This window comes from Opisthocomus hoazin, chromosome 12 (genome assembly GCF_030867145.1).
Source record: "Opisthocomus hoazin isolate bOpiHoa1 chromosome 12, bOpiHoa1.hap1, whole genome shotgun sequence".
Classification (NCBI taxonomy): Eukaryota; Metazoa; Chordata; class Aves; order Opisthocomiformes; family Opisthocomidae; genus Opisthocomus; species Opisthocomus hoazin.
In genome coordinates, this window is record NC_134425.1 from 24,102,367 (window position 1) to 24,172,502 (window position 70,136).

The window sequence follows — 70,136 nt, forward strand, 5'->3', positions numbered from 1 at the left end:
AGCTCAGGTGAGGCTGCCTAGGGCCATTAAAGCCTGCCCCTAGGTTCCCACAATTATAAAAACAAGCCCCACAGTCTCCTATCAGCCTGCCCAGGGAGGCAAAGAAATAAATCATGTCAGTAACACCACCTTAATGCTCTGAAACCCATCTTTCCACACCAAAAATAAGCACTTTCAGGAGAACATGACTAACTTTTTCTCTGGGTGCTGTATGGATAAATAGGCATTATTCATCTCTGCAGTTATGAATCTGAATGGCTCATAATCACTAGTCTTCTCCCTAAGATTTTGGGAGCTATTACATATGTCTATAGATATGTATACATGCATATGAAATTATTGGCACCTAACTTGGGTTCTCAGACCCTAACTGAAGGGTCGGTGAAATCACAAAAGCCTTTTCATTCGCTTCAGTAGTCTGAATTATGCCATGATATCCTAAATGAAGCTAAAAGGAAGAATGAAAGAAAGGGAAGATATGTTGTCTAAGATCTTCTTGAGGAACAGGCCTTGAAAATGTCCTAGCATGAGATAAATAAAAAATTTGAGTTTTAACAGTATGGAATTGAGTATTGATTTCTGTCCCTTGAAAGCAGCGAAGAGAACATGGTTCTCAGGAGTAAGAGGAGTTATTAAAGGCATAACTACAGCAGAGACTCGAGCATGCTGGAGGTGGGTTCAGGAACAACTTACAATTTTTAACATTTTATTCAGCTCAACCAGATTGAACTGTCTCCAGCACACCTCTGGATCTAATGGGAAAGTTTGTCTACAACAGTATGCATAAAGACCAGTTTATCTCATGTTCATCCCATGTCACTCAAACATAAAGCCAAATTTCTTCTGCATGAAATAGTATTTCTATTTGGTCCTTTCTGCTCTCCTGCCAGTGTTCTGACCAATGGTATCTCTGTTATTTTGGGTTTGAAAAAACCTAAAACAGAAACTCGACACTGGCAGTTCTGAAGTCTGGATTCTGGGGACAGGTAAGATAGTTGCCTGAATCAGAGGAGCAGGTTAGCGTTCACTACCTCATCACATCACTCTCCTGAGAGAAAAGCAGAAAACTAGCCTGTGTGGCATGGCAGAACACTTTGTCATTCTCTGGGCAAGGGGAGACTGGGTTTAGATGTGTGTTTTTCTGCAATAAAACATACAAAATCAAATTCCCACGAGTTTCTCACTGGTATGTCCTCTCGGCAAAGCACATGCAGAGAGCGCATGACAAGGCTGGCAAACACTAAGAAGATCTCAATTATTCTCAAGAGAAAGAAACCGCCTCAAGGCTCATGTGAGGATGAACTGTTCCCTATGGCCTTGTCTGACCCTTCACACTTCTTCTGGCACCATGAATTCCTAAAGCCCCTTCATCCCACTAGCACCTCCGACAATCCCCTTTCTTCCAGCTGCGATACACAGGGTACAAAAACTGGAGGCGGCAGCAGCAGTGAATACGGCCCCGGTGCCACGGGAAGCAAACTGCGGGCAGCAGCTGACACTGCCCGGAGTCCCAGGCAAGCCTCGCAGGCATTGACTCTCCAACCCAAACGTTTCAAAATGAACCGGATTAATTTCTATTCCTTCTGGGAATTTTCTGCCCATTTGAACTATCTTTTGTTCTTCTGAAGCCTTCAATGGGCTATAAATCCATTGCATAGACACGCTTCCTACTTCGATTCGGTGTGAAGGTGTCTCCTCCCAACCTCCTCATTCCCTTTCATACTGAGCAGCAAGGTATATGCAATTTCTTGATGTATTATTTGCCTGTTATTTAATTAACTTGAAAAAATGAAGCAAAACCTTCCTGACTGAAAGATCTTTCAACACACATGAACGTTGCCCCACCCTACCTAGCTTCTACTTCAGTAACGGGTTTATAGCCTGCGCCTGTCAGCTGCCAGAGTGAAAACTTTGACTATTTGTGCAGACATACAGTGTAACACTGGTTCACAATTCTCTGCTCTCAGCTGCGCAATGTACCCACAAGTAGAATACCCCTTCAGGGCCACCAAAATATCCTCAGAGAGCTAAGGTCTCTGCCTACCTTCAAAAAGGAAATGGAAAATAGTAAGAAAGTCCATATTCCTAGAGAGTCCAAATACTTTATTAATAGAAAGGCTTGTTAGTCAAGATTTATATATTTGTTTCAGATCATTAGAGAGAAAAAAAAAGTTTCACTTTATCGTTTATACCCTGATGCCAGTGTTACAGGCAGAAAGACCTTCAAGCAGCTAACTTCTTTCCATTGGATTTTTTAACTGTGATTCATAGGACAGTACAGCTGCCAGGCACATGTTTTAACAGAAATGGAAAATAAATTATCCTAAGAATGGCTGTGTCTATTTTGGGTTAAAATAAGGTTAAGTGACTTTTCTTCACAGAGTAATTTTAAAATGATATCTGCCATTTGTTTTGGGGAAATCGGTAGCCAGCTTCTTTAACTTCTAGTCTACTAACTTGAGCACGGTACTATATGGAGATGTGTTTTTACCTTCCACTAACTGGTGAGATTGTGCATTTTTTATATAGAAAAATTCTTATCTTAATTCTAAATGAGATAGGAGCATGCAAAGATATTTTGAGAAACAAAATCCATTAGATGAAGCAGCTGTTTTCCCACAACATGCAAACATTTAAATAACTGACATTCTTGTTCCAGCTCAGATTGGATCCCCCATCCTTCTCCATCCTCCTCGTTGCAAGGATTCATTTATTTAGGAATTTTATTTATTGTCCAATAAATATTTACTGTACTGGAAGCTAAAATACACCCAGATTAGTGTGCTGTGCTAAATAATGGTCAAAGTCCTCATTGTTTTCAAAGACCAGTGTCCAAATAAAAGTACTGCAGAGTTAAGTTGAAGGTATACTTATAACAAAGTAGTTATGTGGAAGAATGAAACGTACAGAAAAAACCTTCCTGCAGAAATTCAGATAGTGAAAAACGTAACTTCAGTCCACCTATCCAAGACAGTGTCGGATAACCGGAGGCAAGGGAAAAAAAAACCCCACCCAGAAAAATAACTTGGTTTTCTTGTTCCAAGGCATTCCAAAACCACGCGTCCTTGGAGCAGTCCAAATAACAAATCCCCCTTGCACAAAGCTTTTCTGGCACCCTGGTCCAGATCCACTCCTGCTCTCTCCACTAATGCTGCACTCACATTCTTTTAGCCCCTCATGTTACTAAACATATGACTTCCATTTACAAAAGGAAGATCTTATTTGTGCAAGTGTTCTCTACCTGCTGGAATGTGTCAGGGCCCTGGGAGCACCAACAGGTCCTAAGTGCTCTCCTCAGCAGCATCTGGTGCCTCCACCCATGCGCTGTTGTCCCCCGGCCCAGGAGCTGCACTTCAGCTCCAGGCCTTGCTCTTAGTCCTTGTCCGAGCTGCACACAGCCGAGTGCCTTACTGCTCCTGTCTTGCTCTCAGACCTACCTTACTGCTTGGGACCTGTGCAGGGAGCACCAGACCTGCTCTGCTATCTCGTTCGGGTGCTGCAGGACTGCAGCCTTTGCTGGGAAGAACACTGCCCTTCCCTGCTCACCTTCCCTTGCAGAGCATCCGTTTCTTGCTTCTCCCTGACAGCCTGCTTGGTGATTACTGTATAAGAAAAGTAAGTTGTTGTAAAGGGATCAAGCTGAAACACAATGAAACTCCCCCAAAGGAAAGGGGGCTGAGGAAAGATGTAACCACAAATCTCTCCAGGTAACCTGAGCAGTCAGAGAAGGAAGAACCTAGCCAGGGTCTCCAGTCTGCTCATTGCTGGAGCTAAAGCCACAGCTAGAATCCTTCAGTGGGCTCTGCTCTGTGCAATGACATCTTCAGCTACCCAAGGTGCATGTCTGCTGATGGCTCGTGAGAGGAAGCAGTTGCTTAATAAACAAGTTGAATCTAAACAGTAGATGTAGTTTCTAGATCCTTTGGGAAATCTTTATTTTGCTATGGGTCTATGTTGCTCAGTTTGACCTTTTTCCATTCATACATAATGTAAGCTTTTCAGTGTTACTGTATTTACCTCTTTGTAATATGTATGGGACTAAAGGTCTGTGTCCCAAACCACATCTAAAACGTCACTTACAAACATGAAAGATGTGATCTTTCATTGCATATATTATTCTTTAACTCTCAACCTTGCGAGCATTCTCAAAAATTCACCTTCCAGCACTTACAGTTTTATCAGAATTGAATCGCCTTCTATGAGGTAAAAGATACAAAGGGATAGTGTTTTGTAATCCCAGGAACTCCTACACTCTGATCTTTGGTCCAGAAACAGATTAGGGAAATGTATTCTAGATGCCATAGATTCATTACCTGGGCTTAAAAAAATTCTCCTTGTCTGTATAGTAAGTACGCAGCATCTAGCAAACAACAGGCAAACTGAAATCAAACCTACCCAAAGCAGCTTAAATAAGCTTGCCCATAGATGTACTTTGTTACTAGTCCTTACAGCCCAGGCTATGAATTTAGCATGTTAAATACACGTGATCTCAGTCACATGCCAGTGCAGGCATTTTCCATCCAATATGATATGCACAGGATACCATAAAGACTTAAGTATATCCTGGTTTCAAAGCAAAACATGACAAACTCCCAACAGGAATGAAAAGGTCCTTTCTGCTCTAGATAACATTAGTGATAACCTAAAAAAGCCACAGTACGCTTACTGCAGATTGAAAAATAATGTAATGGTGTACCCAACTTCACCCCAATTCTGCACCATAATTTCTTATGGTTTCTGAAAGTTGCCTTCAGATCCTGTCCAGAGTCTAGCCAGAAACCAGAACAGGAATCCGTGATTCACTCCCAGTTCCAAGAACCAACCCACACACTGTTCCTAGGTAATGAATGTACAGAAAGTAAAGTATAGCCCATAGAAAAGAGAAACTGAGAACACTGTGACCCACACAATGGCTGAAAGAATTAGGATTGCTCGTTCCACAGAGGACAGGGCTCAGGCATGATAACGAATTTAAAAACATAAAAGGCCTCTGCAGAGCTCTGTGCAGGTCAGATCAGGCAGGATGCAGTGCTGTAAAATTACACAAAGATCATCTAAGTGGGGCATTTGGGAAAACTTTCTCAGAAAACAGAGTGACCCATGTAATAGGTGGCCTGGAACAAACTGCGTGAGGAGGCCGTGGCGTCCCTATCACAGAGGGTTTTTGTAGACAGGTTGTATAAACATGTTCAGTGGAAGACAAACCTATTGATCTGTCTTGGAATACGCGGCTGGATCATCCTTCAGATTGCTGCTCTAAACCGTATTTTGGGAGCCGGGGGGAAGTGGGGAAATGTGAGGTGCCAGGATCAAATAATGAGGAAGGGGTATCTTCTGATTTAGCTCTTTCACTATATTGCTACTTGAATATAGCTGATGTGCTTCTCTGAACTTCTCAGACTTGCAGTGAAGGTACTGTCATTTACACTGGCGACACTGGCATCAGTATCCTGGTAACTCTCCACAAAAAAGCCAGCATCACGCTTTGTGTTGACTAAGAACAGTAGCTTGTTATTGTCAAACAATAACAATTGTTATTGTTATTGTAAACAAGTAAGAGCAACTTTCAAAATTGCAGATAGGTAGAGAAGTGTCTCACAGAGGCTTCAGTAAGCTTCCAGTTCTCTGAATTAATTATGAGTCTTAGTTACAGAACACAAAAAAATCCCTTACCAACACTTTCAACATCAGTTGCATTTGCTGGGTATCAGGCTATCAGATTTGAGCATTAACAGAAAGAAGTCACTTTTTTGGTGTGCTTTTGGTGTTGGTATTCTTGGTCAACAGTAAGGGACATTCCTAGTACACATACAATGTTATAGAAGCAATTATTCTCAAGTGTGGAGTGCAGCTTGAGGGAGAAATAAGAGTATTTGATCCATAGCTTTCAAGCATAGACTACAACCAACGAGAGGTCATGCAGAGATGTATCTGGAAATGTAGACAAGCGGTTCTTCTGACATTCCTCTAGACAAGGCTGGCTTAAGAAAACTGGGAAGGTGCCTCACTGGGCCCACCTCTACATCAGTCCAAGAAAACTACAGTGAAAGAAACAGCATAGCCCATATACATCTACCAAATCTTCTTGGTTTGGTTCTATGTCCTGCTCTTTCCACTTCCACTGAAGCAGACAATTGCAGGATGAGTCTTGGTGAAAGCTTAGCTATTATATTTATCCAGCAGCAAGAATTGCAGACTCTAAGAGAGAACCGAGAGAGAAGTCTAAACCCAAAGCGAGCACTTTGACAAGCAGGACAATGACCTCCACAGGGACGTAGACAAAATGCCTTGCAGAAGGAGTGAGAACGTTGAGCCCCGGTCTTACCATGAAGGTGGCTGAACACTGGAATAGGTTGCACAGAGAAGTTGTGGAGCCTTCGCTCTTGGATTTATTTAAAATCTATGTGGACGTGGCCCAGGGCAACCTGCTCTAGGTGACCCTGATTTAAGCAGAGGATTTAGACTAGACAGTCTCCAGAGGTCCCTTTCGACCTCAACTATTCTGTTCAGTCACACTGAATTTAACACAATGTTAAATTATCCACAGTATAAATTTTAGCAAAGGCTCTCTTCTGGACACAAGACAGATACAAAAAAATAGATTTCTTAGTCCTCAACAAGTGATGGTGGATAATTTTGTATATGAATCACAGCAAAAAAAATGTGGCAGAAAAGAGGCATTTGGGCCTCCCACATACAGAAAACTGGAAAGTGGATTTGGAAGAATTTCCGAAGATACACCGGGGGAATGATCAGAGGGAGGGTGGACAACCAGGAAATCACCGGAGTCAAGGGAGCAGGAGGCCTCAGAACTGTGTTTCAGCATGGTCAGGGACCACAAGGATGAAGTACCACTCTTGACTGAGTGTTCATTGTAGACTTTGGCATGAACTATCGACTCAGGAAATAGCTCACATTTTTTGCTTTACTTCAGCACTAAAATATTAAAGCAATACTTTGTTTTGGTTTGTTTTGTTTTGTTTTTTTTAAATCATTAATCATCTTTCATAGCTCATTATTCCTGCACACACAAGTTTCTGAAAGCACCTAAATTCCTTGGATAATTCTAAAAAAGCTCATCTCCATTGCTTTGCACCGTCAGTATTGCAGACAGCTGAACACTTCATCTGGTCCAGACATTCCTGGCTAACTGAAAGCATGATTGCGGCACATTTCTGGTGCAACTCACCTGAAAACACCAATAGGCTCTTGCCCTTGTTCCCATTCTTGACAAAATCTTACTCTTACTGCTGCTCTCCAGACTGGTTTGCTGTCCTCCATGGCTGCAGGACGGTTACATAAAGGACTACACAGCACTTGTCTGCTAGTATCAGGTGGGAATTTATCCAAGGTGCTTGGTTTCTTAAATAATTAGGAACAGAACAGACCATAATGGAACAATACAAAGGACATTTAATGCCAGGGACAAGTGCCAAAATCACTCTGGAGAGCTCGTGTTATGATTTCCTGGGACAGTTTGGTTTTATTTATTAACTGTAGGAATTTTTTCCTCATGCCAACACTGATGTATGATCATAATATGTAAAAATCTGCTATCTAAAATCCAGTAAAGTTCCAGGAAAGCGTTACACGAGCTCCGTGTGCAAAGTGACGATGGCAATATTCAGTCCTGCTTTAAAAATGCTCAGCTAGCACTAAATTCAGTGGGATCCATCAGGAGTGGAGGTTTATCCTCCATATCAATTGCAGACCTGCAACTGGTCTGGGCAAATCCACCTGTTTGTAGAGGTTTAAGTTTAGGCTCTTCTCTTTTTGTGCTGGTAGCTGAGTTTGACAAACAGCTTGGACTGGCTTTTCCGAGAGCCCGAGGACTCAACACAAACCAGCTGCAAACTGCTAGCTACAAGGAAGAGAGAGACTTCTTTTGAAAAGAAGAGCTAAGGATCCAATAATCCAGAAGTTCCTGTTGAAAAATACTGCCTGAAGCTGTGAAGCAGTGGTTAACATCCTCAGTCACATGCAGAAAGTCTTGTTTGGTGCACTGAGCACGGGGTGCAGAAAGGCCCAGAGTCTCTCTGGTCTTGCCTAGTCTTGGGAGCTCAGGTCTCGCTCTCACAATGCACCTCCTGAACCCGACAGCCCTCCTGGGGCAGTCTGGGGACACACTTCAGTAACTGACTAGATTGGATCCAGAATGTACAGCATTGTAATCAAGCCCAGAAATTTACTTTAATACTAACCTGGCTCAGTTGTGACTGGGAATCATCTCTCTGCAAACGCTGTTCAGAAGTGGTTTGGACACTGACCAGGCTAGCTGTTTGGCAGAGGCGAAACCCTTTTTTCTACAGAATCTCTTTCACTTCAGTGAGGTTTTTCCACCTGTATCTCCTCTAAACCAAATTCTGATTTTAAATCCTTTTTGCTTTGGTCTCTGGGAACAAAGGAGGGTAAGAAAGCTCTTCTTCCTTGCACCTGCCCCCTCCTCTCGGTCTCCTCCAGGTTTGTGCATCCTGACTGACCTCAGTGCAGTCTTTAACGTTTTGAAAAGCATAATCACTGGGTCCCTGTTCTTTTTCTTTGCTTAACCCTTGATCACTGTTCTTACAGGATTATGCCTGGGAACAGAGAGATCTGGTGCTGTGCTTAACTGTTGCTCCTTTTAAAGGACAAAGGCCATTTATTACACTTTTCTATTGATGAAGTTCACCACATTTCCAAATATTCCCTAAATCCATGATTAAATCGATAAATAACCCCTGATACAGTCCAAAAATTACTGAAGTGCAACAGGCTCACATTTTTCAGGATTGCATAAAAATGATGACTTACAGATTTGCATTGAGAGTTACTAATGAATCTTTCTGCTTAAATCAGGAGAAACAAAGCCCTGGCAGAACACCACATTTCTTCATCTTTGTTACAGGTTCAGTACTCTGCCTAGGGTAAAACATGGGGTGGGATTACTTCTCATCTTGACAAGCGCCCTGAAAAAACTTCCGGATGCCTGACGCAGTGGAGTCAACATCACCAGATCTGAGACCACATCTTAGATTCTTCTATCCCACCTCACTTCAGAATGGTGCTGAAATGTTGCAGGGATCCAGAAGGTCATCAATGGTGTGAAATCACTAAGTTCTTAAAAGAGTAAGTATTATTAAAGCATAATGCATAAGGAGTAATCTAATTGCAAATTGATGGCACATGAGCTGTGCTTTATTAACACATTACTTGACACTTAATTTGTACATTGAGAAATAGGTCCTTTTGCATTATAATAAGTGATTTTCATATTCAGAATTGTTTGATTTGAAAGGTAAAATATTGTGTGAATAGTTTTCCTTTAGTATTTTTACATTGCTCAAAGGAATATCACCAGTTTGTCCTCAGTTGCTTCACTTGTCCCATTTACTGCTGTTGTGCGTTTATAAATAGGATAGAGCAAATAATGTGCATATTAAAAGGACTCGTGATATTTGCCTGAAATACCGGAAAATAATACTGATGCTCTTCCAGGTTACATTTGCTATTTTGCACAACTACTTTAGGCCTATTATTTTCTCTGCAGAAAATGTAGTTTTCTATGCAGCAGATGTAGTTTGACTACATCTGAAAATGCTCATGTATCAAACCTAAAATGATTTAAGTATCTGAAGTATGATGAATTTCCATCAAATCCAAGACAGGTCTGCCTGAATCACTGCCAACAGTCCCGGCCCAGTACTCCAGGATTGGGCCCCTTTCACATCTTTTCTCCTCCGAACTTTTTACCTCTGTGACAGACTTCTAGACATGCCCCAAACAGATGTTTCCAAAACAGACCTGCCAAGTGGACTCTCCCCAGCATTGTGACATGCCGCGATTGAGAGACGGGACACCGCTTGATGCAAGCAGGATGATCGTTTTATTGTTCTTACACACATACATTTATACAGATCAGAAGGCAGCGTGTTTTAAACTGATCGGTTAAGTTTCAAACTAGGCACCTATTGATTGGTTAACACAGTTGCTAATACAGACACATTCTTTTCCTAAATTTATCTAAACTAAGGCCATGCAGACACATTCTTTTCTTATCTTATCCAAGGCCTTGCTTCCTCCTTCAGGATGGCTCGGCACTATCTCTCTTCTTCTCAGGGTCAGGATGGCTCGGCACTAACTCCCTTCTTCCCAGGGTTTATGGCCCACAAGTTCCAACACATCCTCCCTCATCAATTGCACCGCGCTGGGGGCCCTGCTGAGGCCCACATCTCCCCCTTCCTGTTGTACAATAAGAATTCCTTTTACTGAGCGTGTTATTAGTTTTTGCAAACACTGCAACAGGCATGGAAGGAGCAATAACAGAAAAATAAAAACAGCTAAAGCATACACTGCTGTCTTTATAGCATGTACACAAAACCCATGGTTTGCAAGTGTTACAGAAAAGACACGAAACTTTCGTGACTGGTGTTTCTATATGCTGGTTCATACAGTCCTTCTATGTTTATGATTCTACCGTCCTGATTGTCCCGGTCCTCTGGAGGAGGTTCACCAACTTGCTGCTCTGAAGGTTGGTCCCGGGTGCGATCCGATTTGTCCTCAGACGGTTGTGGCAACGATTCACGGAAAGGCCGCACACTTTTTGCTGGAATCCAATCGGGGGCCTCTTTCTGTGAAAACACAAGCATAACCTCTGCCCCACGTGATAAGGGGGTAGGGTCCCATGATCTTACCTGTTTCAGAATCTCGAATCAATACTGGGGCCTTAATTGTTGCTTCAAACGAAGCGTTTGTATTAAAATGACAAACTATCGGAGGGTTGCTGTCTAACAGAGAACAATTTAAAAAATTAAAAACATATAAGGCTTTCTGTAGACGCTCCTCAGGGGTAGCAGTCCCTACTCCCCCTTTTTGTTGTTGTAACAAGCGTTTCAGAGATTGATGAGAGCGTTCAATTAAGGATTGGCCTGTAGGGGAGTGAGGAATGCCAGTAACGTGAGTAATCCCCCAGGAGTTAAAAAAAGCTTTTGTTGCGGCACGGACACGTAGGCAGGGCCGTTGTCCGTCTTGATTTGAGAGGGTATACCTAAAGTGGCGAAGGCACGCATTAAATGTTTTTGAACATCACGTGTCTTTTCTCCTGTGTGGCAGGAGGTAAATAAGGCACCAGAAAAGGTATCAATGGAAGAGTGAATACATTTTAGATGACCAAATTCTGAAAAGTGGGTTACATCGGTTTGCCACAGTTGTAAGCTTTGCAGTCCCCTAGGATTAACTCTTCCCGCTACCGACGGAAAGGAGTGTTTTTGACAGTCAGGACACACAGCGATAATGTTAGTTGCTTGCTGGGTAGTGAGGTCAAATTGCCGTTTAAGACCTCCAGCATTCTGGTGAAAAAAAGAATGGCTGAGTTTAGCCTGTGCTACGCGCTCCGGTAATACTTGCACTGGTAAAGTAAGCATATCAGCTCGTTGATTCCCTTCTGCAATGAAACCAGGTAAAACAGTATGTGCCCTGACGTGCATGACAAAATAGGGATGAGGGCGCGAGTCCAGGAGGAAAATAAGTTCCTGCAATAAAGCAAAAAATTCAGAATGTGAGACATTATGTAACACAGATGCTTCAGCCCGTTCAACAATTCCTGCAACATAAGTTGAGTCAGTAATTATGTTAAGCGGTGTGGACCACTTTCAGAAAACTCGAACAACCGCGTTCAGTTCTACTATCTGAGGAGAACCAGGCACAGTGTCTATATCCGAGTCCCATTGTCCACGTTGGTCATCCCACCATAAGATGACTGATTTATGCGACTTTCCAGAGCCGTCCGTAAACACGGTGAGGGCCTGCAAGGGTTGGTTGCCTCTTTTTGGCCTGGAGAGAAGATGAAAGTCAGCATTGAGTAGCTTATGAGATGGCGGGTGAGAAGTAAGTTGGCCTGTATAGCCAGCTATTGCTACACTGAAGGCATCGGATTGTTGGTGGAGCCACTGTAAGTAAGTACTTGCCACAGGCAAACAGATGCAGGCAAAGTCCATTCCTGATAGTGTCAGTAAACGTTGCTGGGCTCTAATGATTAAAGATGCAAACATCTCGTGCTGTGTTGAAATAGTCTTTGCAGATTGATTGGGTAAGAAAATCCATTCAATAATTAGCAGTGGGTCTGATTTCTGAGAATCCCACTGAAATATTAGCGCATGAGGTTGTCAAGCGGGGTTCAAAATAATCAGAAAAAAGGGTAGTTCGGGAGCCCATCGATGTGCTTGTCGGAGACTAATTGCTGTAGCAACTTTTTGCAGGGAAGTAGTGGCTTCAGGGTCAAGACTGCGGGGGGAGCGCAAGTCAGTGTCCCCTTTTAGCAGTCTAAATAAAGGACTTAGGTCCGCATTAGAAATCCCCAACAGTGGTCGAACCCAATTGATTGTTCCCAACAATTTTTGTGCATCATGTAAATTTTGTATGTCTGTCTGTATCTGCAGAGGTTGGGGAGTTATAGTTTGGGCCCTGGTGCGCCAACCTAAGTATTTCCATGGAGATATTTTTTGAACCTTTTCCGGTGCAATACAGAGGCCTGCCGAGTTAACGGCAGCCATGACAAGAGCTATGGCTTCCTCCATGACCTCATGGACTTGTGCAGCCACCAGGATGTCATCCATATAGTGATACAACAAGACACTAGGCATCGTAGTTCTAACAGGGGTAAGTACTTTAGCCACGTACCACTGACAAATCATAGGACTGTTCTTCATTCTCTGTGGCAGCACAACCCACTGGTATCTCTGCAATGGGGCTTGCATGTTGACGCTTGGAACTGAAAAGGCAAATTTAAGAGTATCGTCTGGATGCAGTGGGATATTAAAAAAGCAGTCTTTGAGGTCAATAACAGTGAAGTGCCAGTCTCGAGGGATCATAGTAGGGGACGGGAGTCCTGGTTGAAGGGCTCCCATATCTTCCATAGCGTCATTAATTTTTCTAAGGTCATGGAGTAAGCGCCACTTGTCAGTTTGTTTCTTGATGACAAAGACAGGTGAATTCCAAGGGCTAGTGGAGGGCATGATGTGCCCTTTTGTCAACTGCTCCGTGACTAATTCCTGGAGGGCGCGAAGCTTTTCCAGAGGGAGGGGCCATTGATCTACCCAAATAGGGTGATCGGTTTTCTAAGTTAATTTCAGGGTGTTGCGCACTTCAATGGCCCCATCTAAAAATGGGTCCGAATGGACATTCCCCACTGAGACAGTACGTCGCGCCCCCACAGGATCATAGGAACAGGTAATACAAAAGGCTTAACAGAAGCTATATGCCCTTCCGGACCTTGGATTTGGATTAATTCTACGCTTTGGTGACTTTTACCAGTTCCCCCAATTCCAGCTAATGTCTGGGAAACGTTAGCCAGAGGCCATTGTGGAGGCCACTTGGCCTGGGATATTACTGTGACATTAGCTCCAGTATCAATAATCCCATTTAGCATTACTTTTTGCCCCCCACGAATAAGGGTACATTGGTACACAGGTCGTTTCTGGGAAATAGACTGTACCCATAAAATTTGTGGGTTCCCTGTAGATCCAAACCCTCTCTGCCTTTGTTGAGGTTGGTTAGGAATTGGGGAGTTCGTCACTGCGGGAATCAATATCAATTGTGTTATACGGTTGCCTTCTGGTACCGTGCAAGGAGGAAACGGGGTCCATGCCATGATTTCAATTTCATCAGTACTGTCAGAATCAATAACCTCTGGTAGTACAAAAAGTCCTGACAAGGTGGTAGATGATCTTCCTAACAAAAGCGCTTGGGTTTTTGGGGGTAGGGGCCCCGAAACATTTGTTAACAATAAGTGAACCGAGGAATCGAGCAACGTTACTGTGTGGGAGGTTGCCAGGTCCAATCCGGCGCTACCAGCTGCTGTTGGGTGGAGACTTGAGACACTGCTGGTTCCCTCTGTAGGGGTTGAAACGTCGGCTGCGGTACTTGTGTCTGCGCGCGTCGCTGCCCCGCGCTCCGCGATCGGTTTCCCTGTATCGGTTGACCCTGGAAATCATACTTAGACCGACATTGATTAGCATAATGACACCCTTTTCGGCATCTAAGGCAGACCCCAGGGGCCTGGTGCCTGGTACCAGCATTGGTAGCCAAACAGTTTTTTTTCAAATGACCTGGTTTGCTGCAACCATAACAATTCCTGGGCCCCCCAGAGCTGTGCATGGCCGCGAAAGCAGCAGCCATGGCTTCAAGTTTATGATCCATAGTGCCAATTCTATTACAAGCTTCTACCATCTCCACCAGTGTGGGGTTTGGATTTGGGAGAGATTTCAGTAACTTTTTACAATCCACATTAGCATTTTCTACAGCCAATTTTAACAACAAAATCTCCTGCGCTTCCGTATTGTCTATCTGACGCTCCAGAGCTTGCTTCAGCCTGTCAATAAATTGCATATAAGGTTTCCGGGGGTCCTGGGTAATCGTAGTGAAGGTTTTTTGCGGTTTTTGTGAGTCAGGGACCTTAAAAAGGGCTTTTTTAGCTTCTTCACGAGTTGCCTCAAGAGCTTCCCGTGGGATATCCCGGGCTTGAGCCACCGGATCAGAATACTGACCCATGCCAGTAAGGTGTTCTATAGTCAGCGCAGCTATAGCTGCATTGCCATGATCCACGTAAGTCGTGAGAAGTGCCTGGAGTCCCCCCCTCCAGCGTGACTCCCACAGGGAGTACTGTGTCGGAGTCAGTAACAGTTGCGCTAAAGATTTTAAATCATGCGGAGTTATAACATAAGTGTCAAAAACAGAAGACAGCAAACTTGCAAAATACGGAGACGAAAGCCCGTGCTCAGTAACAGTACGACGCAGTTCCTTAATTACCGAGAAAGATAAAGCCTCCCACTGAGCCCCCCGACCCTGATAGATCACGGAGGCTACAATTGTTTTAGCGATTTCTAACTCCCCCTCCTTCAAGGCTTGGCATTTTATATTAGCCCACACATCGTGCGGGTTAAGGGGGTAGAGATCCGGTTCTGTTTCCGGATCCACCGGACCTGGGTCAAAAGGATCCCCCCCTGGGGGGTATCCTGCAGCACACACTCTTAAGGGTTTGTTCTCCGGCAGCACCGGAGGAGCCGTGGAAGAGTTATCCTCCTCCCCTGCTTTGTCTTTATGATTTTTCTCTTGCGCTTTTAAAGTCTCAAAAACACTCCTCCACCAGGGGAGCATACGCTGGGCTTCGGCATTCCCTGTCGTTGCCGCGTCCCATAGTTTCACCCCCACATCGTCCCAAAGTTCCCGCGTAAAGATAGTAGACGCAGTTACGGTGGGCATCTTCACTTGTACCCATTTAAGCATTAGTTTAAGATCATGCCCAGAAATATTCTTTCCATGTCTTTTAAGGAGAGCTTTCATAAGCTCATATACGTCTCTCTCTGGGGAAGACGTCTGACTTCCCATGTTTCCCACAGCTCACCTCTCAGCTCTGGAGGGATTGTTTAAGCCGGCTCCTGCTTCCTTTCAGCAGCTCATTCAACGTCCTGTGGGACTCGCAGCATGCCACGCAGATAGGTGGTTCTCTCTGAACCACATCAGGGTCACCAATTTGCCGCGATTGAGAGACGGGACACCGCTTGATGCAAGCAGGATGATCGTTTTATTGTTCTTACACACATACATTTATACAGATCAGAAGGCAGCGTGTTTTAAACTGATTGGTTAAGTTTCAAACTAGGCACCTATTGATTGGTTAACACAGTTGCTAATACAGACACATTCTTTTCCTAAGTTTATCTAAACTAAGGCCATGCAGACACATTCTTTTCTTATCTTATCCAAGGCCTTGCTTCCTCCTTCAGGATGGCTCAGCACTATCTCTCTTCTTCTCAGGGTCAGGATGGCTAGGCACTAACTCCCTTCTTCCCAGGGTTTATGGCCCACAGGTTCCAACACATCCTCCCTCATCAATTGCACCGCGCTGGGGGCCCTGCTGAGGCCCACAGTGACATAAACTGCTCCAGGATCAGGCACTAGGTATGTTCATGACTCCTCTGGTTCCTCAGCAGGCCAAGCAGCCCCAGGACTTTGCCCTGCACAGCATGGGCAGACGAGCTGTGGGCACACCACCAGCCTCACAGGGCAGGTACTTGAGGGTCTCCACCACAGAACTGGGAGCTTGAGCCTTTTGGGTGCCCTGTTTCCAATGAGACACATAAACCTGGGCTGACTTCTCTGTAAAACTGATTCTTGCCAATTCTGTGGGTGTTAAGAGTGAAACACATGATATGAAAATAGCTCCCTGCATTGTCTGTCTGTGAGACCTTCCAATCAGCCTATGAAACTGTCAAGACCAAATTTTACCAATAACTGAGGAACCCCAGGAGTACAAGTTCTCTACATATAGTTCATCTGGTGCTTTTCCACTGTGTCTCCAAGCAATAAAAAATCCAGGGAAATGTTTGTTTGCTTGAAATCACAGTATTTCTTGTGAATTAGCCGCCAGGCCTATCAACCACAAGGCAACTTTTATGTCAGTAATGCAGCAGTGACCTCTGCTGCACAGCTGATGCCAGTTCATACTTCTTCTGCTAAATTCAACCTGCTGTTAATATTTCTTCAGAGAAGTTAAACAACAATTTTTTCAAAAGCAAGTATACTTGCCACAAGGTAAGAGCATCCCTCGTTTTACTAATAAAGAGGAGGGCTTCAAACTCCAAAAGATTATTTTCCAGGTTACTGGCCTGAGCGTACCACAACTTAGTTTGAATGTTTTCACTGGTTATCAGGAATAGTATTAGCGTTAAATGAACCTTGAACTACCCTCGTAACAATATTCCTGTTCATTTTACTGGGAAGGAACCTGAGGCACAAGCCACTGGGTGACTTGCCCACAGTCACACCCTAAACCAACGGCAGAGGCACCAAGTTCAGGGGAAATCATGACCTCAAGCCCTATTTAATCCCAAGATCATCCTTCCCTTTCCTGTGCTGGATCAGCAGAATATCAACCCACTGTAAATGGCACGTCTCATGCCCATACATTGCACTCCACACCATTCGCGCGACAAGGAAAAGTCCAAAATTTTTCCAATACAGACTGGAAAAAAGACAGTATGCTTGTTTTCAGCTCTTCACTCTACTTGATCATATGAGAGCAGTCATAAGCTTATTCATCTTAATGAATAACTGAGCAAACATAAATTCTGCAAAGTTAGCGGGAGCACCATGTAAAACACTCTGTGCTTTCCTCTCACTGCTAACTCTTTTCTCTCCACTCCGTCCTCCAAGGGACCAGGGCCTGTCCCTACACTGTGTGCACGAGGAATGTGGGTCCAGCATTACCGCACACTGTCCAGTCCAAAAAAGTGAAAGCTGGCATTGAGCAAAGCTGTGTGATCCCATGCTGCCTCTGCATGGTCAAACCAGGCTGGAGGAAGCAGCAAATTTTCACCCAAACCCTCCGGCCGTAAGCAGAAAGTTTCCTAACAGCATTCTTCAGTTACTACTTATTTATTACTGCCAGTGACATCCAATACAGCTGATAACAGGAGTAAAAAGACTTCCCAAGAAAAGCTCTGAAGTCCAATTTCCATCTCAGATGTGCAAAGGCAAAGGGCAGTGAGCACGTGTGGCAAGCTGGCTGGCTGGTAGTGTCCGTGAAACACTGATGCCTGCAGGGCATTAAGACCTATGGATTTCCTCAGGACAGCACTGGAGAGTAGGATTTATGAAGTACGAGGGCTCTGACTTGTCAGCTTAGACTACTGAGCATCCAAGACTGCTATAAAGATCCCTATTCATACATCAGTATCAGGAAATTATGGAAAAAATACAAGGTTTTAAAAGAATAGAAAATGAAAGTTAGTGCAATATACTGCTGCCCAGTTACAGCTGTTATCAAAATACTGAACAGAAATTCCAGAAGTTCTACTGAGAAGAACATGGCAAACTGTTCTGTCCTCAGACCAGGCTTTGCTGAGAAAAATCACAGGCCTTCAGAAGAATGTACTCGGGGACACGCAAAAAGAGCCCAGAAGTAAAAGATATGGAGATGTTGTCTAATCATATGGGGTTGACTGCAGGCAACAGCCGTGGTGATGACTTTAAAAAGAAGCAGATGAGCCCTGATCTATCCCAGTAGCTTGTTTTTTGATAATCTGGCTGTATTTCTGTTTGTGCTATGCATACACACATGTCCATGCTGTTCCAGATTGCAAGACTTCCTACCTATGATCCAGCTTGATCCCTTAGCTCCTATATTGCAGGTGAAAACTTTACCTGGGCAACACATCTATTCTAAAAGGTATCTATTTATTGTCTGAATAAATCAAATGGCAGACACTATGCTCCCGTGCATGCTTGGTTTTTTCCCATGGCCTACCACAGCCAGCCTTAAAAAGGTGTGCCCCTGTTTTGTACCACCTGTTTCTGTCCCCAGCCACTTGTTCATTACTGTGCCTTCGCTCCTTCTGTAAAAGCATCTCTGCCTCATCTTACCTCCTCACAGAAGAAATTAAAACCTGTCAGCAAGTTATTTCTCAGTGTCTTTTTGATAAATGAAATGTACAACACTCTCTAGTGTCTCGCCGTGAGGTGTTTTCGCCAATCTTCAAGTTTTCTGGCAAATCATTCTCTGCACTTTGCAGTTTTTCAACATCCTTTTCAGAGACTGCTGGAGCTATGTGTGGATTTCCACCTCTCCGGTGCCTCTACACAAACCTTACTACCCTGTTTCTGTCGCCACTGCTCCCATTTCCATTTTGGAGGTACTACTTACCAGTATAAATCTTCCTGTTTAGGCCGTCTCACTTTTTTTTTGCTCTGTGATGCATTAGCTTCGGCCCTATCTTCATGAAAAATGCGTTTTGCTGGAACGAGCCCAGCCAGCACACTAACTACCTCTCTTCCGTATTGCTTTTTAATATTCTACCATTTTTTTTCACCAATATCACAAAAGTTCATCATATTTCACATTTACTCTCAGATTAGATAAGGGCATTAGGTCTTCTGCAAACGGCTGTGAAGCCGTACTAGTGACAAATCTAACAAATGGCAGCTCTCTCCAACAACTACTTTCTTAGATTTTCCTGTAAACTAGCTCATCACCAACTTCACGCCTGCTTAATGCTTATGAAATGTCTGTTTACTTTTGTAAAACTTATTTGAAATGTCACGGCATACTAAAGCTCCTAACAAAACTGTTTGTTATATCTATGCAGGTATCATCTGCACTTGCAATCTCAAAGAATAAAGTTAGCTTCTCTGAAATAAATGTTTCCTATCAAAATATGCTGGCTGACATTATATTCTGATTCCTTCTTAGCTGAATCTTTTCTGTGCTTTCCTATGATTTTGCTCAAAACCTATGTCAGGCAAACTCATCTGCAGTTACTACTTCATTTTCTCTTTGAATCCTGGCAACCAGGATCCACCTTTTGTAAATCCTGGCACCAACACTCTTCTGGTTTGACAAAATTCTGCAAGTTTTACAAAACATATAATGTCTGCAACATATTTCATGTTTGAGCCAAGTAATAATCTGGATTCATACGTTTAGAATGCTTTGTACTTCTGCCATAGATTTGTATACTATATTTGTAATGTTCCGTGGAGCTAAATGTAAAAATACCCCAGAAAGCTGGGATGACGAGATTATCTCAAGGAAACCATGCAAACACACACTCTGTACCAGTAAGTGCATAGCTTCTCTTAGCATTCCTGAATGTTGTCCTCTAAATGAGATTCAAATGTGCCCACAAAGCTTGCCAGATCCACAGAACGATCTTCAATCATGACTGATGTCAGTGTGGTGCTCATAACAGCAACTGTGATAACCTCTCTCCTCCAGGAGTTATAGGTAAATTGGTGGCTTTTCAACTTATTACATCTATCATCTATGAACTCAGTAAGTTTTATCTGCTTGACCTTCTGAAACAACAAAAAAAATATACTAAATCTTTCACAGATAACAATGGATTATCACCAGGACTCTAAGTTTTGGCAAAACTAAGTATCTGGAGACACGACATCTCTTCATTGGCTTTTCTGAGAACTTCTGGTTGCAAATGATTCATGGTCAAATGAAAAACATTTCTCACAGCTGATGTTGTCTAATTGTCTCTATGGTTACTTTAGGAATAAAGTGTTTTTTAATCCTCAGCTTGTAAAAGCAATCAGATTCTTGCTATTGCCATCAATATGCAATAACTGATTTATACACACTTTTTAGTACTAATTTCTGAACTACAAATAATTTTACCACCACCATCTAAGAATAAGTTGTTGCCATTGCTAAAATGAGACAGGCCTGTTCTTTTCCTCCTGAAACTTTTAGTTTTACACCCTGGACCACATGAAGTAACACACGACCATCATCCTCAGCTTCCATCACAGCCATTGAGGTTCAAGCTGTCCTGTTCAGCAGTCCCATCCAACCCTCCAGCACACTGGGTTTATTTTAACCAACCTGAATGTACTCCTTTGAGTTCAAGGCATAGCTGAGTCCTCAAGAAAATCATCACTTCTGTTGTGGGCACACTGGGATAATTTCCATCCCTTCACTGAACAGCACACTTGTGAGATTTGTGGAAACACATGAGCAAAAGCGATGTCTGACACAACACCGGAGAGAGCATTGATTACCTTTTCTGACCATAGAATTCACAGAATCACAGAATGTTTGGGGTTGGCAGGGACCTCTGTGGGTCACCCAGCCCAACCCCCTGCCGAAGCAGGGTCACCCAGAGCAGGCTGCACAGGACCACGTCCAGGCGGGGCTTGAATATCTCCAGAGAAGGAGACTCCACAGCCTCCCTGGGCAGCCTGGGCCAGGGCTCCGTCACCCTCAGAGGGAAGAAGTTCTTCCTCATGTTCAGCTGGAACTTCCTCTGCTTCAGTTTGTGCCCGTTGCCCCTTGTCCTGTCGCTGGGCACCACTGGAAAGAGTCTGGTCCCATCCTCTTGACACCCACCCTGCAGATATTTGTAAACATTTATTAGGTCCCCTCGCAGCTTTCTCTTCTCCAGGCTGAACAAGCCCAGCTCCCTCAGCCTTTCCTCGTAGGAGAGATGCTCCAGGCCCCTCCTCATCCTCGTAGTCCTGCACTGGACTCTCTCCAGTAGCTCCTCATCTTTCTTGAACTGCGGAGCCCAGAACTGGACACAGGACTCCAGATGGGGCTTCACTAGGGCAGTCTAGAGGGGAAGGAGAACCTCCCTTGACCTACTGACCACACTGCTCCTAATGCACCCCAAGATCCCATTGGCCTTCTTGGCAGCCAGGGCACACTGCTGGCTCATGGTCTGCTTGTTGTCCACCAGCACACCCAGGTCCCTCTCCAGCAGCTCCGCCCCAGCCTGTACTGGTACATGGGGTTGTTCCTCCCCTGGTGCAGGACCCTGCCCTTGCCCCCTTGTTGAATTTCATCAGCTTCCTCTCTGCCCAACTCTAGCTTCTCTAGTTGAAGGCTTCTGCTCCTTTCCTCACCTACCAATTCTGCGGCAAGCTCAAAATCCAGTTCATGCACCGTCCTGCTTAAATCTCTCCACAGATGGAACAGACTATTTCAGCTGGAAGGGACCTCCAGGGATCATCTAGTCCAACTGCCTCACTAAATCAGGGCTGACCAAGTTAAGGCATGTTATTAAGGGCATTGTCCAAATGCCTTTTAAACACTGCCAGGCTTGGGGCATCAACCACCTCTCTAGAAAGCCTGCTCCAGTGTTTGACCACCCTCTCAGTAAAGAAATGTTTCCTGATGTCCAGTCTAAACCTCCCCCAGCACAGCTGCGAACCATTCCCATGCGTCCTATCAGTGGATATCAGGGAGAAGAGCTCAGCACCTCGCTCTCACTTCCCCTGCTCAGGAAGCTGTAGGGAGCAATGAGGTCACCCCTCGGCCTCCTTTTCTCCAAACTAGACAAGCCCAAAGTCCTTAGCTGCTCCTCAGAGGACATTCTCTCCAGAACAGACATTAGTAGAAAATGCCATCTTCTTGCTTCTTTTCACTGTGCCAGGAGATCATTGTTATTCCCTAACCGCTCGAGCCGGGGCCCAAATGTCAGTAATCACTAATAAAACAGCACAACTTTTGGGCATAAAACCCACCCAAGACAAAGTCAAATTTATGGGGATTGATGGTGTGATAAAAACATGCCCCACTGCAAAAATTACCCTCTGGTTACCAGGAGAACAGAGAATGACCAGGAAAGAAGTGTTAGTGGGTGCTGTACACACTGATCTTTTAGGATTTGATTTGCTGCACAGGCGCGTGTGGAAGCTCCCTGATGGAACTGTGTGGAGCTTTGCAGGACATGAAAAGGGGTCAGGCATTGTGGCACTGAGTCTGCCAGAAACCTCCACACCATGACCCCCTCTCAAATCACTAATGTTCGGCAATACTCATTGCCAATAGCGGCACTTACCGGTATTGACGGGCTGGTAGTAAAATTGGAAAAAAGAGGTAAATGCCAATACTACACCCCTAACTGCCGCAGTGCCAAAGATTGCTGAAGTGCTGAAATACTCTACAGGTTTCTATGCAAGACATAGATAAAATGTGTGCTGATGAAAATGCCTCAAATCAGAGCAGTGCCAATGGTACTAGCCACTCCTCACAAATCCCCATGCATGGGAAGCCAAAGATTGCTCAGGAAGGATACACTGGATCAGCACCCGGTGGATGTCACCTTCCTTGTAAGCCCATCGGTCTTGTCGACCGAGCGTGTTTTTTCTTCCCTTTTGTGTTCACAGGAACCCTGGATGAACTGCACGTGGACAGACGTGTTGGCTTACGCTCACCTCGAGTACGTCCAAGGGATTTTGTCCCTCATTCTAGCTATAACAGTACTTCTACTCAGAATGAATGAGTTTAGCAACTGTCGTCATATGTGACAAAGAGAATTGCAAATACATGAATCAGAATGGAAGCATTCGATGCATGGATGGAAGGTCGATAAAGGGACAACAATCCACATAGGTTGTCGAACCTTTAATGCTAGCAGTAGAAAAGATTTCCCTCCTTCAACCCAAGTTACTATCAGGAAATTTCCTGAACAAAAAACTGAACTCACGATAGGTAGGAAGCATTGTGCACCTGATGTTTGTTGGTTCAGTTTTACTATAATTCAATCAGTATCTGCTGTCTGTTTAGGCAGCACTGACAAAGGAGACAAAGCACTATCATTTCAATTTGGGTTAGACATATCCCAGGAAAAGACTTCAACTACGGCTATGCCTGTACCAACCATGGTGTCACCCCAACCAAATTTTGAGAATGAATCCATTCGGACACCCACAAGTCTAAATCCTGACATTTTTCAAAAATACCGGTCAACAACAAATATTGTTGAACCCGACCTACTCTCTCAAGCAAGTGAAACTATCAATGCAAATTAATGTCTCTGGCATCAAACCAATTTGCTCACCTTTCCGAGGTACATCCTAGGCGGGATGGTATGCGTGGTTACGTGAACGAACCCTCACCTCCTCACAATGATTGAAGAGAGATGTAACTGGCATCTTAGGAACAAGCTTGGGAGTCTTCAACAGTACAGATGCTGAAGTACTGGCTAAGAAACTAATCACAACTACTGGTGACTGGAATAGGTTAGAACACCCCCTGCGGTCTTCCCTTTTAACCCTGAGAAATCACCAATGGCTTTTTTCTAACATATTACCTCAGTGGGAAGAAACAAGTGAAAAGGACCATCGGCTGATTGCAAATGCACTTGGTGCAGCCCAAAGCAATATTTCTTTAGCACTCAGCTGTATCCAAGCCCAGCTTGGGATGCAATCAATGACTGCTGCAATTATAAGGGAAGGTGAAGAAGGCACCTTACCTACTGAAATTCGAAAAGTGATCTAGGATAATGCAACTGACTTTGAGAAAAAATTTCAATCCTGGTGACACCTAGTCAATGTCACCTATGACCCCATTAAGAATAAGGCCACTGCTTTTGTCTTAACGATACAAAATGCCCCGGTACAGACCATACACCCGATCATTGCATTAGGATTAAATCCCAATGGAACAGTGCTCTATCCTACTGAGCGCAGAGTGTGCGCCAAAACAGATAGTGACAAATGGCAAACTGTTGCCGTTGATGCATGTATCACACGAGAACAAGGCTTTGTTTGTGAGAGTAATACCCTTAAAGTGCAAGACATTTGTCTCGACACTGAACAAAACGTTTGTCATTTTGAGATCCATCCTGACGATGCCCCCAGCACTGTGCTTGTCTATATTGGGAAAGGATGGGTTTGCACGAGATCTCCTTGTAATTTTATATTCATAGCTAAAATGGCCACAGATATTAAAAATCATTTGTCCTGGGTTTGGCCAGGACAGGGTTAATTTTCACCGGACTCCAGGAAGGGGCACAGCCGAGGGGTGGGGGCTGACCCCACCTGGCCAAACAGAGCCCGGTATTCCATATCAGGTATTCCATACCATGTGCCGTCACGCTGGGCTCCGGTGGGGGGTGCGGCGCAGCGGGAACTCCCTCGCGGCTCGGGAGCGCGCGGCGCCGGTCCTGTCCGGGAGAGAGGGTCTGTTCTGCAGTCTTTTTGTCGTGTTTTCTCCTTATCTGTATCGTTGTTGTTGCTGTTCCCTCTGTTTGCTGTTCTGTTAAACTGCCCTTATCCTGACCCACCGGTTTCTGCCTGTTTTCTTTCCATTCTCCTCCGCACCCCGGCGGGGGAGGGGCGGCCGCGTGGCGCTTTTGTTGCCGGTGGCAGCCAAAACCAAAACATCATTTCAATTTTTGTGTTTGTAATTTCACTAACATTGTTAGATGCGATTTCAGTTATTTGACTCCTGTTACGTCTCACCAACTGTTACAGACCAACTATGCTCTGATTCACGATTTACTGCCTGTCCCCATTGGAATGAACATCACATTGGTGAAAAAGCTGCTACGACATAATGACTTGAAGCGACTGTTAAAGGAGGCCCAAGGAAATGGACAAAAGACTCTAATTACTGTCCATCATGATGTGGAAGAAGTACATCAAGTACTGCAGAGAGTCAAAAGGGACGGAGAACACAAATGGTGCGACACTTTTCGGACAGTTGCCAACAACTACAGGACTCTTAACAAAATGTTGCATCCCGTTGTTGTTTTATTAATGCTCATCATATTCTGCTCTCACCTCCTCCTCAGGAAGGTACTGTTGGTCAGACTCGATGGGGAACTCGCATGGGTTCTTCACCACCACTGTCCCCTCTGCCCCACGGCTGTGCGGCAGCACTGGTCCCAGCTCAAGCTCTGGGGGGGTGAACTCCAGCTGTGGCTCCAGCCCACGCCCCGAGACCTGCAGCTGGAGGTGCTGGCTGCTCTGGCGAATGTTAATCCTCAGCTTGCTTCTGTAGGACCTCTGAAAAGAGAGAAGCACAGAAAGCTCCTCCATGAAGCCCCAGGTGACAGGGCCTCAAATTCAAGCCTTGCCCCGAGGTCAGGGGTGTTCTCAGTACCTCTAAGGTGAACGCAAACCCACTATTCACTTATAGCTGGGGCGACAGCATCTGCATGCTGGCTCTGAGTAACTGGGATGAATCCTGGCGTGAAGCGTAACTGGATATTTGGGCATCAGATGGATCTAGAATGGTCTATGCAACGTTTTCACCTAGTCATGAGGGAGCGCAATGCTCATCAGAAAGGTCCTATGGGTGATGTTGCCCAGGCAGAGTCCCAGCATTGCTGCACCAGGCAAACATCAGCTGTGTGAAAGAGGCAGACGACCTCTCGCTAGCTAGAAACAACGATCATCGTCTCTGCTCAGTGCTGGGCACTGCTCGAAGCCAGAGACAAGACGGTTACATCTCCACTAGCAACTAGAAGATCCCTGGGACTGTTCCCAGGCACGGAAGCACTTGTGTCCACACTGTTACACACCGCCAGCTTCCAGCGGCCACCTGCAAACTGCCTTTGGGAATGCGCCATCATTTAAGCCGACTCCCAGACTGCATGGGAACGTGCAGGCAGGCTGGGCCAGTCACAGGGACCGCTGGCAGCACACCGCTGCAGGTGACAATCCTGCTCTGCCCAGGAGGGTGTCTGGTAGCCGGTTTGTCCCCCATGGGATTTCAAAGCCCCTCTCAGAAGGGTGTGCTGCAGGGGAAACTGAGGCACTGGGAGTACGGGGTCTGCAGAAAGCTCTGTGTGGAGGCAGACCTCATCTCCTCCTCCCTGCGCTGGGCTCTCATTACCACACTGTCCCACCAGACCTCCGGAGGGTGACACCTGCCGATCTCACCTCTTCCGTGGGTGAAAACCTGACTCGCACGTTGCATCGCTGTCCTGGACCGAGAGCTCCAGCCGAGGGCAGCGCCTCAAAGACACAGGGCTTGGTCTTCAACTCCCGGAGCAGCTCCCGACGCACGCTCGCTGGCAAATGCTTGTCCACCTGAGCACAAAACCCAGCTGTGTGAGGTCTCCTTGGTCTGCCAGGACAGACCCTCCATTCCTGCGGTGCTCTGAGCTATGGCCACAGCACTGAGAGCACCCACGCCCAGGCCAGCTGCAGCCACCACTGGCCTAGAACTGAGAACACACGTAGGCAGGGCAGGCAGACAGGGAGGCACTGTCCTCAGAAGAGGAGGAATGGGTGAAGGGGACAGAGAAGTGAAGCATCAGCTAGTGAACAGGTCAGGTGAAGCAGCCTTGCTCTGTGCCCTCTAAAGCTTCCTCAAACGAGCTGCAGCCCAAGTGCTCAGGCAGCCACAGGGGCAGAAAAGGCAAGAGAGGCAAAGAAAACCCAACCAAGAAGTTACACGTCACCTACTGCTTGTGCTTTACCTTCTTGATGGGCTCATTCATGGTGATGAACCATTTACAAGGGATCTGGAGCCGATTGTGGAGCTGGATGGTTTCTTCCTGGCACTGCCCACACTGGACAGCGGAGAACTCCAGACTGTCCCTGGAGAGGCACAGGAACGGCACGGCCACGTTGGCATGGACACGGACGCAAAACGTGGGGCCTCTGGCTACCTAGGGAAGGACAGAGCATCCAGATGAGAGCCTGAGTGACATCTGCTGCTGTCCCCAACCTGCTGCCTGCCCCGGAAGGTGGTGCGGGCACAGGGAGGTGAGGAAGCGTGCGCTACCTTGATGGGCAGGAGCACATCCACCTCTCCCAGCGGCAGGTTGGCACTCTGTGGGTCAAAGTGCACTTCAAAGGTCTTGGTCTCACAGCAGGGCAGGTGCTTCACGCGGTCCAGCTCCACGCGGAAACCTTGAGGAGACGAACATAAAGCAGCTGAGATAGACACACAATCCACGTGAATCAGCGTTAAGGCCATACGTGTCTCCCAGCTGGCAGCTCTGTGAAGGACCCCTTTGCATCTACGGAGAAGCCTGCCGCTCCTTCTCCCTTATCAGCGCGCAAGGCGAAAGGGTTTCGACGGCCAGAATCCAACACCCACGTGGTAAAAAGGAAATTGATCTGTCGAGGAGCTCCAGCAATTCCTTCATCAGGCATCCCAGGGAAGGATTCACAGATCTCTCCAAAGGAGAATTTCCAACTAAGGTTCCCCCATGCTGTGGTGCTCCCTGGAAAACAACTTCAAGGAGACACCTGACCACCTTTCAGACACAGCAAGTCACCATTTGATGGTACTGCACCCTCACCTCAGGGCCTGTTTCAGAAGCCTATTTTGATATAACAGAGGGCCTCACAGGCTGCTTTCTCAACAAAGGCTGAACAGAAGTGCTATCACATTATGAGCTCTGAAAAAAGCCCTTGCAAACCACAACGGGTCCGTCCCTTTGCTACACAAGCCCAAGGGGAGCACAACGAAACTCAGCTGATGCTCACGGTAGCCAAGAGCAGAAGATGCTGGGAAGTGACCAAGGTGATCAGCCCCTCTAGCCCCTGCAATGAGGTGGTAGGCCAGTCACAGGCAGGACAGGCCTCTGGGTACTGCTGACCAGGAGAACTCCGGGTCTAAAGTACGAGGCAGAGGGGCCCAAGGAGCACAAAGCTAGATGAACAAGCACTCAAAAAGCACCCCTTGTCCCGTGGCTTAAGCTAATCTGCCAGAGACGGCTCCTTCAAGCCCACGGGAAGTCTCTCCAGCACCCGTTACCTGTGCCACGCAGGACCCGTGTATTGGCGTGGAAGGACACAGGGAACTGCCCAGTGTTGGTGACCTTCACGATCTGCGTCTGGATGCTCCCAAGAATGACGTAGCCAAAGTCCAGGATGTACTTGGGCAGCTCGGCTCTGAAAGGAGGAGGGACAGTCCTTTAACCACAGCCTGGGCACATTTCCAAGTGGATGGAAGAGGCAAATCAAGTGGGTATTTCTCTATTCACTGCTGTAGAAACTCAACCCAAGCCCATGAAACCCAAGGCCTGACCACCTGGTAGTAAGACTTTGCTAAGTCACTGGGAGCGTAGGTCCTAGGTTTTGTCAGCTAACAATGGCACCTTCAAATAAAATTACTTTAAAATGGATACTGGTCACAGCTCCTCTGCTACAAAAAGCCATGGCAGCTAAGGCCACTGGACCTCCACTGGTCTCAATGAAACTGCTAAGCCTGGCGTACAGCCCAAGCCTGAAATTGCTTCGGGGATACGCCTGCGCAGGAACTCTTCACCGCTCTGCAACCAGATCTGTCCCTAAAAGCAGCACCAGTAAACGCAGTAATCGGCACCTACAAGGTTCACGGGAAGGTCCTTTTCCAGAGCAATCCCACTCAGGAAAGCACATAAATCATCTGTTTTGTAGAGCATCTTCTTCCTGAACTGGAGCCTACCACACCCGCGCCCCATCATGAAGGAGCAACAGGAAGGACCAAGTCACCTAGCTAAGCCCTCCAGTTCCACCAGCACCCAAGCCACCTGGTTTGGGGTTTGTCAAGGGTTTGCCAACCTGCTCTTGTTGCTTAGTGTGCTCTGTTCGTTAGAACAAAGACGCTAGCTCTGAGTTGCCTCGTTCAGAGCTGCTCAGCAGGGATGGAGCCTGTGCTCTCTGGCAGGGCTTGACGGCCTGCGCTGGACCCCGCTCAGAACAGAACCCAGCACCTGTGGGGAGCTGAGCACCTCCAAAGCTGAGAGTGGCTCTGTGGAAGTGAGGACACACCGCTGCTGACAGGCAGCAGGCTCAGGCCCTTTCTGCAGCCCCCAGCTACTCCTAGCTCTGCAGACAGAAGGAGCTCGCAGGAGCACTGCTGGGTGGTACCCTCGAGGCACCTGGAGATAGGCTATGGGAGTCCCCACTAACTTGAGAAGCCTCCGACGAGCACGCTGGTCAAAGGCAGTGTCCTCTGGGTGACCGGAGGCCAGAGCTTTCTGCTGCTCCAGGCCGTGTTCCTCTATCAGCATCTGCTCCATCTGCATCTGCAGCCGAGTGTCCAGCTGAGGGAAGGAAGGGAAAGACAGTGGCTGGTTGGCAAATGTTCCTCCTGAGGCACAGGCTTGTCTCTGAAAGAGGATCCCATCCTGCTCTTGCTGAGAGGGGTGATGGGGTCCCCCTGGGTCGCTGCTCAGTGCCTGTGACACCTCCTGCTCTCTTAGGCAGGACCTTCTCTCAAGGGAAATGCACTCCTGCATCTTCACCTGCCCAGTCACTATCACAAAAGCTCAGCTGGTCAGACAGACAGACAGACAAAGCCAGGAACCTCCCACAGCTCCAAGTACTGGCCTGCCTCTAGCCAGTGCCAAAGCAGCTTGGACAAAGCTCTCTTGGAAAGGGAACCACCACACAGCTGGTGCCTCCTGGAGACAAGCGCTGACAGCACAGTCCCAGGGCGCAGCCAGCTCTGCAAACCTGGCAGGGCTGGGCTGTGAGCAACAAACCCGCCAGCGATGACCTGCAGCCCCAGCGCCAGCACCAGAAATTCCACCCTTTGAGCACAGTCTCCAGGATCTCTCCCCGGGGCAGTCAGGAAGCTCACGCATCTCCGAGAGGGACAACTGCCAGAAGTGGGCAGCGCTGAGCTGATGCATGGCCATGGCCAGGCGTGGCCAGGGAGGACGGAAGTGCCAGCAGGGCACCGGGAAGCCTGCTGCAGGGCGCAAGGGGACCAAAGGACGCAGGGGGAGGGTGGCACGTGCCGAACGGGGCAGCGTCTGTCCTCACCACGGTGCCCGAGTCGTCCGTGGGTGGCTCTGCGGCCACAGCCTCCCACAGAACAACTGTTTCAGCTCTATGGCCGTCGTCTTCCAGCTTTTCTTTCACCTCCTTGAGGGCCTTCTCATATTTTTTGTTTCCTGGATGAAGAAAACATCCACAAACAGAAGCGTGGGCACAGTGCCATTCCCATTTAAGCTGGGAAGCCCCGATGCCCCCAGTGATGCCCTCTCCCAGAAACACACTCCTCCAGCCATGTATGGCAAGTGGATGCTGCTCTTCCTCTCTGAATCCTGACATTCACTCCCACCCACCACCTTCCTCCATCCACAGCAGCATCTCTCACCCCGTGCAATGTGATGCAAATCCAACGCTGCCAAAATCCCTGCCAGCCTGTATTACGGCTTTCCTGAGCGTTTCTGTCTAGCCATCATCTTTCCAGGGCTCGCACAGATACGATGGCAAGCTCTGCAGGATGGTTCCTGGGACAAAGCCCACATGGGCTCATCTGCTAGAGACTCAGGAAGCGACCAGAGGGCTGAGTGTTGGTCCAACAGCCCTGAAACCTCTAGGCTTGGTGGAGGTGGCTGTGAGCTGCCCCGTGGGCATACGGCATGGGGGAGAAACCAGAAGATGTTCCTGGGGAGCAGACTGGCACTGCTCACCTTTGATGTTCCTAGGCAGGTCCAAGCAGATCCTGGGAAAGCTGCCCTCTCCTTTCAGGGTGATTTCTGCTGGCTCTAGATGACCCACTTGGAGCCGGAAAGACCTGCAGAAGACTCCAGGCACTCCTGGCAGGTAACAGACTTTCAGCACTTGCTCCTTGCCAGGTCCAATGTAACCCTGCAGAGCACGGCAGAACAGGGAGGGAACGCATCAGGGAGGGTTGGCTGGAAGGACGGCTCACACGATAGACGTGCCGAGAAGAACAGACAGGTTCTCCTCTATCAGAAAACGTCAGACAACATCACTTTCTAGTTTTCTCATATCCAAAACCTCGAGTCTCCTACGCCAGGATGCGGTATGTCCTCATCACACGTGCGGTCCCACAGCACAGACCCTCCTTTGCTCAGCACGAGCAAGCTCTTCTGCTAACGGTGCTCACCCTCTGCTAGCAAGAGCCAGCCGGAATAAAGAAAAGCTCTGTCACCAGCCGCTGCAGAAGCTGCGTGGAGTGCCCGCGCTCTCCGCAGGGCCAGCAGCTCCTGCCCCAGCACAGCAGTGGCTCCCAGGCTGCTGTCAAAGGGCCTGACCCTACCCAAACACCTCCGGCCCGTGCAGTCACACCCAGGCTGGAGGAGCCCACCCAGGCTCACGGCCACCTGCACACACACAGCTCTGCAAACGCCGGCCAAGCTGCCAGCGCTGAGGACGCCGTCGCAGCAGCCTCTGCGTGGGGCCAAGCCGAGCTGCGTCTTCGGAAGCTCGCAGGGAGAGGGCATCAGCGCCTCAGCCCTTGGAGGAGACGGGCACAAAGAAACCTGAAAGCCATTTGGCTTCCCCTTCCCACTGCGAACAGGGACAAAGATCGGAAGGCTGCTTCAGCTCGAAGGCGTCCACGCAGGGCTGGGAAGCTGGGATGGTGGGATGCTGCCAACCCCGCTCCTTGCTGTGCCAGCCCTGCTCCTCCCCGGCCCCCTCGCTGCCCACAGCGCTGCTGCAAAGCTGGAGGGGCAAGGGACCGGGGCAGGGGCTGTTACAACTCCTGGCAAAGCAGCTTCATGCCCAAGCAAAACAGGATTCAAGTCTCCCCTGGGCAGTGCTGGCAAGGGGCAGGCAGGGTTTGTTACGGGCAGGGACAAGTTGCGAATCCCGTCCGATCATGGAGCTGCTTCACGCGCCTGCTTCGCCTTCTCTCCCCCCCAGCAGCAATTGCTTACGGCCCTGTCTCCCCCAGCTGCTTTTAGGGTTTTTTTCTTCTGTTTTCTTCTGCTTTTCCCCCATAACACTCTCCTGGGCAGCTGGACGCCGGGCCAGGGTTAATCCCTTGTGCTACCTCCGTACTCACCGTGCTGGGCACGACCAGGGGCACGCCGGGCAGAGGGCCGTCGGCAGCGGCCGCGCTGGTGTCGAGCACCACGTAGGTGAATCCCATCTTGCCGCTGTTCTGCAGGGTGACCTCTGCTTCGGTGACTTCCTTAAACAGCTGAAGGGAGGACAGAGGAGTGGGGAGCTGAAGACACAGCTCTGAGGCCAGGAACATCCTCCTGCTTTCGTTGGGATGAGAGCAAACGAACACAAGGCAGGAGAGAAGCAGGGGCAGAGGAGCTCCGGGCACTTGGCTTGGGAACCCACAGGGTACCTCTCAGCCCCACACAGGGACAGATACTTCTGGAAGCATGCAGAGGGGAAATACCAACCACATCAAGACCAGCTCTAAAGAAACCAAAGCGGATACAAGCCCTTCGCGCTTCAAGGTGTCACTTCACAGCTAGCTGAAACAGAGGAGGTGGCATCAAGACATTGCAGAAAAGACACCTGCACACAAGGATTTGCAGAGCTTGCAGGGATAGCCAAAGGGAGATGGTGCCACACGTCTGTGCCAACAGCTGGAAGCATCTGTGGGGTCTTTAACCAAAAATGAATAAAGTGGGGATTACGCTGGGACATTCTTTCCAGCTACAGCGACTGGAAGCCCAAGGTGACTTCCTCCCTGGTTTATTTTGTGGACTAATCAAGAGCGTTACAAGAGAGCATCTCCTCGGACCTCAGGCGTTAGCTGCAGATCAGCGGATGGATGTCCCGGGGCACTTCCCTCTGGAGATCACCGCTGGGACCCTGCCTGCCCCAGGAGGCAGCCTTAGGTACCTTGCAGAGGAGGAATTCCCCGCTCTGGAGGGGCTGGAGATGGCCATTAAAAACCACCTTGGATGCAGGACGTTTGACTCAAAGTTTGTACTTCCAAGCCACAGAGCTAACAAAGAAGCTGGGAAGGGGAGAGAGCCCCAGACCTAGGTGGGCAGCAACCCGTCGGTGCTGGTTTCAAGACAAGGACCTCTGCCAAGAGAAGCGTGCGGTACCTGGAGCCCGCAGTCGATCTCCGTGATGTCTAGGAGGTAATGGATGAGCGAAGCCTCCCCGCTCAGCGCGATCTCGTAGGTCGGGCCTCCCTCTACCTGGCACAGTGCCGTGACGTGGGCGACGATGTTGGCGTGGCCAAAGAAGGTGAAGGCGACCCGCTGGCTCTCGCCCGGCTGCAGCACACCGAACAGCGGCAGGATGTCGAAAACCTGCAGGGAGGGGAGGAGACATCAAGATGTCAGGCAGCAAAATGGATGCAGAAGAGCAGCCATGGCTTGGAGCAAGGGGCAGACGTAGCTGGAGGGACCTCTTCCTCAAACACAGGCAAAATCATTCTAATCTCATCCTGCATACGTTATGCTTTCCAGTGGAGGAACCATGGGAAAAATCTTCACAGAATCACAGAATGTTCGGGGTTGGCAGGGCCCTCTGTGGGTCACCCAGTCCAATCCCCTGCCAAAGCAGGATCACCTACAGCAGGGGCTGCACAGGACTGCGTCCAGGCGGGTCTTGAATATCTCCAGAGAAGGAGACTCCACAGCCTCCCTGGGCAGCCTGGGCCAGGGCTCCGTCACCCTCAGAGTGAAGAAGTTCTTCCTCGTGTTCAGCTGGAACCTCCTAGGCTTCAGTTTGTGCCCATTGCCCCTTGTCCCGCCGCTGGGCACCACAGAAAAGCGAGGAGGAAGAGACCGCAGTTTGGCAAAGTCTTGTTTTATACAAGACAGCTCTGTGGCTGTCACTGCAGTACGGGGTCTTGGTGAAGGCAGAGACGTGGCAATGGGTGGCTCCAGCTGGGGCTGAGAAGGTGGGATGTGAAGCTCGGTGCTTGGCACGGCTCGACACAGGAAACTGAAAGCCTTCGCATCACCAAGCAGATAAAAGCCTCATTTTACATTGTAAAAGAACACGTGAAAAAATCCACCACCCAACATAGGTCAGGAGGACCTGAGTGGGCTTCTCCCAGCAAAACTCTCCCACTTCTCCCTCCCCAGAAGCCCCGTGTCCAGCCCGCTCTCGGGGCACGTGACAGCACAGCAGCAAAACGGGCGCTCGGCACCAGCACGGCTTTTCCCTGGCAAGCTGGGGGAGGCAACGCAAGCAGCAGGTCCACAAGAACAATCTACCTGTGCCTCCAAGGAGTCATCTGCTGGCTCTCGGGCAGGATCCCCCGCCGCTCCCAGGGCTTTGGCTGGCTCCTCCGCACCCCTGTCGCTGGAGCTGCCCTCTGCAGACGCTGAGTGCTCCGACTGGGCTCCCTCCTCCTTCGGCGCTTGGGGTTTGGTGAAGAATTTCGGTGCTGGAGGGCTGAACCTGGAAAATAACAGAACTCTGATCACGGACCCGCACTGGGAGGCAGAGAAGCCTGCATGAGCAGCTCCTCGGCAGGATGCGGCCCCTGGGAGGGCACTGGTGGTGCGAGCTCAGCGATGGTCTGACCCAGCAGCTCTGAAACCAGAACGGAGCAGGCCAACGCTTGGGGCTGCCCCGGGACGATGCTGGGACAGCGGCGGTGCAGGCAGCTGGCTGCAAGGAGACGTGGGAGAGGACAGAGGCGAGCGGGCCTTGCGCGAAGGCACAAGGTGCTGCGGGAAAGGAAGAGACAGACAAACTGGGCAAAATGGGGAGACCGAGGTGCAAAGGGACAGACCCAGTGACCCAGTCCAGACCCACCAGTGCCTTCCTGACAGCACCCACCATGCTGTCCCCATCCAGAGGGACAAAGTGAGAAATCTTGCAGCTCTACCAGATGTTTATCCTGAATATTTCCCCTAACGATTCCCTGCAGCTGCAGGTCGGTACGAGCAAGCGGCGACGCTTTCTCTCAGCGCCACGAGGCACAGCAGGGATGGAGCCCGCAGCTTGCCGTGCCCTGACCCCGGCAGAGCCCAGCACCGCGCAGGGGCACCCACGGAGCCCGTCTCGGGGCATCCCCGCACACGCCAGGCAATACGGAAAGACGCATCCAACAGTTCCAGGCGGAGGCTTGCAATTAAACGGCCCATTGATCCCTGACGAGCGCCAAGGCAGCAGCGATTAGCGCTCCGGGGAAGGAAGTTTCCCTCATTTTTCATCAATATACTGCAAATGTCGAGGAGAAGATTCAGCTCCCCGCTGCGCCGCAGGTATTCCCCGGTCGCAAAGCAACGGCTCCAGCAGCAGAAACAACATTTTTCTCCCCTGGCCAAAAGAAATGTGTGTGCCTGACTGGTGCTGGGAGTCTCTGCTGATGGGCTCCAGCAAGGTTAGATGTACGGATGGTGACACCCTTTCGAGCTCACCTTCATCAGACCTGATGTTCGGGTCCCTCGATGTCAGAATGAGTTAGTTTGATCTGATCATTTAGAATACCAACAGTGCTTAATGTGGACCAGAGAGGCAGAGCAGCCGGTCAGCGCTCAGTCGCCTCAGACGGAGAAGTTATGGAGACCAGGCTCCTACACGCACACACGGAAAGGATGCTGGTGGCACGGCAGGCATGCCTCCACGCACGGGCAGGGCCGGGAAGGACGAAGCTGACGAGCTCACCCTGCTCCGAGGCAGAGACTGCGCCGAGCCACGAGGACGGAGGCGACGACCACCCAGAGCCCCCTGCACCTTCCCCCAACTGCCCTCACAGCCACCGAGGCTCTGCTGAGACTGAGGGGGGATGGGGAGCAGGGAGGAGGGAGGTGGAGGGCAGCTGATACCCAAAGCTTTCAGCACTTGTTCCTTGACGTGTGGACGCTGGGAAACAAAGCAGCAGCGAGGATCCAGCAGGGCCTGGCAGCGGGACAGACCCAGGCCAGTCTCACCGCCTACTTGTGCCCTACAAAATGGGTCCAGTTACTCTGCCCCAGAGCCAGAAGCCAAGACCCTCTTACCTTCCTGAGAACACCCAGCCCCCCCTGGGCTTCAGAAAGCCTCTGTCTTGAGACCAGCAATGGATCTGAGGAGCAAGCTCGCAATGCTTGCTCCTCTCCTCCACCCAGGAGACGCTGGCTTGGTGCTCTACCTTGCTGAGCAAGGCTCGCACGCTGCAAGCTTGTTCACAGAGCTCCTACCCCACCCTGGGAGCACACACGAGCCTCTGCGGCTCCGACACTGGGTGCAAGGGCTGGGAAGGCAACAGCTCAACCGAGCCAAAATATTTTGTCCCCCAGCACAGACCGCAGTGTCCTCCACAGCCACTCCAGCCACAACAAGCCAGGGAAGGGAGGCTCTTGCCAAGGACACTGATCCACCCATCAAGCCAGCCAGATTGCTCCGTCTCCCACCACGCACACGGGGTTCTGACGCAGTTACACAGAAGGGCTGCAAACAAACCAAGAGGGGGACGGAGAGACAGCGAGCGAGACACAGGCCTCCTGCCCTGCCAGCCTGCACACTCACATTTTCCGTATCTCCTTCCTGTTGTCTCCCAGGATCTGGAAGAGCCCATCCAGGATTTCGGGCAGGTAATCCAAGAGGCTGGTGTCAGGCACAGACTCCAAGACCAGGATCTAGCTCACAAGAGGAATAAGAAAGAAGAGGTGAGTTTCGGAGAAGCTAACTGACATCACCAGCACAAATCCGGTGCAATACTGAGGAATCCAGAGCTGAGCTGTGCGGGTTGCGGGGGGAAGGACAAGAGGATGGTGTGGAGTTGCCCAGCTCAGGAAGAAGCTGGGCCAGCACAGGCAGCAAGCGATCAGCCTGCAGCATTGCTACGCTTCCGATCAGCTCCCTAAGGCAGTGCAGGGATCAGGACTGACGGCCCAGACACATGCCGGCAGACCTGGGATGGCAAACAGTGCAGCTGCGAGAGAGCGCGCAGGGGCACGCAGCTCTCCCCAGACCCCGGCCAGGCACCGAGAGCTCCGGCCTCGCGCAGAAAGGAGAAGGCAAGCAGAGATCCCTCGCCTCCCGGAGAGCAACACCCCTCCATCCCCACCGGCTGACGGACAGCACTCTGGCACTGTCCCTCGGGCGACTGTAACCTCTAGACCACAGCACATCTATTTCTACCAGCAACCCTTTGACCGTATTTTCAAACTCGGTGTGCAACGTCCCGAACCAGCCTGGCAGAAGCGCAGTTATGACATTACCGTGACCGCAACTGCAAGGTGACGGGGAGCTGGCATTTTAAAGAAACGGGTGAAAAACTGCTGGCTTAAAAAGCCTGCCAAGTAAATTCAAGTGCCCGAGTTCACCCATCGCCACGGATCTCTGCGGTTTGCCCAGACACGGGATGCTGACGGGTCCGCAGCGTTTCGGAGCTGGGACTGGCAGGCAGACGTGGCGCCGCGCGTACCTACCCAGGAGATGATGAACTGGCGGGCATACTGGTTGTTGGAGTAAATCCTCTCCCGCAGGAGCGGGATGAAGCCGACCAAGTCGAACTGGTTGCTCTCAGTCACGATGTCCTGCGGAGCCCAAGCAGAGGGTGTCAGGAGGGACGGCCGCCGCCCTGTGCTGCCAACCCCCACCCGGCCTCTCTGAAGGCACGTGACAAGACAAAGATGACAAAGAGTTTGACACATGGGTGTGCGGGTCAGGAGACCTGGGGAGGAAGAGCCGCCTGGTTTATTCAGGCGATGAGCTAGTAATCCCCTTCGGGCAGGGACTGACGCTGAGCTGAGCGGGACCCAGAGCGGGAGGCTCCTGCTCGCTGCGTGCCAGCCTGGCTCAACAGGAGGAGGGTGGGAGCTTCTCCAATGCACGCACACCAGTGAGCAGCTTTGACGTAGCCACGCGTCTCAGCGGTGGGAGAGTCCCCTGGCTTTCCTTTAGCAGCTCTTCCTACACGCTCGGGGGATTCTCAGGGGATTTGGCTGCACGGCTGGGTCTTTCGCATCAGGGCGGTGGAGCGGATTTCCCAGCAGGAAGCTTTGCAGCAGACGATGCAGAGCCTGCGTTAACCGCTGTGCCAACACGGAGGAGCAGGGGGGGCAGGACCTGGCAGGGAGCCACTCACCTCCGAGCAGCAGAAAAGGAACGGAGAGGTCCGTGCAAGCAAAAGCCCATCGGCAGGCAGAACAGGAACCGAGCCCCCCAGCCCAAAGCAGCAGCTCTGCTCCTCCCAGAGCAGCTCCGCTCACTTCTCCTCGCTACTCGCTTAGGCAAGAGAGAAGGAGCAGGGGAACAGCCCTTCTGCTGCCTGCGACAGGGCTGCCACTCAACTCAGACTCAAGCCTTGCTTCCCCACACAGCCGGCTCCCAAGAGCTGAACGCACACGTGGCACCGCGATAACCTACAAGCCCCTCAACCCAGCTGCCCAAGATCGCCACCAGACCCTCAGTCCACCAGGCTACGGTCAGTGAGAGGAAGAAATGCTTCGACAGTAGCCACAGGACTGAGCTGGGATGGTTTTAGCAGCTGCTGCCTCGGGGACCGACACATCCCCAGCCAGGACATGTCTGCAGCCTGCACCAAGGATTCTCTGCCGGAGAGGGGAAAACCTACCTTGAGAAGCCGATCAAGGAGCTCAGAGCCACTTTTGACGTTCGGGTCAGGATCGGCAGCCAGCTGTGAATGACAGAAACAAGGGCCATTGCAGCAGCAGGCCCCAGGTCTGCTCCCCGCTCTGCCACAGAGCTCCCAGGGCTGTTGCCCTCCTTTGGCGTTACAGGGACGGACACAGAAGTCCCTTTATCTCCAACTCCTCATCAGGCTGCAATAAATTCTCCCAAGAGAATTCCTAAGGGGGGTTATCAAGCACCCATCACCTCCCTCAGCTGTGCACGCTTTCATGGGCCAGCAGCCACACTCCAGCGGCAGAGAAACACAAGTCTCCAGGCACAAACTGCAACGACACGCATACGCAGACATGGTTTTGACCCTGCAGGCCCCACAAAGCCGTAGTACTGCTGAGCCACCTCACCTGCAGCAGTCCTGTCAGCCTCATTTCCTAACACCACTCAATAAGGAGCAGAAAAATACATCTTGAAGTTGAGAACAGAAAACAAGGTATCTTACAACGAGCTCCAGCACCCGCAACGTCAGTGGCCACTGTGCCGCTGCAGAAACTGCTCATTCGGTCCTTCGGACCTGCCTGGGTCAAAGCAAACCAGCTTCCTTCAAAAGAAGACCTTGGACAACTCGGTTTGTTTGACCCAGAGAAGATAAGGACTAGAGGACAAGCCTTACTCCTCCAGCATGGGAAATAAAAGCACATGAGAGTTGAGAGGAAGCTTCTCACCTTGCTGAGGCCATCGAACAGCACGTTGAAGTGGGGGAGGACAGAGCCCCTGGCCACCTTGACAATGTTGTAGAGGGCCTCGCAAGCGTAGTACCGCAGCCGACTGTCGGCGTCATTGAAACACGTCAGCACCGGCTCGATCAGCTCCTTCAGGTAGAGCCCAGAGTCCTGGTGGACAGGAGAGGACCAGTTAGCTGAGGGCCATGCTACGGGGACAGGGAAGAGACGGCGCAGCCCTGGAAGGGAGCACGTGGGCATGCCACAAAAGCTCAGACCCGGGATGGCTTAGTGCATCTACCCTGGCCAGTATTCATTATTGAATTTTGCATTTTATTACTGAAAATACTGAATCTTCTTATTCAGGTACAATGACAGCCAACTGAGCAAGCTGAAAAATCGTTTCGAGGGAGGCTACACCAGCAACTGAAGAGATTATTGCAGCTGTACTTGGCTGCTTTTGATTCCCAGAGTCGTGAAGAAGTTAGGGCCACAAAGATGATCTGGCGGCTGGAGCACCTCTCCTATGAGGAGACGCTGGGAGAGCTGGGGCTGTTCAGCCTGGAGAAGAGAAGGTTCCAGGGAAACCTTAGAGCAGCTGCCAGTGCCTGAAGAGGCCTACAGGAAAGATGGGGAAGATATTTTCAGCAGGATTTGTTGCAATAAGACAAGGAGCAATGGCTTTAAACTAAGAGAGAGTACATTTAGACTGGATATAAGGAAGAAGATTTCTATGATGAGGGTGGTAAAACGCTGGCACAGATTGCCCAGAGAAGCAGTAGAGACCCCATTCCTGGAAACATTCAAGTCCAGGTTGGATGGGGCTCTGAGCAACCTGGTCTGGTTGAAGATGTCCCTGCTCACTGCAGGGGAGGGTGGGCTAGATGGCCTCTAAAGGTCCCTCCCAACCCAAAGCACTCTGTGATTCTGTGAAGTCTGGGCAGTTATTCCATTGCTCGAGAGCCTTGCAAAGCAAGAGGGGCTGCTTCCCACCGCACACCGCTCGTCTCTGCTAGAGACAGACTCACAGAGAAATGCATCCCTGCCTCCCTCTGCCCCGCAGGCAGGAGACGAGGCAGATCCCCAGCAAAGCCAGCGGCCACCAGCTCTCCGCCAGGATTTATCCTGCTCCACCAGTTGGTCTCTGCATGAACCCACCGAGGTTTCCAGGACCAGGGAGAACATCCCAGACAGGGTCGGACCGATCCTACCTGCACCTTCAGTGAAGCAAAGCAGCCCTTGGTCTGTTGGGCTCCTCTTTGTAACGTCAGGAGCTGGGGACCACGAAGGAGCGGCTGATACAGGCTTCACAAAAGGACAGACCTTCAGCAGTCCCCAGAGCAATTTCCTGCCCTGCGGTCTCCAGAAACACTCACTCAGCCACAGTCCCAGCTACCAGAAGAGGAGCAGCTTCAGCCCGTGCAGGTGCTTACAGACGAGGGGATACCACAGCTAGCACAGCTAAGCTGGACACATCTGTTAGATAAAGTGGTTGCAGGGCTCTATTCGCAGGCAAGATTGATGTTACACGCGGAAGTTTGTCCTCCTGCACCACAGAAGGGTCACGCTAGGCCGACCCTGACTCTGCACGTGAGCAAATAACGGTCATTAGTGACGCCAACCCCCAGCCCAAAAGACTTTTGCTTAAGGATTCAGCAGCGCAGCAGGAGTTTCAGACAGACCCAGAGGTGGAGGCAGGAGGCTGGCTTGTTCTGAAGCTAAAAAACCCTGCTTTGGGGAAACACGCCAGCATTTCCCCAGTGCCTAGCACAGGGGACAGTAAGAAAATCAACAAGGCGCAAGCCAGCAGATTAGAAGTCCAACTCCAAGTTATCTCAGTGCCCCTCAAGGCCACCAAAAGCAGCTCCTCCACTCCCCAGCGCCAGCTGCACCGGCAGCACAGAGCTCCTGTCCCCGAGCTGTGCCGGAGGCGAAGGCGGGTTAGGTGCCCGCGCTGAGGGCAGAGCAGCGCATTGCTCACCCCGGAGAGGAGGGCTTGAAAAGAAACTCGGCCTTTTAACAAGAGGACGAAGCAGGAGCACTGCTCAGAAGCCCCCAACCAGCAGCATACAGGCTGTCAGCGTAAAAGCCACCAGGCTTCAAAGCATCTGCTCAGACCGATCACGACTCTAGAAGGGGAATAAACGAGTTCTAATTTACTTCATAGCTCTTCTAACAGGCACCACCCGCTCTCCCCGAGCCCTCTGCTTTCTTTGACACACACCTTACTACAGACCAAACCGACTCCTTCCTTTCTAAGCGCTTTCAAAAACCAGCTGCGTGGTTTGAGTCAAACGCCCGACGGAGCCGCGGGCCTGCAGGGTCTGGGCTCCTCTCCGCGGGGATCCAGGTGCTCTAGCATAGCCCTGGAGGCAACTCACTGAGCTGGCTCTCCCTAACGAGAGGGAAGTTACAGAGAAAAACCTTAACTGGGACAGAAATCAGCCAACTTCTCGCACAAGGGCATCAATATGATGCCTCCAGAACCAGACCAAGCAACCCATGCACTCAGCAAGCGAAACTTCTGCCGCGCCCAAGAGAAAGCTGCGAGCCCAGGCTAGCGCAGCTTGACACCTCGCGCCGCTCGCTTGTTCTGACAACGACTCCACCACCGTTTGGCCCACAGCTTAACACCACTTCCCGCAGGCCCTGCCGGAGCCGGCTGAGCTGGGGGTGGGAGATGGAAGGGCAGAGACTCTTCGCAGCTCCGTTAACACAAACCAGTGCTCAACCTGCTGAGTCCAGTCCAGCCGCTGGAGACGGAGGGCGGACAGATGGACTTAAACCACGCCTAGGGAGCTGCCAAGATGAGACCCAGGCCAGAACACGCTCCTGAGCCCAAGGGATGTGGCTGCGCACGTTGGGGAAACTCAAACGCAACCCAGCCGTACGCTGCAACGCAGGGAGGGAGCCGGGGAGCTGTGGGGCCACCAGCCTGACTCTTCCCATCACGCTGACCCAGGAGGAGCCGCCGTTCCCCCCATCGCAACCTGCACGAGCCGAAACCCCCCCCGGCACCTACGTACCTTGCCCAGGGCGATGGAGCAGGCGGCCAGGCCAATGAGCCCGCCTTTCTGGCTGTGGGGGTGCTGGGAGAGCGCGAACTCCTGCGACAGGATCTGGATCACGTGCTTGATTTGAGACGTGTTGTTCTGAGCCACAAACTCTCGCACCAGCCTGGAGAGAGAAGAGGAAAGCACCCAGGGGGCTTCAGGGTCTGCCCGACACGAACGCTCCGGAGCTCGGCTCCCTACAGCTGTCCGAAACAGGGATTTTCAGCCACGACAAACGCCAGAGAAAGTGGTACCAAAACGGGGAACGCTGAAGTGAAACCAGAGCTCTCCCCTCCTCCCCGCTCACGTGTCAGCCTGCAGCCTCCTACGCCGGTCACGAACTCCCGGCCCCGGATGGGCTCCGAAGGGCCACCTCGCCACGGCTGCGTCCTTGCACAGACATCACCGCGCCTTCGAGCACCCTCTCCAATGGCCAGGTTACGAGGGTCGCTCGCCCCTGGCGCGGCACAGAGACCGCTCGGCTGGTGCCTCGGCGGGGAACTGCTGCCCACCAGACACAGGCCCAGCATGAAGATTTGACCCTTGCAGCCACCCAGTTCAGCTGGCACGCCGCTTCATCATGACAGGACGAGAGGAAGCTCAAGCTGCGTCAGGGGAGGTTTAGATTGGAGATGAGGAAAAATATTTTTACTGAAAGAGTGGTCAGGCGTTGGCACCGGCTGCCCAGGGCAGTGGGGGAGTCCCCATCCCTGGAGGGGTTCAGAAAACGTCTGGATGTGGCACTTTGGGCTGTGGTGAGGTTGGGGTGACGGTCGGACTTGATGATCTTACAGGTCTTTTCCAACCTTAATGACTCTGTGATTTATCTAAATACACTACTCACCAGTGCAAGGCTTAACCAAAAAGCCAGCAAAGCTTCCGCACGCCAGACCTGCTCCTCCCCCGCAACCCCTCGTTACCCAGCCGCGCTGTAACGAAGAGGCCATAACCCCGCTCCAGCCCACAGATCGCTCCAAGGCCCCGGGTCGCCCGACCAGCCCTCCAGGCCCGGCTCTCCTGTGGCAGGGCCAGCTGTGCAGCCAGCAGCACACATCTGGCATTGGTGGTTCAGTGGTAGAATTCTCGCCTGCCACGCGGGAGGCCCGGGTTTGATTCCCGGCCAATGCAGCGCTGGTTTTCCCTTTTTCTTCCACTTTTATCCGTCACCTGGGACCACGCATGTCAAAATTTTGGCCTATATAAGGATCTTTACCTTAATCTTCGATGAAGGCGTAGAAGCCTCCACTGCCTAACTCCACTTAGGGGATTTTTTGGCCCTATATCGAATCTCACGCTGCCCTCTCCGAGACGGGCACCACTGGGCAATCACCCACTCTACAACCCAGGAAAATCATTATGGAAGATGTTTATGAACTTTCTCCCCTCGAAACGATTAACGGCAGCTCTGTTCTCACCCTGCTCTGAGCAGAGCAGCTGCCCCCTTTCTCCCCGGGGATATCACACAGCTCACCCCCCCGAAGCCAAGCTCTCCAGCAGCTACAGCCCGACCTGCTCTCACAAACTGCTGCTTTAGGGGGGGCGGCTCCGGCCCCCAGTCCCACCCCAGCAGCAGGCTCCGGCAGGAGGAACGCACCAAGCTCGAGCAGCAGCGACTGCCGGGGCGATCCTTTCACCGCCTAGGTTTAATGAGCAGAGCTTTGTCTAAACAGGAATAACTTCACAGACTTGCTTCAAGAGTTGAAAGGGCTCCAGATTTAACTAATGAGGCAAGAAGCGGCGCACAGCGTCAGAGTCTGCAGGCAGCGGGAGCTGCTCCCGCGTTAGAGGCCAGAGGACGAGGAGGTACCGGAGCTGAGAGGCTGCTGGTGCCATCCTGCGATGGCTTTGAGCCGCTCTAAATCCGTGCATCTGCAGAGAGGGCTGGCCCTTGCCTTCCCCCTCAAACCCTCCCCCAAACTGGGCTTCCAGCTCCGTCAGCTGAACTGGCTAATGCCAAACCAGACTTCAGTTGGCACAAGCCAAGCATGAAACCGTCATCCTGGGTCAGAATCAGCAGGAGCAGAGCATCCCCCTGCGCAGCAGCGAAGGGGCAGCTACCGAAGCGTCCCCGTGGCCGGAGCTGCGAGGACAGCGCAGCGCGCCCACCCCAATCCACCCTTAGGAAACCACTCCCGTGAAGAAGAGTAAAAACGAGCAAAAGATCAACGCCTTGGAACCGAAGAAGGGCCTGGATGCATCGCCTTTGTACCCCAGCAAACACCCATCCCACCCCACGAGCAGTTTTTCTCTGCCGCCCAGGTGCACCCTCCACGTCCCAGGCGCATGGTTCCCACCCCGCGCCCCTTGCCAAAGCCTGGCCAGAGCAGCTCCGTCCCCGCGCCACCGGCTGCTCCCCTCGCAGGCTCACCACAGCCGCGTCTCCCACCCAGAACTCGCCCTCCGGCTCGGACCGATGCTCCCAGCCGCGCGCTGGGCTGTCCCGAGGGGATGCTTCGGGTCTGCTGCGGGAGCTGAGCCCTCCGGTAGCGCCCGGGGAGGACACAGCCCTTCCCTGGCAAAGCCACGGACCGGAGGAGCAGAGAGCACCCAGCCCAGCGCAGCGAGAGGAGACGCGGAGAACGTGTGCGGGCAGCACTAGAGAGGGCACGGCCATGGCGGTGGGCGCCGGGAGCGCCAGAGCAGCGGCGATGCCGGATGGAGCCCGGGCAACACCCGAGGGCGACAGCGGGCGCTTTGCACCTCGGCAGCCGGGACGGAGCGCGGGAGAGACCTGGGACGGCACCGCGAGGTGACAAACCACGGCTGACCGGAGATGGGTGCGGGCGACGGGCGTGGATGAGGGGCACGGATGAGGGGCACGGCCGCCCCAGCGCCGGCCTGCTGCCCTGGGGAGCCCTCGCGTCCCACGGCCAAAGTGCCGGCACCTCCACCAGCAGCGCCGAGGAGCGGGTGCCGCGTTCCCGGTCAGCTTCTGAGGCTCCGCTGCTGGCGCAGGGCTCACCGGGGACCCAGGTCTCTGCAGGGGGTTCACCAGGACCCGGTCACCTGCATGGGGCTCACCTGGGAGCCAGTCATCTCCACGGGGCTCATGGGGACCCGGCCACCTGCACAGGGTTCACCAGGGACCCGCCCATCTCCACGGGGTTCACCGGAGACCCGGGTCTCTGCAGGAGGCTCACCTGGGAGTCGGTCATCTCCACGGGACTCATGGGGACCCGGCCACCTTTATGGGGTTCACTGGGGACACAGCCACCTGCATGGGGCTCACGTGGGACCCAGATCTCTGCATGGGGTTCATGGGTACCCGGTCATCTCCACGGGGTTCATGGGTACCCGGTCATCTCCACGGGGTTCACGGGGGACCCGGTCACCTCCACGGGGTTCACGGGGGACCTAGGTCTCTGCAGGGGGCTCACCGTGGACCCGGCTCCCGAGCTCGCAGCCCAACTCCCGCGACCGGCGGCACCGGGACGGCAGGCAGGGTGCGGAGCCCCCCCGCCCACCCCCCGGAGGCTGTCCCCGGGCAGGGTTACTGCGCCACCGGCGCGGGGTGACCCCTCGCCCACCCCCCCTTCAGCATCCTGGGCAGCCCCAGGCCCCCCCCCCTCCTCTCAGGGCCGGGCCGGCCTGCCCGCCCCCACCCCCGCCCCCGGCGCAGCCCCCCCGGCTCCCGCCAGCCCCCGCCGCTCACTTCTCGATCTCCAGGGCCGCCACCTTCCTCTTCTCGTACAGTTTCTCGTCCGGCGCCAGCTCCCGCTCCGCGCTCGTTGCCCCCGCCGCGCCCGCGCCTGCGCCCCCCGCCGCCCACGTGACGCCCGCCCACGTGACGCCGCGCACCCCCGCGGCGCGGAGACCGCCGGCCCCGCCTGTCCCGCCCCGCAGCTCCTCCCAGCGGCGCGGAGGCCGCCTACGCGCAACGCCACACCCCGCCGCCAAGAACACCCTTCCCCACCAGACAGCAGCTCTTCCTTTACCTTTAATGAACGCTCCCTTAATTAACAAACTCCCGCGGGGAGGGGAGCGGGTCACTGCTGAGGGAGGAGCCCGCGGAGGCAGCAGACGCAGGAGACGCCCGCCCCCCCGGGGCAGGAGACCACCATCTTGCTGGTGCCGGGGGCCGGGCCGCCCGCAGAGCAGACAGCGATGGAGGCCGTCTTGTGGGCACGCAATGTCTCGGGGCCCTGACGGCGAAGGCCGGGTGCTCCGCCGTGCCCTGGAAGGCCGTGGGCTGGAGGAAGGCGTTTCTGAAGGGGATGGAGGCGAGGGAGAGGCCGAAGAGGGGGATGCTGTGCTCCCCCCTGAGCGGGGAGCAGAGCCGCAGCACGGCCCTGGCTTCGCCCCGCTGGCAGGGCTCGTAGGTCACGTCCAGGCTCACCTCCGAGCCCCCCGGACTGGCGGGGGCCGCGGCGACGCTCTTCTCCGTCTGGAAGTCGGCGCAGTCGCTCTGCGCAGGGGAGAGAAGGGACCGCGGGGCGGGGGGGAGGGGGTGTCACACAAGCCAGGCCGGCTCCTCGGGAAGGAACCGACGGGCCCCTGCCATCGCGCTGGCCGGGGGCCCCTTCCCTCGCCCGGCGCTGCACCCGTCCCACCACACCACACCCCCGGTGAACGGCCATGGGGACTGCCCAGACGGGCCCAGCAGGTACAGCCACGCACCCAGACCCCACGAGACCCTGCTGCCAGACCCTGCGGGGCTTTAAGGTGGGCAAGGCAGCTCCCACTCGCAGGTCCCAGCCTGGCCTCCAGCACTCACTTCCTCATCTGGAAGAGCGAGGTCTCCTTGAACTGAATCATGTCCGTATCCAGCTTGAAGTCGGCATATTCAACGACAGCGCTCAGGCAAAGCTCTACCTCGCGGCTGCTCTTCTCCAGGACAGTGTGAGCTGGTTCTGGCTCGGGCCCCATCACCTCCAAACAGGAGAGGGAAGAATCACTCAGCAGAGCCCAGAAAGTCAAACTGAGCAGAGAGCCTTTCGACCTCCAAAATCAGCCACGTACAGGGGCTAGGAAGGACCATTCCCATTTAATTCCCTGGAAAGATGCCTAAACTTGGCCCTTCCACTATAGCATTTGTTTCTACCTACTGATCAAAGCAATCACCACCACCACTGTGAATACACCCGTGGGGACTATCACCAAGCACCAGTCCCCATGTTTCAACCCTGTAGGGCGTCTGACCCTTTTCCTGGCCCCCTGAGACAGAGCGCAGTGGATTTAACTCCTTGTTCGTGAAAAGGCACTGAATCAGACGAAGAGATTTTAACACCACCAAATGTGCTATCGTAAAATACGACCTCCTGTTCAACCCGGGCTGCAACAGGGCAGCTTTTGGCAGAGATCGGTCGTTTGCATCTGGCTAAACTTCTCCTGTCAAAACGATTTCCCCATCTCGTGTGAGCGTACCAGGTCACCGTGCACCTACCTCTCCCCTAAAACGCACTGCTGGTTAACGTCACGGATGGATTAAACGGCAGGAGGAAGCAGGAGCTGCTGAGCCAGCAGGTCTGCTGCCATCGGCAACTCTTTTTGTGGAAGCTCGGTTAGCTTTTGCTATCGCGCTTCTTACCTTCTTCCTCAGAAACCATCTGCCTGGGGCTACCGGGCCCCTCGTGGTATCCTCCACCCAGTGGACGGTGCGCAGGCAGTCGTGCCAGTCGGCAACCTCGTCCGGCGGCAGCTGGAAGGTGATCCCAGCCACCCTGCACTTCACAGGGTGCATTTTGAAGGTGACCGGGACATCCGATTTCAAGGTCACTGTGATGTCCTTAGCACAGCCAGCATGGAGATGTCCCACCTAGAGAGAACCAGAGAGCCAAGACCAAACTGGAATCACTGACAAAGGCAGGACTGACAACACAGGGACTGATGTGGTGAGCAGCTGTGCCAGGAATCTGCATCTTGCTGCGTATTCATCTGAGTTTGAATAGAGGAAAGGACAAACAAAGCAAGCTCCCACACCATGGAGCCTTTTCTGTGGGGCTGACAGCCCTGCCCCAGCAAAGCCAGGGATTGCATCTCCTACGTGGCACCCAAACGGGCTCTCACCGGTACGTGGTCACTCCCTGCCAGCTCCTGGGAACATGCCGGGCAGGGCTCAAGCAGCGGGGAAAGGCAGAGCCGTCCCAGCTCACCTGGGGGGAGAAGTGAAACGGGGGGGCTGCCAGCCACTCAAAGCGCATCGCCTCCGCCCTGCTGCGGTTGGTGATGGTGAAGGTCACAGCGTAGGGCTTCCCGACGTGACAGTCCCCAAACTGGATGTGGTCCACTCTGGCAGCTGTTAAGAATGAGTGCAAGAGATCTCAGCGAGCGGTGAGGTCCATCTGCCCCCCTCACACACGCAGACAAGCGTACGCCCAACTCAACTCTCCCTTGCTCCAAGCCTTCCTTCCCTCTGGGAGATGCAGCTCCCAATCCCACCGCTTTCAGGGACATGCCCTGACATCTCCCTAAACGCGTGGCTGTGTCTGTGCAGAGACAAGCAGTGCAGCACGCGCTGCCTCCACGCACACGGCAGGCACGCTCACAGACCACTGGCTCCGGTGGGTGACGGCACAGGCCTGGTCATACAGAGGACGAATTATCACACATGGTCTTCATCTCCCATCGTGTACCAGTGGCTGGTAGACCTCCTGCTAGAGATACTCAGCCGAACGCTGGTATCTCTGACCCTTCTCTGCTAGCCTGCAAGCTTCTCCCTTGACAGAGAATCTTCCCTTGTGCTCTCAAGTGTGGCTGCTCTGTAAGCTCCAAAAGGCAGCAGGATCTGTCCGCTAAGGCTGGACCACACCTGCACCAGCACAAGGTGAGTAGAAATGCGTATTTTCCTATTTCTTGCTCCATCTTGACAGCCTGTCTTACCCTCAGTCACGTCTTCCTTCACATTTCCCTCAGTGTTTTCTTCCTTGCTGTCTGCTGCTAGTCCATAGATGTTATCTAGCGTGAAGTCATCGTCGTAGCCTTCGCCCACCAGCTGAATGGTGGTCTCTTCATACGGGTTGTCCACCACTGACAGGCGGATCTTCCCTTCCACACGGCGGGCCAGGGTGGGTTTGAAAAGCACGTCAAACTCTGCTAATTCCCCGTGGTGCAGGACCAGGGAAGCGGTGTGCGGCTTCTTCTCTGCACAGCAATGGAAATCAGAGACAACGACAGATATTTCCACAGGGTGTAAGAGGAATAAGAGGTTGAATCCCAGCTGCCTCTAAGTACAGGTTGTCCCACCACTGGTTTCAGACTCTCCTGCTACGTTCACAAGACTACAACATCACCCTGCATATCGCTGCTTAAGTGTCTTAACCTCAAGTTAACACCTAGTTCTCACTCGAACTGCATCCACCCAGCTCCTGCTGTACGTAAAGCTGAGTCAAAGAGCGGTTTTGGCTTTTGTTGGCTGGCTGTGGGCTCAAGGGCTGCCTCTGTTCAGCCTGCTAACTTCCCACATGCAGCCAAGACCTCAGACGGTCCACTGAAGTGGTGATAGGTCCCTCCAACCCAACCCACCATGCCCAGAAGAACAGGAAAACTTCCTATGACTTGCTAGAAAGAAATGCGGCAGAGTCCACATGAAAAACTAGGGGTACCGAGAGCCTCAGGGAAGAAATTGTGTCTAACACCTGGCTGCTGCTTGGCCAAGCCAAGAGCAAGGCACACATTGCCCCTGTGTGCATGACCACACTTCATGGCTAACGAATTTACCTTTTCCAGGAGAGTCCGCCCGCGTTCCTGCAGCTTGGTAGGTGCAGCGTGTGGTGCGCCGGGCTTTCAAGCAGAAAACTCCCCCTTCATCCAACACGTCTGTCGCCAACTGAGAAAAGGGATACAGAGCACGACCATGCCGGTGTGGGTACAGGATGGCACGCAGATGGACACCGTCCTGCTGCTGGGCCAGCGCGGGGAACCCGGAACGCTGCCCCATTTCAAACACGGCTCTTGGCACAAAGTTTAAGTAAAATCAGGCAGAGAAAAAGAAAAAAGTGTTCAGAGGTATTGGGATATAATTTAAACATAACCAAACAGGACAGAAAGTATTAAAAGTAACGAGCAGCAGGTAATTCAACTACAACTGAGTTCAATTATTAGGTAGTAAAACGGGATCAAACACAATGTAATGTAACTAGGACATCACACACGCCCCTGAGAGCTGAAACATGAGAAGAAGGGCAGGGGGAAGAACAGCCCACCAACTTTGTTGTGTTGTGTTTAACTGCAAAGGACAGACTGGTCAGAAAATCCCATTTCCAAGAGAAACACCCTTCCGGGAAAGCAAAAGTCAGTCATTTGCTTAAAAAGAATTTCTGAGACCTGTTTCAAGGTCTACCAGGTTTTCTGGGACCTTTCCTCCATGGCATGAGCACTTGTTCCCAGACCAGAACATTCCCCATGCAGGTCCTCACCTGGGCAGGTACGGTGCCACTGTTACGAAGGACCAGAGGCAGCTTTTCCGAATTGCCCAGCAACAGCCTCTTGAAGACCAGCAGAGGGTTCCCTCTCTTATTGCGAAGGACCGGGCGCAGGACCGTCACCTGAGGCAGATTCCCATCTCCGCTGATCTCGAAGGTCAGGCTTTGCGCTTTCACCGCCGCAGGGCTGCAGGAGAGGCAGAGGAGAAATCGTTACGCCTGGCACGAACCCATTTCCCGCTTGGCAAGCAATGAAGCGAGGGCTGCCCGCTGCATCTTCCCTGGCTGGTGCTCCTGTAACCCCACCACCCAGCTCCCCACCCCTCTCCTCCCAGATAGACCAGGGCCATTCACAAGAGGAATCTGCTCCCAAAAGCCAGAGCCTTCCAGAATAACAGTTAAAAATCATTTCACTTCAATAAAGCATCTAGTACAGCTGGTCAATAACGAGACATGGCAAATTCACCAGCTGCGGAGATACGAGACATATGCAAAAAGCACAAACGTGAAAAAGGTATAATAACAAGAAGGGAAAAGTAAATAAATCACACCATCAGTGCAGATTATTTCCAAGGACACTAAACGAGGAATTGCTTATTAGGGCAGAAAGCTGACTTAGTCTTGTCCCAGTTAAGCAGCTCAAGGGGTGGGGAAGAGCAGGTCAGAGCCTCGCTGCAAACACAGGTCCCAGGACAGAGGAACTGGGCTCCTCTTCTGTAAGGGGTCCAGCTGTTCCTCAATATAAAATACCTTGACATAAAATACCTTAACATACCCCAGGTAATCACATAGGATCATCCAATTTTAACATGAACAAGGAGGAAATGACGCATGCTGACTTGCTGGTGCAGAAACTGCCTCATCTAATCCTCTATCCTTGGAAAGCCCCAGGTGAGCTGTTGCACATCTCCATTTTTTTCTGCTTCAGTAAATTCCAGTTGGCTACCCGATATTACACCGTCCTCACCATTACTCCTACAGGCTAAACTACCACTATCAATTTTGCTGCTCTGCTATGTCTAGTAGTTACTTCTTCCTTACTTATCTAATGCTACGTACTCTGCTTAAGGCTACTAAAAGAGTTAGGGTGAACAAAGGGTCTGTGTCCTCTCAGAGGAGAAGCATCTATCAGAAAGTTCCCCCCTACGATTTCCCAGGGTGAGTTACCTTGCTTGGACATCAAGGGAAGCCTTAAAAGTGCACCGGTAGTTCTGCACCTTCTGCAGAGTGAAGGTCACTGTAGCAAAGGCGTGGGAGCGGCTGGGCACATGCATCTGAACAGGATCCACCTCAAAAACGTCGCTAAGATGGCTGTTAAACTTGGAAGAACCCACAGAGCGGTATTAGGAGAAAACATCCTTCAACGTGATGCAGTCTTACTCCTATGTGCGTTGTGGGGAACAGCCCCAGACAGCGCCTGCCTTCCTGCTTCCCTCGACAGGCTCCTTCCATCTCAGAGGGTGGCTCCAAACTGGCACTGACGTTGCACAAGGAGCTGCCATAAAGCTTGCTTTGAGCACCGGGCAGCCACCCAACATACGTGGAGGTGGGGACCACATGGAAAACCTTGCGAATAATCTAGAATTAGCCTTCAAAGAGAGGGAAAAGACCAGGGAGCCTGAAGAAAAGGTCTGCTTTGAGCCCTGGCATGTCGATCCCGTAGAAAAGCCCCTCCGCGTGCGCTTCCAAGAGATGTTCAGAAGGGTTTAGGTCTCCCACCAAAGACCCAGAGGGCTGAGCCAAAACCTTGCTTGAAACACCCTGAATTCAACCCAACTGGCACCCCACCATTGCTGCTCTCCCCTGAAGTTTGACCTGCACTGACCTGGACTAGTCTGGGCAAGAGGAAGCAACGAGTCTGGAGAACAAGACGAGCTACCGCAAAGCCCTTGAAAAGCAACACTCGCCATGGTCTCTTGTTCTCTTACCTTACCAGGGATGGGTTTGATGGAGAGGACCACATCACAGGGGACTTTGTTCACATTGCGGATCTTGAAGCGAGCCGTGGCCCGGTGCCCAACCAGAACTTTGGTGAAGATAAACTTCTTCTCATCTGAGATGTACACGCCCTTGTCTTGCACAGTCTGTAGGATGTGGCAGAGGTTGATGTTGCTGCAGATTCGGTGTTCCTCAAAGATTGACTCGATGTCGTCCACCACAAACGCTTCCAACAGACAAGAGGAAGGGCTGAGGATGGAGAAGCCTTCCTACTGAGTTCATCTGGACTCCGTTGGCCTCTCAGAAGGCTCGATAAGCCCCTTCTGCCCAGGTCACTGCTAAACCCAACCCAGGTGGGGGAGCTGGCTGTGAGGATGGAGCTCAGTCGCCCTCAGCCTTAAAGGGTATCGCATTCCTTTCACTCCTCCCTGCCTCCCTCACAGCCTCTCCCCACTGGTAGCCTTGAAAAGGACTGGAACTTCTGAGGATTTTAAGATGGGACATTAGGGTCCGGCTGTCTGTCTCTCCCAGCAGTAAGTCTGGGTGCTGAACAGCAGCAGGTCTGCCCAAGGGAACCTGTGGACGCGGCGTACCTGGGAGGCAGGACTCGGCAAACAGGGTGTAGGGGATGCCAAGGGGACTGTCGCTGGGATGTCTCTTGCTGATATCGATGGACAGGTGCTCCTCGCACGTCCCCAACGGCTCTGCGCAGCAATCCACCCTGATCATCTGCTGGCCCCGGGGAGGGATGGAACCAAAGCCAGGGTACACCGTGAACATGCCTGAAGTGAAGCGAGCCTGCAGAAAGAGTCCCAAGAGAGGCTGATGTCTAACAGCCTTATCTTGAGCATCCCCAGTGACGGATGACTCCATGGCCCAAAGGCAGCCCCAGGATGAGATGAACAAGCCAGGAGGAGCTGCAGGCCTGCCCTGAGGGGCATAGAGAACGGAGTTTGGGTGCAAAAGGTGAAGGTGGTAGCTGGGATCCTTCAGCCTCCAGGGCTAAAATAGGAGAGCAGAGAAAACTGCGAGAAATGATGGGAGAGAAGAGAGGGGACTGAGGAGAAGAAAAAAGCAAGGTCATTTGGTATCTATGGACTGGGAGTTCTAACAGGGACGTTCTGCATCTGTGCTATTCGCAGATCTGTTTGGGCTAGCAGCTACCAAACATAGGACCTGCTCCCCTCTCTTGACCCCAGCCACAATCATAGAATCATAGGTTGGAAAAGACCTCTAAGATCACCGAGTCCAACCATCCACCCAATACCACCATTCCTACTAAATCACATCCTCAAGTGCCACATCTACTCGTTTTTTAAACCCCTCCAGGGATGAGGACTCAGCCACCTCCCTGGGCAGCCTGTGCCCACGCCTGACGACTCTTGCAGTAAAGAAATTTTTCCTAATATCTAATCTAAACCTCCCCTGATGCAACTTGAGGCAATTGCTTCTTATGCTAAAGCATAAAGCAAGAGCATGGGACTGAGCAACTCCTGCCTCTGCTCCTGGCTGGCAGACAATGGACCTCCATCACACAGACCATGTCCCATCCCAGGGCAATAAGCCCTCAGCCTGGGCACGGCAGCGTCCTCCCACACCACCCGCAGCAGCACGTGTCGGGGAGCAGGAGCCACCCACCTGCATGAAGGGCTTCACGTCCTTTTGCAGCGAGGGCTTGCTTTGCTTGACTGAGGTTGTCCTTCTGCTGAAGCTTTCACTCTCGTGAGAGTGAGTGGATTTCGTCTGATGTGCACTGAGAGGAGAAAGCAGAAGACATCCATCACGCTGAGCTCTCCCTGCCTTTCTCCGCGGCCAGGGCTGGCCTTCCTCCCCGTGGAAGCAAGCCTTCCTGCTCCAGATGGCTCCTGGACGGCTACCTGCAGCACCTATTGCTGTCGCTTATGGACAGATCAGCTACATCACCAGCTTTGTCCCACACACGGGGACACCGAGGCATTCTTCTGTTCCCCACTCACAAGCCAGTGACGCAGACGGACAAGAACCCAGGCGTCCTGGCTGCCCATCACACACCAGCCATGCCGGTGCCTACTCAGGCAGGAACGGGGGTGGAGGTCTCCTCTCACCTTTTCCTTGGCAATACGGGTGCATCCTGGTCTGCTCGGTAGATGCGGATTTTAAAGTCGAGGACTCCTTTGTTCTCCAGCGTGAATGTGCAAGTGTTCCTGGTGCTGTTCACCATGGCACCAAAGTTGACGAGCGAGGCAGGGTAAATGCTGTACTTGCTGAACACAGATTTTGCTGACACCCTCACCGGGATGACGGCGATGGTCTCGCCTCCTTTACAAATGCTGGGCTCAATCACCTGCAACCGGAGGAGCAGCCGGTAAATGCAGCAGAGAGGCCAGCCTCTACCTCTGTCCCCTGGCCCCCATCACTGTCAGCTCACCCTCCCTGTTCAAACGCCTCCTCCAGCGCCAGATTCACAGCTCCACTTAGGGAGCACCACAAATGGTTTCTCAAAGACTTGGTCGTATACGTGTGAGAGTGGATTCCCCAGCTAAAGACCTCCTTCCAGAAGACACAAGTCCTGCTCACACCAAGACACGGTGTGCTAACACCGCCTGGTCCAGGCAGCTCACCTGGCACTGCAGGATGGGTTTGTCCTCAATATCCATTTCCATTTTGGGGTGGAAGAGCAGCTGGACCTGCACATCGCACTCGGAGACAGGCAGCACGCCCTTCTGCGGCTGCAGAGTGAAGTGGGATGCCAAGTCGCGGATGTTGGTATCTGCGGTTTCCAGCTTGAAACTGGGGAGAAAGGGACAAAGACCTCTGTCGTTAGAAGTACAGATGTCACCAGCACACCCAGGACTTTGCATGGGACCATAAAAAAAATAAGAGTCCAGCTCTGCTTGGGGAATCCCAGTTGCTGACACAGAGTGCAGACCAACACAAGTGTCGCAAGCTAACCTTGACACCGAATCTTTTCATTCCCTCCTTTAAAGGAGTCTCATAAAAGGAAATGAGCTGACCCTCAAAGGAAGACAAGGAATCTCAGCAGCCAGTGGCTCAGATTTCAGGGTCTCTCCTGGTTCCTGCTGAGCTGTGAAGAACCGCTGGTGTGTGGCTGGATTCTCTACTAAAATACTTGAGACTAGAGAGCCCGGGGTTTCTAGTTACCTGGACCATGAGGTAGCCAGGTTCTAGCCATGGACACCAGAAGAATGCAGGCCTGGGCAGATGGTGGCACCGTGCATTCACAGACCAGGCAGCCGGACCCACCTGTAGGCAATCTCGTACTTCCTCTTGTTCTTCAGAGTCAGCACTTGCTTCGCATCATCCAGAGGACCTTAAGGATTCCGAAATCCACTCTGCCATCTGCACCTGCAGAAAACCCGCAGAGCGAGGTAAGAAATGGTGAATATCTGTGAGCTGCTGCAGTCTACATCAAGTGACAAGGTACATATTTGGAGTTCTCAGGTGGCACAAAGCCCTCCTCAGCAAGCTTCCATCCTTGCAAGTTTTCTCTAGCTACTTTGCTGCCCCTTCTCTTCTTACTTGGAGTATATCTACAGTGTTCAGCAGCTAAGGAGCTCAGTTTCCATCTCCTTGCTTCCAAGCACAGATCCAACACCTTTTTGTGCCGTGCCGAACCTTCAGGAGTTGCCAACTCCTTGTTCACGTCACTGTGCTTTCAAAGCCCCCAAATCGATCGGGACATGAAGTCGCACACTTCGAAGTTCAGAGGTGAGAGACTCAAGGCTAGCTGGGTCCTGACAGCGCTTTACCCCACGCAGCTTGTAAGACACGTGCTTTCCGTGCCCGTGTCACGCTTCCATGCTATCTCACCCCATCCCAAGTGCTTCGGTTGCCCATCTGCGAAGGCAAAGCAATGCACCTGGGCAACTCTGTTCTGGGGACATCCACTGACCTTTTGAAATGCTGATGTCGAGAGCAACGTCATAGGCCTCCGCAAGGACTCGGATATTTTCGATCTGAACAATCCCCAGGACATTTTCCACATCTGAAACCTGAGGCAGCAAGAAACAAACACTGCTTAGATCATTCTCCTAACTTCCTTTGGTAGACAACATACGAGTCATTGTCTCCGCTGGCTGCTTCCACTGTGGCCTCCCCTGCTTGACAAGCATCTGCGGACGCCCAGGCCTTCTGAACCTGTTCACCTCGCGGGCTGACCCAGTGCGGTTCTGCTGCAGCAAGAAACCCTGCCAGCTCAACTCTGCACTCCTACGGCAGGGAACGCTGCTGCTAAAGCACCCTGGGAGGCACAGCCACCTAAAAACAGCCCCAAGAAGCGTGAGGTGGCCCAGAGCAGGTGCCACCAACAACCAACCCTCTCCTCTTCACTCACCCAGCATCCTCACCGGAATGCAGCCTCTCAATCATGCAGAACAAAAATGACAGGGTGAGAGTTTATTGCTCTACGTTAAGAGCCCCAGATGGACTCCAGGATGGGTGCAGGGAGCACGCCGATGTCTGGACAACCCAACGAGTGTTCTACCACGCAGAGCAATGAGGTGGACGCTGCCTCGTAACCTAGGCTGCAGAGGTAGCGCCTGGTTACCTGGGGGGACATGGACGCTCAGGGATGCACCACGTGTTCTGGGGAACCCAGTCTGAGGCAGCAGAAGTCGGGGTCGCGGCACCCTTGTGTCCTTCGGTTACATCTCTTCCTGACTCCATGGCATACCCACCCCACAAGAGCACCCTAGGAGTCACCTGGTTTCCAACACACCACCCTTCAGCGAGAGTCCCTCGCTGCTCAGGGCCTGGCCCCCCAGCAACGCAGGAAGAAAGGAGTCTCGTGAAGGCTCACCCTTTCGCCCCCTTGGCAGGGTGCCCTCCAAGCACAGTCTCCATCCCTAAGAGCGCAGGGCTGATCCCTCTGCCCGGCTCTGCCAGGGAGGGCACAGTGCCTCTCACCTCCAGTTGGATTGTCTTCTTAATGCTGAGAGGCTTCGTGGCCTTGAAATACAGATGCACGCCAAACTCCGCGCGGGGACCAACGATGCCCTCCCGCAGCGACACGGAGAAGTCCTCACCGAGCTTTTCCAGCCCACGGAGCCGCCAGGCCACGGGCAGCGGGGTCCGGTTTCGCAGGACCAGGGTCTTGCTGTCCTTCCTGCAGAGACAGGCAGACACTCAGCGCTGGCTGCTCGACGCTCACGCTAGCCTTGCAACCAAATGCAGCTTGGAGCAGCCCTATCCATGCGTCTGCAACCACCCTTCAATGCTTTCTCTGCGTCACAAGTCTCAGAGGTGAGGTCCTGGGGGACAGCTGGGTGCTAAAAGCATATCCAACAGAAGGGTGATGAGGAGCAGCAACTGGGCTGCTCTCTGAACCAGCAGATAGGCTACAAATGCATCAGGATGCATTGCTGGGGGGCTACAGAGCTCGTGGCTGTCACGGGACATCCAAGCCAGCAAGGAACGGTGGGCAAGAGACTGGCAACTACTGGGAGAAAGAGGGATGGTAGCCCAGCCTCCAGTGCGAGCAGCCGCACAGCCAGAGAAGCTGGAGGGGAGCTCGCCGACAGCTCTCGTCCCCGGCCAAGCGGCCCTGGGGTGACTGACCTGTGCAGAAGCAGCTTGTCGAAATGCAGCTGCTTGGGGCTGACCCCCAGCTCCACCTGCACCCCCTCGCAGCACAGGCGGAAGACCACCGGCTCCGGGTTCTCCTTAACGCAGCAGACGAGGTTGTCTTCCACGAGGCCAGCTGAAGTGGGGTACGCCCAGATGCTCAGCTCCTAGTCCGGTCCCCGCAAAGAGAAATGCAGAAGAGCCTTGAGTGAGCAGGAGAAACGGCTCCTGGCAGCCAGCTTCTGCTGCTGCCTGCCCTACCTGCCCGTCTCCTACCTGCTTCTCCTTGGGCTTCAGCCTCATGCTGGGAGGGTCTAAAACGAACGTCTCTGCTTTGAGATCGTGCTCAAAGGAGAACTGCACCTCTGCTTCCAGGGGGGTGACGTTGAGAATCGTTATCTTCTCGCAGTTGCTGGGATGGTCCAGCGCCTTGTACCTGTCCACAAAAGGGGAAAAGGCTGCAGAGGAGAGCCCAGGACCGCTGTCTTCATCACACATGGCGGAAAGCACCGTGTCCCAGGCACGGGAGGCTGCACCGAAAGACCACGGTCGAACAAGCAGGCTAAGAAAAAGGATCACTGAGGGGCACCTTGCGTGGTAGGTGTGTTTGTCCTTGCGTTACTTTGATGTCTGCCCCTGCACCTGGTGCCTCCATCCCAGAGGCGCGACGAGGCACAGGCCGCTTTATAAAGAGTGTTTTACAAAAGAGAAAGTCAAAGGTGCCTGGCAAAATGAAAGTACGCCAGGCACGTGGCTTCTTCCCCCTTCTTTGTTGGGTTTTCTTCCCTGCAGGGTATAAAGAAATGCTTTTGAAGAGACGTTTTAAAAATAGTTTAATTTCTCTTTTCCAAAAAAGCCATGAGACTGCCTTGTATTTCACAGGTTAGCTCAACGTCTCAGGAAGGAAACAGAAAGGAGGAGTTCCCCAAAGGAACGCCAAATTTAGCAAATGTCCCTTCTTTCAGGTATGGAACAGAATTTGGTGTTAAAGGGTTAAAAAAGCAAACAGAAACCTGAGACCATTCATCAGCCCAGCTAAGGAACCTCTTCCAGTTTTTAAATTGTTTTGATTTCATTTCCTCGGGTTGTCAAAATACCACTAGCTCTCCAGAGCTCCCATGAAGACAAGAACTTCATTTTTAATGTGAAAAAAAAAAAAGAGCAATGTTAAAAATAGAAATATGCCAGCAGCCACAATGACAACTTTTTTAGGCAGGCTTTATCCAGCAGTCAGGATCAGGGAAATGTAATTCCCATTTTTATTCCTCCGCAGTTTCCCCCCCGCCCCACTGGTAGGTCAGATCATACAGGCTTACTAGTATTACAGATTAATCAATGGCTTAGAAAACCACCAGCAGAAGAATTGTTCATTCAGTTTACCTGCAGAGCTCAAAGCACTTGAAAAAAAGCACCATAAAGTTCTCTTCACGGGTGGTGAAGCTGAGATGTGGAGGGGGGACACAAGTTGGCCCAAGTCACCTTCAGCACATGGCTCTGGCCACCAAGGCACCCACAGGGTTCTCCCCAGCTCCTCCAAGACTCTGGTGCCTGTTATCTGCCCAAGTTCACACATCCGTGGCCCTTCAGCCCCATGTATCTCCCAGGTCTCTGCCTGGGCCTGCCCTGAATCGGGCCACTGGGACAGGATGTCTCCAAGCATGTCCATGAAAACACAGGGCCCTGGAGATCCCATCCCAGCATCTCACTCCGAGCAGGCAGCGCATCAGGCTGCTCACTCTGGGCGGGGAGCACATACCAGTCTCTTGACTTCCCGCACAGCAGTGGTCCAAAGTGGAATACGCCCGTGTCCATGACGTACTGCTTGCAGGTGATGTCATCATCTGCCTTGCTCTTCCTCCGGTGAGGAAACACCAACCTGGGGAGAGAAAATGAGGAGCGAGGAGCTGTGAGATGCTCAAAGCAGAAAACCTGGTCAGAAAGCCCTAACCGTTATTGGTGGCTGAGGTACCAGTACCGGTTCCCAGCTCCAAGAGATGCTCAGGCAGCGTGCTCTGCCCAAGCCAGAAGGTCACAGGGCACAAGGGGAGCCTGGGCTCTGAGTTCCGAGGGGAGCAGCGCGGGAGGGCTCCCACAGGCCAGCCTTACCGTGGGTCCTGGCTGATGGTGGGATACACGCAGGTGCCCCTGCAGTGCAGCTGGTACAGTCGCTTTGTCCCCAGGATCTCAAAATGCAGCATCTGATCAAACTGTCCCGGCACCGTGGAGCTGAAGTGGACCTTCAGTTCCACCTCACCATGGGCAGGTACTACCCACCGGCAGCTGCTCAGCCTGGCAATTAAAGAGGAGGCTTCAGACACTGCTAACAAGCAAAGGAGACAAGGAGCAGGGTCGTGGACTTGCCATCCTAGGGAGGCACAAGCAAATGGTCCCTGCAGAGCTGGGGACGATGGACCTTGCTTGGCACATTGGCCATGAAGCAGAGGGATCACCTCCTCCCTCGCAGCTCACCTGATGGATCTCCCTGGGGACGGGGTCGTGTCCGTGCTTCTTCGGAGCACCTCCGGGGCATGTGTGGGTGCTCCTGTGCTTGGCCCCTGGTGACCCCTCCCTTGCAGCCCCCCTCTCCGCTTCTCCCTTCCAGCCTCCCGGCTGCCCACAGCTTTCTCCTTCCTCGACCGGGCTCTGGTTGGGGTGACCTGCTCCTCCGACAGCTTCAAGTCGAAGGGAGAGAGAAAAGGCAGAGAGGTGAGACCTGCCCTGAGACACCCCTGTCCTGGAAAGCAAGCTGCAAGTTCGCTAACAAACAGGAGAGGGAATAACAACCAACCACATCTTGCCCATGGACGTGGACTTCCGTATCGGACTTTGTGTTGGCTACGACACCTCTCCCTGCCCAGGGCCCTCTCCTCAAGGGAAGTTAAGGTTTTTCAGTGATTTGTTTTTTTCCCTCGTCTTACACAAGAGCCCCATAGCTCAAGCAGCGCCGTCTCTTCCGGACAGGCAGAAGGGGTGCCTGCAGACACGGGGCCCTGTCCCGTCTTCACTGCCCTCCCACAGTGATCCTCCCCCATTCCACCTGCCCCCCACCCAGCCTGGCCCCTGCCCTGGCACCTTCACCGCGGGCGCAGCGGCTGCATCCACAAGGCTTTTGGTATCCTTCTTTTCATCTTCTGCAGTGGCACCTTCTGGCACAACCAAGATGAAGTGCTTGAGGGCTTCTCCTGCTGCAGGGTCAACCCGCTTCTCCGGGTAGCGGATCACAGAGTAAAAAGCCGGAGGGGGAATGGGAGGCCCCGAGGGACCCACTCCCAGGTCGTCCAGGATCCACAACCATAAGAGAAAACTCTCTTTACACTCCCGTCACCCTTCACCCTCACGCTTCCTCAAGGGCATTGAGCTGCTGCCAACGGTTCTTTTCTTTACATGGAGTGTGGTGGGTTTTTATGCCCAGCGGGGTGGGCAGGCTCCACAGCAGTGCCAGGACCTACAAGTGGGACCTAGAAAGAAATCTCTCCCTGAGTGACTCAGCTGAAGGGAACAATGACCATCAGCTGCCCTGGCCTGGAACCATTTTTAATGATTTCCAGACCAGGAAATTCTCTGAACAAACAGGGTGCTTGTACAGAGAGCATTCCCTCTCCCCACCCATTCAAGGGATGCTGAGAACCTCCCCAGCCACGTGGTTGCTGCAGAGCCCTTGTGGAACATCATCCTGGACAAGGCTCTGTGCCATTGTCACCTGGTGGGACACAACGCAGCAGGGCCCAGACCACGGCAGGCTCAGCATCTGGGCCTCACAGGGCTTTACCTGCTCTGCTGCTGGCAGCTTGCTGCTCTCCAGGATCTTCCCAGTCACATCTTCTGAGCTCAGCACCTGGATGTCCAAGCAGGGCACCCTGACATCCTGGCCTCCGGCTGACCCTTCTGCACCTTCCCCTTCTGGCTGAGATAACCTGGAGTCCTCAAGAGCCTTCAGTTTCTCCAGTCGCTCTTTCTCCAGCCTCTCCTGATGCTCCTTCTCTCTGCCCTTCCAGCTCCTGGGGCTGGATAAACGCTGGCGCTGGTCTTCTGCTTGGTGCTGCGCCTCCTCTTGGTTCAGAGGGGACAGCAGGACACCCTGAACCCTGTCACAGCATGACAAAACATGCGTGACATCCTTCTGCGATGCCTCGTAGATCTTAAACCTCAGGGCTAAGTTCTTCTTGCTGTCACTCAGGGCCTCAGTTCTCTTGTCTGCCCCTTCGGTGACATCCAACCGCTTGCTGGTGGACACGGTGTTGCTGGTGGATGTGTTCGTACTCTGGGCAGGAAGAGTAGGGGGGAAAGCAGTGAGCATTTCAAAACACCTTTCACTGTCCTACAGCACTGGAGGCGAGAGCACCCCAAGCCTCTCCAAGAGCTGTGCTAGGTGCTCTACAAATCCCAGTACACAGAGCTGGTACCCAGTTTAGCTCAACTGAAAGCAAAATCTCCAGGGCCAGGCTGATGAGGAGTCCTGCAAACCACCTGAGAAACACAACAGCTTCCCAACCCAAACAGGGAACTTAGGACAGACACCTCCTTACTCCTGTGCAGTCCTCCGGGCTCATTTCTGGCGTGCTGAGCATCCCTGTGGCTGCTCGACTCTTTGGGAAGTCCAGTTGCTCATGAATACCTAAGGCCCGGTGGTATCTGCTGCCAGACATGCAGGAAAAGCCACTACATCCCAGATGGATCATGGCTCAGAGGTGTAAGTCCCATGCAGAGTAGGGAGAAACGCTACTCTACAACCATCTAGGGCTTCACAGTGAATGTACTGAGTTACGTGAAGCCATGACTCAAAGGCAACATGATTCTACAAGAGCAGCTCTCCTGCAAACCCAGGGCAGAAACAGCCCTGGTGAAGCAGCAGCGTGATCCAACAGCAGCTGTTACTTCCCAGCACAGCCCCATGTGTTCCTCACGGCCGGGTACTCATCCCCAGCACTTCGTGTGGCTGCTGGCTTCTCAGGGACTGCTACAGCTCAGTGGGAAGGTCCTCAGGGCTTTTACTCATCTCTGTAAACACAGCCACCCACCTGCCTGCCTCCAGGCTGGCTTTTCTTCCCCAAAGCATTCTTTTTGTCTTTTCCAAGCTCTCTCTTGCCCCGTTTACACTTCTTCTTCAGCTTTTCTTCCTCCTTCAAGCGCTCTAGCTCCTGCCAATGCTTTTCCTCAAGCTCTCGAGCCAGCTGCTCCATCTCCCTTCAGCAAGCCAAAGAGAAAACATCCGTGAGAGTCACAGCCAGAAATCTGGGCTTGCTGCAATCCCAGCTGGTCCTGCACTTTATTCATTGACCTCGAGGCCAGTCAGAACCATTAGACCATCTCCATGGACTTCCCTCAGCCTGGGGAGGTTGGGAACATCCAAAGAGAGGAAAGGTGGCAGGGGACATCCAGAACCAGCCCAATCTAAGCCTTGTTGTCATAAGGATCATTTGTGCAGCTTCTCCAGTAAGGTCCACCTGGACACCTCCAGCACACTGCCGAAGACTGATCCACCATCTCTCCACACTGATGCCTCAAGTCCTCTCTTGACTTCCCAGTTTAAACCAGCTCACAAATCACTAACAGCTACTCATCCCTGCACTAATACCTGCTTGGCTTATCCAGCCCTTCTTCTCCCCGGGCTAAACCTGCTCCTTAGTGAGAAGCACCACATCAATAAGAAAGCAAAGGCCCCAGTAACTTCCCTACTGCAAAACAAGCTCTGAACCACCAGGTTTCCTGCTGGAACCCAGCTGCGACCATGGAAATCTTGTGCTGTCTGTCCTGGAAATCACCATGTGAAGCAGTCCTAGTGAGCTCCTCACAGGGAAACAAACTCCAGCTGGGGCTGAAAGCAGTGCCGAAGCACACGCTCGCTTTAAGCAGGTCCCGCCCGCTTTCAGGCAGGGATTAACACAGGCTTACACTCATCGTACATATCCTCCTGAACAGGGCTGCTTTGCTGGATCAGAGCTTCTCCCAAGTTCAACTGCTGCTGCAGCTGAAGGCCAGCCTAAGAGAGAACAGCTTTTACGGCTGCTGTCACTCAGCAAGGAAAACCCTGGGAGACGCAAGGACTTCACCTATGGCAGGACTTCAACCAAGCCAGCACAGCTACGCTGCACACCAACCCATGCCACAGCCCCTCTGGTTTGGTAAAGAAGGGGGATGAAGAAGATGAGAAGCAACGTCATTAACTTAGAGACACTTCTAAGCGCAGTGGCATGGCCAAGCACAGAGCCCAGCTCCCCCCAGCCGGCGTCTAAGCTGAAACGGAGAGAAGGTGTTCTCTTCTCACTGGAGGAAAGTCCTTCCTCTGCTGGGAATCTGGGAGGTGGAACTGCCTATCCTTGTGCTGCTTGTACCGGACACTTATGGCCTTTGCTCTGTAACCCCTCTGAGCTCACCCAAGCTCTCCAGAGCAGGGAAACCCTTCAGGGACACTGTCCTGGGGATTTACCCACGGAAGGCTTACAGACCTCTTCCTCCTCTCACGCTGGACTTCTCGTATCTTGTTATTAAACTCAGCTTTCTGCTTCTCCGTGAGGGCATCGTACTCGTCCTCATCCATCTCCCAGAGACGTGCTTTCTCCCTTCTGGCAGCTTCTTCCTGCTCCTGTCCTTCAGCAGAGACCAGAGGAGAAACCATTAGCGACTGCAAGCAGAGGTTGCTGTTCTGAGCGAGCTGCGAGGACTCACAACTCTGCCCCAACCCAGTCTGCCATCCTGCCAGGAGATACTGGGGAGCCCATATTCCTGCTCCAAAATTCAGGTAATCCCCCAAACTCTCAGCAGTCAGCGAGTTCCTGTGCCCTGCCTAGCTCATGACACCAGCTGTGTGGACAGCTGGCCGGTGGTTAGTTATTGAGCCACGACAACTTCCACTTGTGCCCAAGCTTTAACGTTAGAGACTAAGCCTTACAGCCTCAGCTCTGCCGTATTTTAAGCACCTGTGAGCTGTGATTCTGTGAGTGCTGGCTACACTGAGGCAGAGGATGGAAGGCTTAATCAAAACATTTCTTACAAGCTCTGCTGGTAACCCAGATACACACAGATAAGCTTGGGGGCTTCAGAGAGAAGATTCGAGGGGCACGGAGATGAAGCGTCTCACCTTCCTGCTCTTTTGCGGCTGTCTCTCTGGCTTTCAAAGCAGCATAACCCTGGAACAGGTTCACAAAATAGATATGTGGCCGATTTCTGACAGCTTTCAGCAGGCAGAGGAGAGCAGACGCCGTGTTGCGTGCAAAGAGGGTCTCCAGGCCATCAAACACCACTCTCTGGTAGCAGTCGCTCAGCTGTGAAGAAAGTTGAAAAGGAAGTCAGCTACCACAGGCACTGGGCTCTCAGCTCATCACTAAACCAGTTGCCAAGTTGCTAAGGCACATGGAGGACAGGGAGGTGATTCGAGACAGCCAGCATGGCTTCCCCAAGGGCAAGTCCTGCCTGACCAACTTAGTGGCCTTCTATGATGGAGTGACCACATCAGTGGACAAAGGAAAAGCATCGGATGTGACCTCTCTGGACTTCTGTAAGGCATTTGACATGGTCCCCCACAACACCCTTCTGTCTAAATTAGGGAGATACAGATTTGATGGGTGCACAGTTTAGTGGATAAGGAATTGGTTGGAAGCTCACAGCCAGAAGGCAGTCATCACCGGCTCGACTTCCAGATGGAGATCGGTGACAAGTGATGTCACTCAGAGGCACATGTTGGGACCAGTACTGTTTAATCTTCATCAATGACACAGACAGCGAGATCGAGTGCATCCTCAGCAAGTTTGCAGACCACCAAGTTGAATGGGGCGGTCAACACGCCTGAGGGACAGCATGTCATCCAGAGGGACCTGGACAAGCTCAAGAAGTGGGCCTGCATGAACCTCATGAGGTTCAACAAGGTCAAGTGCAAGGTCCTGCACCTGGGTCGGGGCAACCCCCACTATCAGTACCAGCTGGCAGATGAAGGGATGGAGAGCAGCCCTGCCGAGGAGGACCGGGGTGCTAAGGAATGAAAAACTTGACATCACCCAGCAATGCTCACTCGCAGGCCAGAAAGCCCTGGGCTGCATCCCCAGCAGCGAGGGAGGGGATTCTGCCCCTCTGCTCTGCTGAGACCCCCCCGGGAGTCCTGCATCCAGCTCTGGAGCCCTCAGCACAGGACAGAGCTGGAACTGTTGGAGCGGGGCCAGAGGAGACCCCAGCAATGATCCGAGGGCTGGAACCCCTCTGCTGGGAGGAAAGGCTGGGAGAGCTGGGGCTGCTCAGCCTGGGAAAGAGAAGGCTGCGGAGAGACCTTAGAGCAGCCTTTCAGTACTTAAAGGGGGCTTATAAAATGGGGACAAGCTTTTTAGCAAGGCCTGTTGTGATAGGAGAAGCGGGAATGGCTTTACATTGAAAGAGGGCAGATTCAGACTAGATATAAGGAAGAAATTTTTTACAATAAGGGTGGTGAAATCCTGGCACAGGTTGCCCAGAGAGGTGGGAGATGCCCCATCCCAGGAAACATTCAACTCCAGCTTGGATGGGGCTCTGAGCAACCTGGTCTGGTTGAAGATGTCCCTGCTCTCTGCAGGGGTTTGGATTGGATGGCCTTTAAGGTCCCTTCCAACCCATTCTACGAGTCTACGATCCTATGAGTTGTACCTAGCTGCCTGTCTCTGTAACAGGGCCATGTCGCTTGCCCCCAACCCCAGGTACCTGCAGCCTTTCAGTGAGGATGGCCACCAGCAAGTCCTCAGGCAGCACACAGCTCACGAAGCTCAGCTCTCCTGCTGTGCTGCCACCGATGCTCAGCTTTCGCTGCGCAGGAATGCAGGGAACGGGAGAGAGGAGATGAGTACGGGATGAGCCCTGCAATGTTGAACATGATAAGAAAAAGAAACCACTTTAGAAACCTCGCAACAACTCTAGGCTTGGAGCTGGGGGCTCTCACTAGTGGGAGGCTAGAAAAAAACTACAGCTCAGCAGCTCCAGGGAACAACCCCGGAGGGCACATCCCTTGGCCAGCACACCTGAGCTTGTAAGCTCCCGGCGCAGCAGCCTGCAGCCACGTTAGCCAGGACTGCACTTTCCTAACAACCTGTAAGACCCAGTAGAGTTTGTTTTCGCTGGGGCACAGGGTTTTCTTCCCACCCCCTGCTGCCCACCTGGCTTTCCGCACTGTATAGCCCTGCACCAGCCTCTGGCTGAAGCAGCCTCTTCGCTTTTAATAAGGCCTGTAGTGATGAGAGGTAATGGTTTTAAACTAAAAAAGAGAGATTCAGACAAGACGTAAGGAAGGAATTTTTTGCAGTGAGGGTGGTGAAACTCTGGCACAGGTTGCCCAGAGAGGCGGTCGATGCCCCATCCCTGGAAACATTCAACTCCAGGTAGGATGGAGCTCTGAGCAACCTGGTCTGGTTGAAGATGTCCCTGCTCACTGCAGGGGGGTTGGACTGGGTGGCCTCTAAAGGTCCCTTCCCACCCAAACCATTCTATCATTCTGTGATTCTTAAAGGCAACGGAAAGGTCCCATGCGTTAAGCACTGCAGATCAGGCTTCACCTGGGAGCCTGGCGGATCCATTAGATGCTGTTTCTGGGATTGGGATGCGTGGCCATCCGCCTTCCTCTTGCCTGCCGCGGCGCTCGCCCAGCCTCGGGAACTGCCGGACTGCAGGCTGACTTTGTCCCCAGAGCTGGACCGGCTCACGGCTGGGCTCTGCTTGTCCTCGGCGCTGAGCTGCAGGCCGAGGGAGACATCTGCGTTTTGCCCTGCGGAGGAGAGAGATGGCTCAGCGGGGCTGGGGACAGCCCTGTGCTTTGAGGAGCAAGCAGGCACCTTCTGTCCTGCCGGGCACAGCCCTGTGCCCGGGCAGGGACGCAGCACGTGTCCCCCAGCCTGCCGGGCACTAGAAGCGCTGCCTTCCAGAAGCAGCTTCTTCCTCGCTGCTCTTAGTAGCACGATAAAGCATACTGTCAGATACTGGGTTTTAAAGCCAGAGAGTTTTTCATGCAGAGCCCTGTGTCCCTCCCAGCAAATGTGCACCCAGCTGACACTGCCTGCACAGCGGCTCAAGACCAGCGTTTGTCCTCCGCCACCATTGTTTCCGTAACTTCCACCCATCCTGCAGTCTCACATGGGGACTGTACCACGCAACCGTGCCCGGGCTCCATCACCCATCTCCACTGGAGCTAAACACTCCGCGTGGGACAACCTCACCCACCACCCACACCCTTCTCCCTTCCACCAGCTCCCAACCCAATCAGCTTCCAAGCTGGGTGATGCAAAGCTTCCCCCACCAGCGCCAGGGTCTGGCCTTGCCCCGCACAGCTCGGGGCACCGACTGCCCAATAAAGTTTCCTAAAAGTCTCCGGTCTCACGTGGAGAACAGCTCAACATGCACCAGCTGCATGACCTGACAGCGTGTCTAGGAAAATCTCTGGAGAAACGAGCTCATCTGCAGCGTCTCTCTTATCCAAAACTCCACCAGGAGGTTATTCTTCCCTTGCTCTCATCTTTGTGAAGCCAAACTCAAAGTCGGTCGCCTTGTGCTTCATGAGTCACCTCAGAGGGCTTTCTGCTTGTTAAAACGGGCAGCAGTTCTGCCTGATGGCCACGAGGAGCAAAGCTGCATTCAGCTTTGAGGAAATATAAAAAAACCCTCAGAAAAATACAGGTGTGTTTCACCGCTCCTAGGAAAAGGAACATGTGCCCAGAAGCCCAGGGGCAGAGTACCCCTGGCTGAGCCCTTAAAATAGAGCTGCTTTTTTTTTTTTAATAACCAGAGATGCTGTATGAAACGGCTTTGCATCTCTACATGCTGCACCCATGTTGCCCAAAAGACCCAAGGGCTTCTCTGCAGCAAGCAGAAGCGGATGGTCACGGTGGCTTTCCAAAGAACCGCTCAGGCTCCAGCGTTTCTCCTTACCGGCATCCTCCATCTCCTTGTGGCTCTCCTCAATGGCAGCCCTGATGCACAGCTCCCGGGCGCGGAGCCCTGCCAAGCTGCTCCTCTCCGAGATGGCTTCTGTCACCACGGCATCGATGGACAAGCAGGCAGCGCCGTAGTATTTGGACAGGGCGATGGCTGTTGATGTCTTTCCTTGAGAGAGAGGAAAACCGCTCGGTGACACTTGCTCATCAGGCATTTTTAGGGACAGGGTCTGAAAAGCCCCCAAACGGGATTTCAAAGTTTCAAGGACAGTTGGAAAGTCAAGGGCCCCGTTAGGGAAGACCAGAAGGGAGGCAGCATGCACCTGGTTGGAAGCGTTGTCCTGTAGAGCCAGGTGGATCATCTCCACCTCATGTTCAGCTCGAGGACTTTGTCCCTTGTGGTGACCTCAACCCTGGGCCAGGGTTTCGAGCCCTGTCCCACCACCACTGGGACTGTCTGCGAGCCTGTGCTGGTTGGCACTGTCTTTGGCAACATCTGGGCACGGTGTGGGGGTCACTACTAGGGACTGCTGCCACGAGGCAGCATGGACACTAGGCAATGTGGTCCCACGAAGCAACAGGGACATGGCCACCCTCTTTAGGGGGAATGAGAACTTAGCCGTACGGACACAAGATGAGCCACACCACTTGTACCAGCTAGGTGAAGGCCTGGGCCCGTTTCATGTACCAGCAAAGCTGTGGCTTCACTTCAACTGGTCAGCCAAGCACCATGGTCCACCAGGATATGTCTCTCCTGCTTCCTCCCCTCCTTGCCGCCAAGGGCTGTGGCTCACGTACCTGTCAGAGGTGCCCCATGGACGATGACGCTGATCCCTCTACAGTTTCGGGCTGCGCGTGCTTCTGCAGAGATACTGATGCCGAGGTGGCGGGCAATGGCTCTATAGACAGGGCTGTCGTCCAGCTCCCCCGCGGCCTCCTTGCTGCCGGCGGTGCTTTGCCGATGCTCTGCTGTGCAGAACCAGGTAGAAAAAGTCAGCCTCCTGCCTACCTGTGATCCCGATCCTCCTCCCTATTCCACTCAGATCCTGGGAGAGGAGACTGCCAAAACGACGTCACACCCGAGGTCTCTCCTTGCCCTTCCTTCAGGCTTGTGCAGATCAGGGTCTGCCCTAGATGCTGGTGAAGGCGCCTGCTCTGACTATAGTAAATGGGGTGGCAGAAAGAGGAAAGAATGAA

At 52.3% G+C, this 70,136-nt stretch overlaps 2 protein-coding genes and 1 non-coding gene across 3 annotated transcripts; 1 reads left to right on the top strand and 2 right to left on the bottom strand.

Annotated features, from left to right (window-relative positions):
• Nucleotides 1-10,803: 10,803 nt before the first annotated feature.
• LOC142362789 (uncharacterized) lies at nt 10,804-15,464 on the bottom strand. Its single transcript, XM_075433361.1, has 3 exons — nt 13,790-15,464; nt 12,655-12,745; nt 10,804-11,507 (listed from the first exon to the last, which is right to left on the bottom strand). The coding sequence occupies exons 1-3, from the start codon at nt 15,358-15,360 to the stop codon at nt 10,893-10,895; spliced, it is 2,277 nt and encodes a 758-aa protein (XP_075289476.1). The 5' UTR covers nt 15,361-15,464; the 3' UTR covers nt 10,804-10,892.
• Nucleotides 15,465-15,591: 127 nt separating this feature from the next.
• On the bottom strand, nt 15,592-46,779 carry LOC142362810 (uncharacterized). The gene is made up of 20 exons (XM_075433431.1): nt 46,657-46,779; nt 46,168-46,607; nt 45,855-46,070; nt 42,176-42,326; nt 39,153-39,320; nt 38,417-38,479; nt 37,269-37,376; nt 36,364-36,473; nt 34,119-34,305; nt 32,994-33,203; nt 31,982-32,119; nt 30,639-30,816; nt 29,983-30,113; nt 29,125-29,258; nt 27,986-28,122; nt 27,005-27,132; nt 26,697-26,888; nt 26,155-26,304; nt 25,051-25,275; nt 15,592-20,870 (listed from the first exon to the last, which is right to left on the bottom strand). The coding sequence occupies exons 1-20, from the start codon at nt 46,777-46,779 to the stop codon at nt 20,568-20,570; spliced, it is 3,492 nt and encodes a 1,163-aa protein (XP_075289546.1). The 3' UTR covers nt 15,592-20,567.
• On the top strand, nt 43,260-43,330 carry TRNAG-GCC (transfer RNA glycine (anticodon GCC)). Its single transcript has one exon. It is a non-coding gene; the product is annotated as a tRNA-Gly (tRNA).
• Nucleotides 46,780-70,136: the final 23,357 nt, after the last annotated feature.

Excerpts from the sequence above, each read along its gene's own strand:
- LOC142362789 (XM_075433361.1), bottom strand. The coding sequence starts at position 15,360 with ATGGGAAGTCAGACGTCTTCCCCAGAGAGAGACGTATATGAGCTTATG. Across the intron at positions 12,746-13,789 it reads ACCTGGCAACCTCCCACACA|TTCCAAGCGTCAACATGCAA; the intron begins GTAACGTTGCTC and ends TTGCCTTTTCAG. Across the intron at positions 11,508-12,654 it reads AGTCCTATGATTTGTCAGTG|GAACTTATTTTCCTCCTGGA; the intron begins GTACGTGGCTAA and ends GCTTTATTGCAG.
- LOC142362810 (XM_075433431.1), bottom strand. The coding sequence starts at position 46,779 with ATGGCCGTTCACCGGGGGTGTGGTGTGGTGGGACGGGTGCAGCGCCGG. Across the intron at positions 38,480-39,152 it reads TGTTCGATGGCCTCAGCAAG|CTGGCTGCCGATCCTGACCC; the intron begins GTGAGAAGCTTC and ends TGTCATTCACAG. Across the intron at positions 34,306-36,363 it reads AGGAAGGAGATACGGAAAAT|GTTCAGCCCTCCAGCACCGA; the intron begins GTGAGTGTGCAG and ends GTTATTTTCCAG.